The sequence below is a fragment of the Strix aluco genome, chromosome 5 (assembly GCF_031877795.1).
Source record: "Strix aluco isolate bStrAlu1 chromosome 5, bStrAlu1.hap1, whole genome shotgun sequence".
Taxonomy (NCBI): domain Eukaryota; kingdom Metazoa; phylum Chordata; class Aves; order Strigiformes; family Strigidae; genus Strix; species Strix aluco.
The window spans coordinates 39,657,090-39,729,178 of record NC_133935.1 but is presented as its reverse complement, the minus strand read 5'-3'; the positions used below and the strand labels follow the sequence as shown (position 1 = coordinate 39,729,178).

At 42.5% G+C, this 72,089-nt stretch overlaps 1 protein-coding gene across 1 annotated transcript; it reads right to left on the bottom strand.

Moving 5' to 3' along the window:
- Nucleotides 1–50,731: 50,731 nt before the first annotated feature.
- Nucleotides 50,732–55,725, bottom strand: DUSP6 (dual specificity phosphatase 6). The gene is made up of 3 exons (XM_074827096.1): nucleotides 54,688–55,725; nucleotides 53,649–54,086; nucleotides 50,732–52,255 (listed from the first exon to the last, which is right to left on the bottom strand). Exons 1-3 carry the CDS (start codon nucleotides 55,088–55,090, stop codon nucleotides 51,948–51,950), a joined length of 1,149 nt encoding a protein of 382 aa, XP_074683197.1. The 5' UTR covers nucleotides 55,091–55,725; the 3' UTR covers nucleotides 50,732–51,947.
- Between the last annotated feature and the right edge of the window lie 16,364 nt (nucleotides 55,726–72,089).

Below are 72,089 nucleotides of genomic sequence, written 5' to 3'. Positions count from 1 at the left end.
GTGCTACCCAAAGGAAAAAAATGACAGCATCTAGAGAGAATTTTCCACATTAATTTGTTTATTTTGTTGGCACATCTCCAGTGAACAAGTCAAAACCTTAGATTTGCCCTCCTTTCAGTAAAAGCAAGGTTGTATCCACTGCTAGGGTGGGGCAGGGAGACAAACACAGGGTCCCAGTTAAATCCCCAGCCAGTATGTAATGAATTTTGGATTTGATTGACATTGCTCACCAAGAAATGTATCACCACCAAAAAACGCAGCTATTAAAATATGAAGTGTTCCAGCTTCTTGTAAATTCCACAATTACTTAATAATCCCAAGAATTTAGGACATTTTTTCAGGTTATGTTAAGTCAACTAAAGTGTCACGTGCTGTTAGCTCACTTTAGATCTGGTCTTATATAATGCTACTGTAAATCATACCCTGGTAGGACACATCAGGAATAGGAACTAAAAGCACATGGGTCTGTGCCCATAACTCAAAGAAAATTCACCTATAGGCTGGTAACAATGGGCATTTTCAGTCATACCTACAGTGTCTGCCAAATCAAATTGCCTGGCAGCAGCTTAGCATTTCAGATTTTGTAGGGTTATACATGCACTGTTAAAAAGTATGAATGACTTCATAAAAGCAAGACTCAGTTTTCCTTATTCTTAATTTATTTTCATTACTGTCTGAAATGTGACTATTTTTTATAGCATAACTGGATATTCTGGTTGTAGGAAGGTACACCAGAGATATTCCTGAAGAGCATATTACTGCTGGCAATATGCATGCTTCTATGATTTCTCAGTAGTCAAAATTTTAAAGCACGAATCCTGTCACTGAATGGCCTGTGAAAGCATCCAACACTGACTCTAAGCCTTCTTAACTTTCACCATAATTTCAACTTCGTTTGCCCTGTTATAGCTGGGAAGAGCATAGAGGCATCCTCAGCATACATGGACTGTGTACTTCGTGTCAAACACAGACCCCTGCGGTGGTTCTGGTGAGGCCAATGAGTGCACATAATACAGCATGGCACAGACTAGGCTGATGTAGCCACTTTCATATGGTGAGACAGCCTGTGTATCCAAGCTGCCTTGGGTGGACAGGCAAATGCTGTTGTCCTCCATGTTCTGCTTCTGCAGTTCAAAGTCAGTTCAGGTATCTGCTATTAGATACTATCACAGGGATATTTACATTTCTCTACATGTAATGTAACAGTGGCAGTAACAATTCTACAGTGATTTAAAAAAAAACATCAAATCAGTTCAAAAACAAAAACCAAAACCTTTGGCCCCGCTTGCTACTTGGACGTGCAAATGTAGATGATAAAACAGTAAGAGAAGCAGTAAGATCAACAGTAAGATCAACCAGCAGTATCTATTGAGCAATATGACAAAAACTTTCACATTTTCCAATCAAATTTCCCAAGAAGGCCCAGATGAAATTGTTTCATATACCCCTATTTCACTAGTCATTAACACACTGGCCAGAATAGATGTGATGAAGCACAGATTTCAGTGTCTTCTGCAATGACTAATGTCTTCCTTATCCTGTCCTCCTCTGCCACACCTTATATTCAAGGTGAAAATATTATCCTTGTGAAAATCAGCATGAGAATGGATGCCCTCCATGTGGCAAGCCATGTGGTGTTACTTTTTTGAGTATTAAAGTGACTGGAAGTGAATCGTTCACCTGCATGTGTGTCTGTTCCAAGGCGAACGCTTCTCCATGCCTTCTCCAAAGAACATTGTCATCCAGTCCGTTATGTCATATGGCCTGATAGCTGTTTGGGAGAAGATAGAGTTACAACTCTGAGATAGCCTGGGTATGGCTGGAGATGGACCACTGCTGATCTGAAGTAACATTGCTCAGAAGGGGGTTAGGGAAAAAAATAGACTGTAATGTTCTGGAATTAAATAAAGGTTCTTAACACTAATTGGACTGTGATGTATTTCAGTTTAATTGACAGCTATCTCTCCTTAAGAATATCATTAGTGGTCTCAGTGTTGTGTCCATAGTCACTGGCTAATACTGAAAGGCAGGGAGTTCATTTTTCATATGAGTGATTCAGACTTACCCCCATGCTTACAGAACAAGTGATTGTGCGGTTAGGTTAGGCTCTGTCCAGTTTGTCATCCTTTGTTTCTGTTTCTGTTGTTCCAGAGAAAGCATCACAGATGTGGGCGAGCTTTTCCATGCGGTGGGATGAGAACTCTCTTCAAAAAGAAGAACTTGGTTATGAGACAGATTTGAGGTGATGTGGGGAGATTAGTCACTCTGCTGTCTGGAACACTTCTGTTAACTGAGATTTTGCAAATCTTGCTGTATTGGAGTTGGAGATTTTCTTGGTGACATAGCAGGAGAATAATGATGTTTGAGATAGTCTTCATGCAAACACCAAGAAGAGGCCCTTTCCCCTTACTCACCTGCATATTGCCCAGCTTTTCCCCATTCTACTGATTCCTCTACAAGTCCACCCTTATCCCCTCTTCCAAACAGTCTTGCCTGCGGTGATCTATTCTTATCCCTGTGTCTCCAATTCTGCTTCTGTGTTTCTCTTTCTATCCCTCCAGATTTTTCCTTCCAGCATGGATGTTGCCCGGGTGGGCTGTCAGATTGCTCACAACCCACAGGGCTGGAGCATTGTGTAGGGCTAAGTACAAGGTGTACCAGGACCAAGCCTGAACAACAGAGGGAGAAGAAAGAGCTGCCCCCAAGCCACCAAAGCCACCCCCTCAAGGAAGGTCTGCAGTGACAGGCAGGGAGGGTTGCTAAAGGTGTTTCTTCAGTCAGTTCAGAAAAAGCTGGTTTTAATATCCAGTTCCACAGAGACAAATTGAAAAGCAGAGCCTTGGTTTCCATTTCTTCCATGTCAGAGTAGGTTCTCACCACTCCTCTGGCATCCAACTACCTCTTTTTCCTTGAACATGTAGTTGCATTATTCAAGTTAGTACAGTATTACATGGTTTAATGTGCTATGTGTGGTTGAGCTAGTTAATCAACTGGAAGCACCCAACTGTGTAATACAAGACTCTACCCAGGGAACATCATACAGCATCACATAGACACAGTGTTACTGCCAAACCCCTGAGTTTCCCTCACATGGGCCTGTTCTTGCCTACTGTTTGTCCCATCCTTCAGCAGACACTTATACTGCATATAGTACTATGACATCTGAGCACCATTTCTCTTCTGGAAAGAGGGGTGGTAACAGGAGGTTTCTTTTTTGAAGGCAGCCATTCTTGTCTCTTCTAATAATGTCCTTCAGATCATTTCTCTGGCCTATGGAAGCTCACAAATGCTGTAAGAAAATGTCACCTCTGTCTATTTTGCTTCAGGCACTTTCACCAGATGCTGCATCCTGATTTTATTGATTTCAGTAATTGCTCTCTCTCTCCCTTCCATCACTGTTCACACATGTAGTCCTTTTCTTGCTTTTACTGTTGATTGACAAGCTTACCAGAGAAGTTCATCACAAGAAGAGAAATGAATACCAGGTACTGGCATTCCAGTCCCCACATTTTCCTTTTTGGCCTTTTTCTTTTATTTTTTCCTTTTGTTTTTCTTTTTTTTTCTTTTGTTTTGCTTTGTTTCATGCAATGCTTAGGTTGCAAGTGTGAGGAATGAGTGGTTTAAAGAGCAGCAATAGATGGATGACACTGTGTTCCTATATGTTTTTATCCTCTTGCATTCCCTTTGGGGAATGCTTTTTTGCTTCTGTCAGTTTTGATTCCTAAGGCCTTAACATGACTTGGACAAAACCTGTTGGTTTAGGTATCATCCAATTACAGAAGGACTGGTAATAATACAGCAGAGTTTATGTTCAATTCCTGTAAGTTCCTCATAGATTTGTTTTTTCTAAATCACAACCCAGTGTACTACCCACATGGCGACTTGGCAATTTCTTGTGGTCACTTGTCTTTGGTTTTGGTTAAATCAAATCCATTTTTCATTCAGGACTTAATAGTTTCAGTTGCTCACCTTAAACAACATTTCTAGTTTACCAAGGTATTTGATTGCTGTACTTAGTTGTGATTTCAGTATAACTCAGCTGTTCATTACAGCCAAGTGAGATGATTCAATTTTCTTGCTGATATACTGAATTCTTGTTATAGCAGGAAACAAACATTTTCTTGGTAAGCTAAACTCATTTTTTACGGTGATGAATGACTCACTGAGAAATCATTCTTGACAGTGGCTGCAGCCATTTTTAAACACTATTTTTCTAAGGGAGGAAGACTGTGTTTAGTAGTTTTATTTTATGGTACAGGCTAGCACATCTATGAGTATTATTAACATTTTACATCCTTTACAGAACTGTGGCATCCATACTAATATCACAGGATCTCATTTTATTTCCCATGACAGCTAGCAGGACATTTTGATCTCTTACTGGGTAGAGAAAGCACATTTCTTTCAAGGTGAATTTACCAGTTCACAAAAGAAAGAGTAATACCCACACTTCATTAAGTCAGTCTTAATTACCTTGTACATACAACAGGCCTTTTCCCTCTAAAGGAATGTAGGTAAAACCTAACAATTGTGAGGTGGATAACAAGAGTTGTCTGAGACTGAAACTTATCTACAGTGTCTGCAATATCAATATTTCTCTCCACAGGCTAAAAATTTGGAGGAGTGTTTAGATTTGCATCTTCTATACAGCAGTAGTTTCCACTCTGACATTTTATTTGCCAAGTCTTGGCTCTCAGCTCAGTAGTCTATGCCCCTAAAATGTAAAGCTAATAGCAAAGATGATGATGGATCTTGATTTATCCTACTACTCTCCTTATACTCTTCCTTATGCATGTGCCAACATGTGCTAGACAGAGAGGAAAAAAAAAAAAGATTCTGCAGCCTTAAAAAGAATATGCTTTAGAGGTCCTTTTCATACAAACACATGCATCATTGTATAATCTACACCATGAGTATTTCCATACCTGTTTGTAGGATCAGGGCTGTAAAGTCTGGCTGTGATGTTTCAGGAGTACCTGTCAATTTGAAATTACTCAGTTTTTGATTGTGCCTGTCCAGGCCTCTTGAATAGAGCTGAGAGGAGCACAATCAGACATGAATTCAAGTGGCGGGGCTGAAATAGCTCAGAGGTGAAACTCCGAGACTCACCAGTTGCCACTGTGCATCTAACACAAGTGTGGCACAGGTGAAAGTTGCCATGCCTCCAAATTCAGAGTGCCAAACTCTATTTTAATAGTTTTCAAACACTTCACCAAATATAAGTCACTGGAGGAAGTGGCAAGAGGAGGGTGGCCATGAGATCAGGACAGAGAGAGAGAAAGAGAAATTTGGACTGTTTGAGCACAGGACAGGAGAGCAAGAGTGGAGTCAGAGACTGGATGAGAAGGAAGAGGTTAAAAAAAGGAGCTAGAACTAAGATGGAGTTATACATGTCATAGAGAGAGAAAGAGCAGAAAGGGGCAGTGGGACTAGAATTTAAAATGGAAGCCAGAGGACAGGAGGGGCTTTGCCAACAGGCTCATCCTCTTCTCCAAAGCTTAAAAGGGCTAAAGGGCTAAAAGGGTTGTCAACAGAAATACAGGTTTAAAGCACAAGTTTCAACCTTCCCAAAGCTAATTTGCAGAGAAAACTACCTATTTCATACCCCATCTGCCTGGTACCATTTATTCTATTAGCTCCAGAGGCTCCATAGACATCTGCCACTGGAACTAATTTGTCTACCTTCCTGTTGTAGAAGCCGATATAATACTAGATAATGGAATTTCACCTTGTCATTTTCTCAAAAACTATGAAATTAAAAAAAAAAACAAAAAACCAACAAAACAAACTATATTCCAAGAACATGAAGAAAGACGAAGAGCAAACTCAAAGTTGGTCCAGATGATTTTCTTGAGCAACCATACACATTATGATAGCCAGGAATTGGATAATTATACATTACCATTATTTGCATAAGATGCCTCCTCTATCCTTGCCTAAACTACCAATACCGTTTCAACAGCAGGTCTTCAATATTTTGGTTTTCCCATAGTTATTTCCCCAAGCCTTATTTAATGCTTACTACTCACCATCTCTGAAGGCAGAATAATTAATTACCTCACAGGTTTTTTATGGTTGTTATCACTGTAGAAAAAAAGGCGTTACCTTTCCCTACACTGATATGTGGGGGGACTGGGAAGAGAATTTATTTTCCCATATTTATTTCAGAATTCTGGCTCAAACTAAGGTTAAAAACTATCAACCAGTAAGGACCGTTCATCTGAGACACCTGCAGCCTGACGTTTTAGACTACTTAACAACCCAGATGTGAAGCCTAGCTTCCCTTGACTGTATCTGGAAGTGCTCAGCAGGCTCAGATAGGTGTACAGAACATGAGGAACATAAGTTTGGAGGCATATTGTCAAAGTTTGGCCTATCACCATGTGTAAAGTCTCTGATAGAGGCAGGAGTAGAGTTCCATTCTGCAAGAAAAAGTTCAAATATCTCAAACATAATGTCCTGGTTTGAGTGAGTGGCAGGGGTTTTTTGGTAGCAGGGGAGGGGGCTACAGTGGTGGCTCAAACGACGACACATGACCATGTTGTAGGTACCTCAACTATGTGCATACCCTTGCTGTTTCTGATGTTGTCAGCTTCATTCACTGCACACCTAAATTTCTCCACAACTGAGGCAGAGCAGATTGCTCACTTTACACTCTTGATCTGTTCCTAGAGAACATAGTAGTGTACACTATTTGGGGCAGGGCTCCTGAAAAAAAGAAAAGATTGTGTAATTAAATATCATATTGCTCCATCTTTTATTCTGTTGTGTCTGCTCTTACAAATACTCAGCTTTGCCATCCAACTGATCCTTTATTTTGTTTTCCATAGAACCAAATGCAGAAGAATGCAAAACTATTTCTGAGTGTTTATATAAATTATTCCCATCTCCTATTTCTTTTTTAATTAAGCATGATTTCAATGAGCCTTCAAGATTCTAAAATGTAATATTGGACTAATATATACCTTATCAGTGTCACTATACCATATGTACCTCCCAGTATGCCTGAAATCTGTGTTTTCTTTCTCTTGCCTTTATGCTTTGTATTTTTTTCTGTTCTCACTTAAAATGCCAAAACATCACAGCAGCTGTTCTTACTCCAGAGCATCCTAACTCTCAGATTGGATGGTCCAGCCCATTTTATCTGTCCCACTTAATTTACATGTTCAGGCACCTTTGGCAGCAAAGTTTTCTCTTGACCACATTCAGTGCATGGCAAAAGGCTGAGAATATATTTCTCAAGTTACATAAATAATCCACATTCATTTACATCAAGCATTACAGGATAATGGCATCTGAAGTGATGCTCAGCAGGTTTGCAATGGACATTACAGATGCTTGATCTCATCACGGCCCAATAAACCTCCACATAATTGACTCCTACCATAACCACTTCTGTGTAGATTTGACTCTAGTCTCTGCAACGGCAGTGCCTGTGGAGCTTAAGGGAGGTGTCTTCACCATTTTTCCAGTTTGCTCAAGCCTTCTTGTTCTGTATTCTTCTCAAGCCCGTCTCTGTCTCTGTCACAGTTTCCAAATCTCAGAACAGGCAAAGTTCTCATTGTCAAGCTAGAGGAAAGACACAGACAGGCTGCAGGAGAAAGCCAACATGCAACTACTGTAGCAATATCAGACTTCTTCAAAGTAGCCAACAAGTCCATTCTAACAACAGTATGTAAGTTTTTGCCTTATTCAGAGTTTTCTCCTGTGTGATTGTACATCAAAATTGGCAAGGGCAATCTTTGTGTGGGAGTATTGTGGGGGTTTTGAATTAAACCATTTGAATTCCTTTTTTTTTCGCATTATTTTTATTTTCCAGAAGAGTAGGTGGGGAGACAGTCAAGCTGGATGGAAAAGGTGTTACTGACTCATAAGGATGAGAAATAGCCAGCCTTAAGAAGGCATTCTGGATTTATGCTTGCTGATTCATAACTTCCTACATACATGTGGGGAAAAAAGTGTGGATTCTGCCCTGAGCTATAATCTGCAGGAAACCCGCCCTCCCTTCGCAAAGTGAGACAGTAGTTTCAAAACTGTAGGAGGACTCAACTTCAACTCCCAGAAGATGTTCCCATGAAAAACGTTTAGAATAATGGCCTGAAAACACTATCACCAACCACCAAGTCCTACTTTCTCTGCTTTCACGGAGAAGTCCAAAACGAGTTAAAACTCAAATTTCCAAGTTAAATCATCAGGTAAAACAAATGTACTGATCAAATAACAGAAAACAGTTGAACAGGAAAGGTAGTAAGGGTTTGGTAGAGAACTGTTTTTCCTTTTCCATGCAAGTGCTACTAGATCAGTTCTTTACCTTATGTCCCAAGTAATTAAATCAAACAACATAAGAGGAACATGAACAAAACCAAGAACAACGACAAGACAATTAAATAAGTGCAACAAGTGTTTCATTTCAAAGGAACTTAAACCTCTGTTTATATCCAAGTAGTTTATTGATTAATTACTTCTTCATATGGCTGCATGGAGCCTGAAGAGGGAGGATTCGGTAGGGAAAAAAAAAAGGATTTTGGAGAAAATTGAAAAGACTCCCATTCTCACTGCTCAAAGCTAAATATGTGTTGCAGATCATGTGAAACACAAGTAGCTGCAGATCTCATCTTCCCTTACTTCTTATTCCCTGAGTATGGCTTCGCAGTGGACATATCCAGCCTAAGGCACTGTCTCAGTAGTGTGCAAGATATCCCCGAGCTGGAAATAAAAACAAGATCTTCCCAATTTCTACCACCATGGACAAAAGGTCAGATACTGTGCCTAACATGTTACAGGCATGGTCACTCAAATTGAAGTCCTTTGTTAAAGTCGGCTTGTTTCTGAAAGTATGTGTTCAGGGAAAGATGACAGACAGTTTCGTGTTCTGAAATCTGTTTCAACCATATAATATATGCCCATGGGAGCAGGGAGAGTTAAATCTAGACAGGCTTAAGTACTATGAAATTATTATATCCTTTTCCAGGACTCTTACATTCACAGGTTTGAGCTCTCTTGTATTTCTGATTCAGGTCAGAATGAGGATCAGAAAAGGAAAATAATAATAGCAATGAGAGAGAGTTGTATTTAAGAAGTTGAGATGCTTAAGAGATTTTATGTAGCTTGTGCTGGCAAAGTCAAGGCAATTATTACATAATTTAACCAGAATCAACCAGAATCATCCTCAACTAGGGAAAACTCTATGAGGCAATAAAGTGAGCAACGGAAAACTTTTGACATTGGTGGAATTATAGGAATGAACAAAGCAGAATTTGGCTTAAATTTTAAACACGGCACTGCCATGGTAAATGATTACACAGGGCATAGTGGAGTCTACAGTCAAGTTCACAGTTTTTCTCTCATATCAGTTATTTTACTCAGAAAATACTTTTTTTCCAACTGTCCTTCCGGGCAAGCTTTGCTGGCACCTAGAGAGTAAACAGATTAATATCAGGGCAATAATGGCCTCCAGCCAGCGGAAGAGGCTGTAGTCAGTGGAGGTGCCCTCACCCCAGGAGCCTTCAGTGGACTGAGGCATGTCCTGATGCACCAGCTGGCTGTCACTGTTTCCTGGAAGAAAATACTACAGCTGGAATTGTTACCTACCCACTTCCTAACACCTGCCCCTCTCCTGGTGTGTTACTTGCCCTCACACCAGCCTTGGAGGTCCTAAGGCCTAAGGAACCCAGTGGGTCATGGGCAGGCACTAGTCACTACCACCTTACATGGACATGGGGTGCAACCACCACACACCTCACCGGGTGCATGCACCAGGCACTTCAACAGGACATGGGCACCCTGTTGGGATGTGGGCTGCTCCTCTTGGGACATAGGCACCCACAGTGCACCTCACGGTGACGACCCAGGGTGGCTGCGAAGGGCAGTGTCCGAAGCCTGGCACTCTGCGATGGTGGGCAATTGCATTAGGCCCTGTGAACTGTGCACCCTACTCCTAACTCTCAATGAGCCATAGTGGGGAGCGGGTGGCCATTAGATGTGGGCAAGCTTGTCATGTACCGACTTTTCCTTTAAAGGGGTCCTGGGTGCCTGGGAACTTAGATGGGACTTAGACCAGAGGCTGCTGTTGCTGGATGGCAGGCCCGTGGTCCCCCAGTGGTTGGTGTTGCCTCCACCATAGGCTGCTTCCTCTGAGGCTTGAGTGAGTTTTGTAATTGTACTTTGAGCTCAAGTTACGGCTGATTTGTTAAAATAACCCGACCTGCAGAGGATCTCTGATACTAGTTTTGTAAAAGGACCCCATCCACAGAGGGTCCAGGTTAAAATAAAGTTTTGATTTTAACAACTTTTTCTGTCATTGTTCTACCAAGGATCCCGAATAAATCTGCCTGTCCCGATAACTCTGGGTGATAGAATTAATTGGCGTAGTCAGCAGGATCCTTTGGTTAGAATGACGAATGATTCCCCTGATAAATCTATTGCAAAAGGATTTTATGGAAAATGGATGGCACGATCCTAAGTGGGATAAGGAGTGACTGAAGGCAATAAGCCATGATCTGAAAGCTGTATGGAATGAATTCAGTAATTGGAAGGATATGTGTAAAATAAAGAAAGACAGAGGCAAGGAAGGGATGTGCTGGCTGTTGGCTGCAGTATGGAAAATTGAGAACTAACAGGCTGAGAATTCAGAAGAAATTAGAAAGTGGAAGAGTGAATTTTCAACAAGGGATTGAGAATTAAAGCTAAATTAAAGGCTGGCAGCAAGTCTGGGAAAAGTGCACATATCAGAAAAACCAATTAGTGCCACAGGCTATAGGGAAAACAAGAAAACACTGTGCAATACTATTACAAGGTAGTGATCTAGACCCCATAAAAGTCTGATAGCAACTGGGATGGAGATATTTGGAATAGGCCAGATGGGTCTGATGAGGAAGTAAGTAAAGTAAGTGACTCTGTGTCAACACAGTCCCCCATTAAACAAGAAATCACTACTGATGACCCACTTGAAGACAAATCACTAAAGTTCATGACCTTAATACAGATGATCTGTGAAAAATTCAGATAATGTGTCAAGAACAACCTGGTGAATCAACAGTTGAAATGTTGTACCAACTTTGGTGTGATAGGGCAGAAAGAGCGTCTATTTGCAAGAGGCAAAAGATTTAGACTTAGGCCCTGAAACTTTCCTCACCTTCCAAGAAGATGCTGTTCAGACTTTATGGGCTCTATCTGTTCGATGGAGAAGAGGGGTCCATTATCAAGACGGGGGTGAGGAATCCATGTTCTCTTGACAGGGCCCAGATGAATTTCAGGGAGCGTTGTTACAAGCCGCTGTTGTAACATTGCATTGAACCAAAGCCCAAGGTGATGAACCTAGTCCTTGTGACATCTCTGCTACATCCCCCTGATTTGAGATGTCTTGGGAAGGGGGCTGTGGGGACAGAAAAATTAGTTTTTATGCAGATATGTCAGGAGCTATCTGCAAAATCCCCTTTCCACAACTGCTCCAACAGACCATTTTGCAAATGCAAGAACTAAGCCCCAACAACTAAGACCCTGAATGGCATCAGGTCTTAATCATCTTGGCCTGACCTAGAAGTTGAAAGAGTGCTCCATGAGACCAATGGACTAATCCAATCAAATAAAACAAGACTGTTAGTGGATTTACCAACCAAATTGTGAGCAAGCTAGACATGTGAAATGAGTGATGACGTGCCTGTCTAGACCAGGGGTACACTCACAACTTACTTCATTTTTAAATGACAGAACAAGAGGAAATGGCCTCAAGTTGCACACGGGGAGTTTTAGATTGGATATTAGGAAAAATCTCTTCATCAAAAGGGTTGTCAAACATTGGAACAGGCTGCCCAGGGAAGGGGTTGAGTGACCGTCCCTGGAGGTCTTTAAAAGATGTGTAGACATGGTGCTTAGAGACATGACTTAGTGATGGACTTGGTAGAGTTAGTTGGACTTGGTGATCTTGAGGGTCTTTTCCAACCTAAATGATTCTATGACTATGAATACAAGTACAGAAGAGTCTTTGGGTCAAATTGTGGTTTTAATTGCATCTGTGTAAAACTTACTCACAAGTCCTGCCTGCAATCTAACTGAATCAGAAGATTATATATGGCCTGTGGGAACAAGAATTTAGAGCCATTATCATCCCCCTGGAATTTTACTGTGAAGCCTGCCACAAGGTCTGCTGGTGTTTTTGCAGTCCCCAAGGGACTGCATTTTTTCTGGAGTCTGATAGAGACTTGGCTCCCATCACCATTTTAATGAGCAGTCCTTTCCCATATGTAGTGACTCTTGGAGCAGCTAGAATAGAAACTTTTTTTTGTTAACTGCACTGAATAACTTTATGAACAAACACAGCGAAAAGGATCTCTGGCACCACTTCTGTTCTGCAGTTTCTCAGACAATGTTATCCTCTACAAAGGAGGAAGGTTGGAGGCAAAATGCAAGGTACAGATCAGGTTTGCAAGTTTTCACAATATCTGGGATTGTTCAAATATGAGGTTTTCTTTCAGGTGCCTCTAGATAAGGAATTATCTTGTTTACTTTCATCACACCAGATGTCACCAAAGTAATTTTGATGTTCAGTGGCTAACAGGAAAGATTTACAGTGTAAAGCTGTGCCAAAAAAACATTTGAAGAGCACAAGGGCTGCTTCAAAAATAGACATGGATCAATAGCAGCAGAGTTCATTAAGACAGCAATTTCTTTATTATATTAGGAAAAGTCATGATAGTTTCATTAGTAATAAAAAGAAGAGTTTAAATCTTAGTGTATTAGTGTTTATATTACTCGTAAGAAATTGATATTTAGGCCTTTTTCTTGGCTTTATCCTAGTTGCTAGGTAACAGAGATGCCTGTGACATTCTAATCTTTAAGGATCGAGATGTAAGAAAATCATATCCAACAAAGCTATGTGTGAATAATTGCTCTTTTTTCAATCCCACTCTAGGAAAAAGAGGAGCTGGGAGAACATGCTTTTAACAGTTCTTGGAAGAACTCTGTCAGGGTTACGGAGACCTCCGCCTGCTCCCCTCCAATGAAGTTTTAACATCACATGACTGGAAGAATAAAGTTCTTTTCTCACATTCCCTGAAAATGACTGAAACCAGCACAAAGGCGAATGACCACCCTGTTTGCTCCTCTGAGGTGGGTGCTGGGCTCCTGGTGCCCTGCCATTCTCCCAGCTGCCTTTCCAACCCTGAGTGCCTTGTCCCGCCTGCCCACAGCGGTTCCTGCAGGCTCAGTTTCTCCACCCCCGTTACTGTAGAGTAGAAGGGAGCTTCAAGGTCAGGGGCATGACTGCAGTTTTGCTCCCTGGTAACTGGCTGCCAGAGTTCAGCTTTGAGATTTATGGGTGAGGCAGGCTGTAGTGGGTTTTTCTTTTTCCCCCATGCTCTGGTGGGCTGTCAGTCACCCGTCAAAGTAGACGAAACAGTGGCAGAAGCAGGTTTTAATGTCATCAAGCACAAGTCATTAGCTTTAACTAGACAAGAGGAACAGCCTTCAGGGATCCACTGTTATCTCTAAAGGAGATAGAGGAAATGAAAATGTGACATGTCTCTGTGGGGTCTGTAGAGCTCCAAGTTCATTTCTTTTAGTGCCTTAGGAAAGGAAAACAAAGATGGATTTCAGCTTTTAGAGCTTTGTTACTAAGATTAATGGTTTGTAGCACTCATAACAACTATATTATTCTTGTAACAATAAGAATTATTATCTAATAGTTTTCACATTGTGCTCCTCTTGTGCTTGCAGCTTTGGAGTATCTATCACACACCTGCTTGGTTGGAACAAGGATAAAGAATGGCTTACTTGACAAATTCCAACTTTCTGCTGGCAAAGAGCAATGCCTTTCTCAGGTAAAGGGATCAGCACAGTATTCTGAGGGCTAGCTCTTCTGTTGATTGCTGGGACCTGATTCTGCCCCTTGTTCACATTGTTTACAAAGGTTTCCACAAAGAAAAGCAAACTGATTTCAGCGGACATTTCACCACTTAACTTACAAAGAGACATCAGTGAAGGCACCAGACGAAGGCCACTTCTGAAGAGTTTCTTGAAAATACTGAAATGTGAACTCCGTTGTGTCCTTGTAATTGGTTACAGAAGTCACGTGTACCATTTTTGTTCCACAGATATAGCAGTGTAACTCTAAGAATTACACTACAGTCACAAAGATTTTTCTAATTCAGATAAAAAGAATTTGATCATTACTTTTTAGAACATCCTGTATGTGAGGATTCATGCCCATTTACAATTAAACAAAAGAAATGGGGCAGAGGGGACTGAAGCCAGATATTTTATGTTTGTATATATATAGTATTTGCAGAGAACCTTAGCTAAGTATCTAGAGGATGTAACTCATAAAGTGTGAAGGCACATTAAGTCGGGTATTGTAATTCCTGTGCTGTGTTTTACATGCCTGGTTCCCAGAGGAAAATCCCAAACCCAGAGTTAGGCATTTACCTGTCGTAAGAAGCTGACATTCATTCAGATGAATGCCAGCTCTGATTAGGCAGTGATATAAATACAACCAATTAGAAATTGCACAGAAAAGTGTCTCAGCTCACTCCCTTTTCAGAAGTTGAGTTCCCACTTCAGAGCTACCAGCAAGCACCTCTAGCCCCTTGGGATCTGGAGCCCACCTCTTTTCTCCTACAGCTCTCTTTTAAAGAGCTGGGGAAAAAAATGATTCTTTTTGTCTGTCTCCCTGCAAGAGCATGAGATGAAGATCCCTCATCCCACAGGCTGTTGCCTAGGAAGTGGAAAGCTGGGACACTGGTCTCTCCTACTCTGCCACAGCCAAAACCTCACCACTCTCCTCAGCTCCTTTTTCTCCTCTAGACCCCCAAAAGGTTTATTTAAAACATGGAAACAGCTGTGTCGCTTGTGCTCTCAGGGAGCTGCAGTCAGTGAGGGCATTTCTGGGGCTGTATCTCCAAGGCTGGATGGTCCAGGTGCCTGGAGGAGAAAGCGGGTGTAGGGCTGCTTCTGCTAAGCCTGTTGGAGACAGCCCTGTGGGGGACCAAAGGACCTTCAAAGTCACAAAATCCAAGGGCTTTTCCCTGTAACTTTGTGTTAACCCAGGTCACTTGACCTCCTGACAGCAGGATGGCAATCTGGGATTTTAATTAACATCCTCCTACATTCTAACCAGTCAGAGGCTAACCACTGAATTTGGCTCTTTGTTTTTCATCTAATAGGTACCACTGGCAGGTTTGGGAGGATTTATTTGTGTTGTCATAAAATCTAAGTACTGCAAGAAATTAGGAATACATCTTTATTGCTTCCAGATCAGGCTAAAAATACACAAAATCTTCCGAGTTTATAAAAAATCATTGCAGGTTTTTCATTTTTTCCTAGCTTAACATAAAAGGAAACTCAGTATAAAATCTCTTATGCGCATCGTTTTATACTGCATCATTAGAACAGACTGAGAAGATTCTGTTCTATTTGAATTATACTACATTTTTATGCACATATTGTCCAAGCAGACAGATGAATAAATATACACAGAGTGAATCACACATGCACAAGCCACTACTTTTTTCTAGTCATAAATATATCTTCCTTTTGGGACTATTATTTTCTTTTATATAAAGCTAGTCCCCAAAAATATACAAATTTTCTTTAGGTAATCAGAATGACATGGAGTGAAATCCTGAATGATTTAACAAACTGCATAGAGCCATTCAGTCTGATTCTCCATTGTACACTGCAAACGATGTAAAATGACGGTGAGTGAAATCGTAGCCTGGGTTCTTCATGCTTGGCTTGAGGAGAATGATTGTTCAAAGTGAAAAGTCAAAGACATTGGGCTTTTGGCAGAATGAGGAATGTGGAAAGGATTTTGCCCTTTATGCCCATTATGAAAAACATACAATATGTAAACTCATACAATCTCCATGACTGCAGCTGCTGATTGGACAAGAGTTGCAATGAACAATAAAGATGTCATTTTGCATTATCTGGATCTGCAAGAAATTGCCTTTTTAAGGGTCTGGGGTTTTTTAAGTATAGAGTAGGAGAAGGTATATTCCTGTAACATGTTTCAAGACATGACTTATGCACTACATTTCTCTTGTTTCAGTGACGATTTCTCATTTAGATCTGCAAAATATTTGAGTAATACCAGCCATTGTAATCCTTCAAATTTATAAATACGTACACTTACTTATGTATCTGCCCAGATATATAAATACGTCTGTCTATCTATCTCGAAGTATCTACCCATGCATAGATAGATAGCCACAGCATTTACAGGGTGGCATGTACACATTATCTATCACCAGTCAGGCATGAACCACACATATCTCAAACACTCAGAGTAAACATCAGAAACCTTGTAGCCTGGAATCTATGGGAACACTCATCATTTCAAACCTACCATGTCACCAAAACTTACTTTTCATTTGAAATTATATGTTTTTATCACAGAATATTTGCCACTCTTTAACAATAGATGTAACATGGTGGCTTTATTAATAATTATTCATGCTATCTGGTGCAAATACACACAGTGATACTAACCACAGACTGGCCTGTTTACATCTTACCTTCATCTTTCAGGAGACTGGGCACTTACCCTAATGAAGCTGTTACACAATTCTGTATTTTTCATAGATTTATAGGAGCCCAGTAGTACTAGCTGATGGCATCATTCTAAGGGCCTGCTGAACCAAGTTATTCAAACTTCCATTCACAGTAATTACTATCAAAAATGCAGTAATTCAGGTTTTTTTGGTAATAATTAGGAAACTACACTCTTTTTCCTTGTTTTCCAGTTTTGCACTTTGATGAGCATTCATTATTTGTCCTCATTTTACCTCGAGGCCAAAGAAAATAACAGTGATAAATTGGCTTTAAGGTTTGTTCTTGAAATCTTACACCTCCTTTTCCCGGGCCTAGGAGGGTCCCAGTGTAACTTAGGCTGTCATGGCAGAGTTACAACAGGGACCTGAGGGAAATAAAGCCATTTTACAGAAGGCAGTGTTTTCTGAAGCAGTGCAGGTGTCGGCTGGTAAGCATTATACTGACCAACATGCTGAGTGATATTCATCCTAGAGGACCTCCCTTAGGCACAGTTAGTTACTGCATTGTAGATTACTGGATCATAGCAGAAATGGTAGGTGATACACTCTAATTGGTGCAGATAATTTACCATGACTTGAAAGGACGAGATTCTTTCCTGAATGAATCAGGAAAGGCTTTTGTTATGACCTGAAATGCTTTTGTGCAACCATAAGCCACCTTCTTCATGACATGGAAACAGCTTCTATCATAGGGGTTTTTCAGAAGATGGGGTCATTCACGATACACTCTGTACTGTTAAAGGCACCAAACCAGCCCTGAGTGGCCAATTTCATGTCAAAACATGAAGCTGTACAGTGTCTTGTTTGAAACCTAGAAATTTATGTCAGTCATCATGGAATTTTTTGACGCTTACCACTGAAGAAACCTCAGTCATCTACTCCACCACTCAGTCAAGCCGCTCTGACAGCACTCAGGTTGTTAGTTCAAATAGGAAAGAAAGGAGGCCAAAAGCAGTTAAACTTTATTCATGTGGCTGCAGAAGGACTGAAAATATTTTTATTTTGCAGGCACCACTTGTAAGTGCATGTTTTGGTGGTCCTTTGGTCTCAGAAGACAGGGCTGTAGCAGAGAGACATCAGATGACTGTGTACTGTTACACCAGGGGCTCAGAGGAAACACATAACTGCTATGCACCCCCCAAAAAATTAAATCCTCCCCAAAAAGCCCTTTGCAAGCACAGAACTTAAGAGCTGCAATAGAGGCCATCACAAGGAAAATAACACCCACTTTTCAGTGCCACTAAAGCAAAGCCAGGTCTATGCCTGCTAGACATCATCACAGAATCACAGAATCATCTAGGTTGGAAAAGACCTTGAAGATCATCCAGTCCAACCATTAACCTAACATTGACAGTTCTCAACTACACCATATCCCTCAGCACTATGTCAACCTGACTCTTAAACACCTCCAGGGATGGGGACTCCACCACTTCCCTGGGCAGCCCATTCCAACACCTAACAACCTGTTCTGTAAAGAAATACTTCCTAATATCTAGTCTAAACCTTCCGTGGCACAACTTGAGGCCATTCCCTCTTGTTCTATTGCTTGTTACTTCATTAAAGAGACTCATCCCCAGCTCTCTGCAACCTCCTTTCAGGTAGTTGTAGAGGGTGATGAGGTCTCCCCCCAGCCTTCTCTTCTCCAGACTAAACAACCCCAGTTCCCTCAGACGCTCCTCGTACGACATGTGCTCCAGACCCTTCACCAGCTTCGTTGCCCTTCTCTGGACATGCTCGAGTAATTCAATGTCCTTTTTGTAGTGAGGGGCCCAAAACTGAACACAGTCATCGAGGTGCGGCCTCACCAGTGCCGAGTACAGGGGTAAGATCACTTCCCTGTCCCTGCTGGCCACACTATTTCTGATGCAAGCCAGGATACCATTGGCCTTCTTGGCCACCTGGGCACACTGCTGGCTCATGTTCAGCCGGCTGTCAATCAACACCCCCAGGTCCCTCTCTGACTGGCAGCTCTCCAGCCACTGCTCCCCAAGCCTGTAGCGCTGCTGGGGGTTGTTGTGGCCAAAGTGCAGCACCCGCCATTTGGCCTTATTGAAACTCCTACAGTTGGCCTGAGCCCATCGCTCCAGCCTGTCCAGATCTCTCTGCAGAGCCTCCCTACCCTCGAGCAGATCAACCCTCCCACCCAACTTGGTGTCATCTGCAAACTTACTGAGGGTGCACTCAATCCCCTCTTCTAGATCATCAATAAAGATGTTAAACAGGAGTGGCCCCAAAACCGAGCCCTGGGGGACACCACTCGTGACCGGCCACCAAACGGATTTAACTCCGTTCACCACAACTCTTTGGGCCCGGCCATCCAGCCAGTTTTTTACCCAGCAAATCGTGTGCCCATCCAAGCCGCGGGCAGCCAGTTTTGCCAGGAGAATGCTGTGGGAAACGGTGTCAAAGGCCTTACTGAAGTCAAGGTAAACAACATCCACAGCCTTGCCCTCATCCAATAAGCAGGTTGTCCTTTACAGATCTCCCTTCTCTTTGTACAACTTTCTATCCATCATGTCCTGTCTCTGTATCTCCCCACTGTCCTGTTTTCCCAGTCTGATTCTTGAGGGTTTTCCACCAATTTCTCTCCTCAATTTCAACTTCAATGCAATTTTCTGTAATACTTCAGGTCCTCTCTTGGGTCATCCGACAATAGCAAACACAGAAACACCAGACTTGTGAATCATTGTGGGGATGTGTGGAGTGCTATATACCTGCTCTGCTAATCTAATTCTTTCTAAAAGCATAGTGATACTAATAAGGATTTGAATATCTGAATCATTTGAAGATTAGAAGCTGTGCATAATTCAGTGTTCAGCTCTGAAGAAAGATGAAGGGAATTGCAGGGTTATGTCCTGACATGCACATTCACACCCACACATCACACATTTCATTGGTCTAATTTCAGATTTAAGAGATTAAAAGGGCAGTCTTTATCTTGAGAGATGTAAAATTGGCCTCTGTTTCTAATACTTGCATAAGGTATTGCAAAAATGAGTGAGTTTAATTGGGATGGAGGAGATTTTCCTCTAAGAGAATATGCTTGTGTTACTGCTTTTCAATGATTAATGACAAATCTGTCAACTTGACTTCTTAAGCACCTAGTAATAACAAGTCAGCATTCATATGTGATACTGGACAAAACAAAACTCAGCAAGGAACCAGAGGGTTTTTCATGTTCTTAAGGGGAAAATTATTTTAAACATTCTGCAAAGTACTTTTACCTTTTTCTTTTCATCTGCTTTAACTGATTTTGAGGCTTTCATTCTTCTAATGATGACCAGAGGCAAAAGCAGATGACAGAAGATTCTCATGTCAGGCAGAACAGGTTCTGCTGATCACAGAAGAGAGACTTAATTAAAGCCCTGTCACTAGAATGGTGCAGTTATTTGTCACACAGGAGAGATTATTCAACACAGAAATATTTGTACAGTCTGTTGGTGGAAATTCAGGGACAAACACCCAGCTCCGCACCTGCAGGTAGTTTTCACAACAAGTGTTAATGTCAGTTCACTGTGAAATTTGAATGCACCAATCAATGAAATAACAAATTTAAGGCAGTCTATTATCCCCAGTGGAGAGAAATTTCTGGCTTGAAGGAAGATAAATATTATAAAACCAAGATAATCAGATCCTGGAAATATTTTTGTAACATACCTGTGAGACTTTTAACTCAGGCTATTATTTTCTGATGAAGAATGAGATAGTTCCCACTCTCTGAAGTGTGATTTTTAAATTGATTCTTGAATTTAAGTAATCCTGCAACTAGTTTTATTCTTCTTCTTTGAATTTTAAAAGATTTTTCCCAGTAATGTATTTGACACCAATTTTGAATAGCCAGTTCAGAACCTGGAATAGTAAAAATTTCTGCCTTTGGAGCAGTGGAATACTACATTTATAAGAATTGCATATTAAGTCTGTGTAATACATTGTTCTAGTTACCATGACTACCTTGAATAAATGTTTGTATACCTCAGCAGTGTCTACATCCAGTTAAACACCCTTTATTGACATTCACTTCCTGCTGCATTTGGCACAATAAACTGAAGCCAGGAACAATTATGATTTTAAAGGAAATAGATATCGCATGTTCACACTTTCAAACCTGTTTTTTCAAAATCCCAGGTGGTTAGAGTAGCACATACACAATTAGAGCATGCACAATGATTTCAGTCATTTATGGAGCAGCCAGTAGGAGGGCTGATGCCTGATTTGTGTATACAAAGACATGCTCAGGCGAGTCTTAGTACCCGTCTCAGTATGTTAGCTGTGATAAAGCACAGTTTTCTATGCAACCTGGAGCACAAAAGGTTTTCTAAGTCCTACTTCATGTGTAATTACTTTTTCTGAAAATATCACAGGCAATGGGTACAACTGGAACTGGACTTTAGGAAATGAAACCGGACTTTAGGAAAAACTTCACAAGAAGAGCAGTGCAGTACCAGAACAAGGCTGTCCAGAGGAATGCAGGATCTTCATCCCTGAAGGTTTTCAGGACTTGGCTAGACAAAGTCATGGCTGACCTGATCTGTTGGTGGCAACACACAACCATTTTGTGTTGGAGACAGTACACATTGACCACTGAAGTCTCTTCTAAGCAACATTTTAATGACTTCTGTCTCTTTTTTAAACTTAAGACACCCTATAATATGAACTGGATGCTGTGCGTTTAATATTCCTGCATATTCACATAGCTGTATACATGCACACATATGCTTGCACATACAGAAATTGCAAGTAGATATACAACCTGTACTTTTAAGAATGTTAAATATGCATGCGTTTTCATTCATACCTCTGCAAACAGGTTCCAAAAGACGACTTCTAAATATCCGCTTGACATATGTGTGTGCATTATTTTTGCTCAAGTTGTGGTTGTGGCCTCCGTTGGGGTTTGCAAGATGATTCAGGGAAGGGAGGGTTGCAAAACATAGAGTGCAGCTGTCAGCAGCAGTTCAGGTCCTCCAGGGTGGAGGCATGAGCATAACCAGCTGCTGCAGACATTTTAGCTGGTTCTTACTCTCCTGCCCAGGAGGAACTGAATGTCTGCTGGCTCAGGAGATCACACAAAGATAAGATAAAAGTGTGTCACATTTTCTAGGTGTTTGAGAGGTACTGATGTTATCTGCCTCTTGCAGTGCAAAACTTCTGAGTTTTAAGGTTCAATGCATTGGATAGGTTTATGAGGATTGGACTCCAAGCTTCCATAAGGGTAAGCTGGTTTTGACAACTAGACCGGCTGTATGTAAGGCATGTTCAAAGAGAAGCAGCTCTTCTGTGCAACTTCAATAAATCTTTGGGTATCTGGAATGCAATGAGAAGGGGAGTACACCTCTGTGGAACAAGGCCAATCTTCCATTAAGTGAATTTTGCTGTGCTGGACTGATGCTAATTTGCAGTGCATCTTTTGATGGGAAGAAACCATCATTTTAATTGTAGAGTTGATTTCACTCTAAATCTCTCAGGCACTGCAATGCCACTTGCAGAAAAAATAACCTTTGGGCCACATTGTCTTGTTCTTTAGTCAAAATAAATACTTCTAGAAGTTTGATAAAGTCTACTTTTAAGAAGCACATAGAACAGGCCTTTTATCTGCTTTCAGAAATATTTACTAGCCTCAAAGGACACTTAAGCTGTAGATTTAATCACCTGTGTATAAAGTTTACAGAAAAAGAAACAAATCCTGTGGATCTGATATGTTTAACACACTCACTACCCACAAGAGTGGTAGCCAATGTGTCTCTTTAAGGATCTGTTTTAGGGTTTCCTTATGCAGAAATTTTCCAGCAGCCAAGGTAAGCAGCAGTGGCAATGCAGCATAAAATTTGTTCAAACACTGTCTAGCATTTACTCTTCTGACTGAACTGCAGCACTGGATAAAGATATATTGTTAACATATTTATAAAATTCAAAATTTCCTTAATATTGGTTTCATAATTCTAAATAGTATTTGCTCCTGTCTCTAAACCCTTCCTCACAAATCTTTCTGTTTCCTGTTCTCTATTCTCAGCCAAGACACCCCTTGCAAAAATGAGCTTGGACTCCCTGGTGCATACCAAATCACACACCTTTCCATTCACCTCTCCCTGATCCCTGATATTTCTGGCTCGGTGCAGTTCTTCCTCTTTCCCAGACCTCAGTTTTCTAATACACTGCACCTACCTCAGCTAGTTTTAGGCAGAAGGCGGACAGTGGGAACCAGCAACTGGCAAGCAGCAGCTTCCAACAGATGCACAGTGCAGGGAAGGAAGGAAATTCTGCAGCAAATGGTGCAGATGGAGCCTGACCCTATCGTGTTTACTTGGCCCTGTCATTCAGTGAACAAATCCTTTCCTTAGCTCTGAGCAGCATTTTCTGTGGCTGCTGCAAACCCAAGGCTAATCAACAACTCATTACACAACTGGACACTAAGAGTTTGCTTTCTTAAATGTCAGACTTGCCACAGGTTTAGTCTGTTACAACGAACAATAGCTTCTGCACCTATGAAGAAATAACCTTTAGAAACAGTAAAACAATGGCAAATTGCTAAGAGTTACTTTAACAGGGTGTTAGGTAGGAGAGGCATTCCAGATGAAAATGCCTGAACATTTTTTTTTTTTTTTTATACATACAGCTATCTTATTGCCATAGACTCCTGGCAAGCAAGGCACGCAAGCCTGTGTTACACATAATATGCAACAAGCTATTCTAGCAAGCAAAAAACAAACCAAAAAGTCTAAAATCTATCTTCAAAAAATATCACAAGAGAACTTTTTATTAAATCATAGAGTTATATCCTCATAAAATTCCCCCTAAGACAATCTATTAAATGATGTTTTCTATTCAGCCTTAACATACAACTTCCTGTTTACCTGGAATTGTAGTATGTGATTTATTTTGTCTTTTTCTTTTCTTTTTCTTTTCTTTTCTTTTCTTTTCTTTTCTTTTCTTTTCTTTTCTTTTCTTTTCTTTTCTTTTCTTTTCTTTTCTCTTTTCTTTTCTTTTCTTTTCTTTTCTTTTCTTTTCTTTTCTTTTCTTTTCTTTTCTTTTCTTTTCTTTTCTTTTCTTTTCTTTTCTTTTCTTTTCTTTTCTTTTCTTTTCTTTTCTTTTCTTTTCCTCTTCTCTTCTCTTCTCTTCTCTTCTCTTCTCTTCTCTTCTCTTCTCTTCTCTTCTCTTCTCTTCTCTTCTCTTCTCTTCTCTTCTCTTCTCTTCTCTTCTCTTCTCTTCTCTTCTCTTCTCTTCTCTTTTTCTCTTCTTTTCTCTTTTCTTTTTTCTTTTCTCTTCTTTTCTTTTCTTTCAAAATTATTTCAATGACATGTCAAAGCTGATAGGGAAGTTCATTCCAAGAAAGAAGTTAATGAAGGCAACAGATCTTGATTCCTTACAGAATTAGAAAACTGTGTCCATGGAAACAAAGGGAGAAGTAAAACTTGAGATTCCCCTTCTCTTCTGTATGATGTGACAAGAAATAATCAGTGTAGTGATATCTGAGAACAAATATTTTGTTGTAGCAACTCCAAGATATGAGGTTCCAGGAAACTAGCATGAGACAAGCTCCAAATGATGACATATACTAAAAGGTAACACCTGCCATTTCCCCAACTACTGTGTCTTGGCACGCAGCTTTGCAATGAGTATCCCTAAACTATTTGTCTGTAGGTTTGTATTGGTTTTGTAGCTATTGGTTCTGTATAAAAACAGAAATTGGTTTTGGTACCAGCTTGTGGAAGTATGTCATGATATCTCTTTAAACCATGAGTTAATGTGTTACCATAACTTTAATGTCACTAATGTACCAGACACGGTTTGAGAGATTATCTCCCTCACACAACTACTTACATTTTATTTGTTATTGTAATCTAGAAGGTGACAGCATATTTTGTGAGGTTATGTCAGTAAGCATGATCTGGGATGGCTTTTTTCTCCAACTGTGTTTTTTATCTTCCCAGATTTTTTCATTTTCATTTGAGAACTCTGTGCACATACTAGTTCTCTCTCTCCAGAGAATGCTATATTTATGGTACATATTTTTAAAATCTTTGTTTAAAGAAACACTATCTTAACAGGATAACTCCTCTCTTATTTCCCTCTGACATGACTCCCAACAGCCTTGTATCATCTTCCTTACTCTTCATTTAGTAGTATTGGCCTCCCATTCTTTTACTTTTCCAAGGGAATACAGACCTGCTTTCCCTAATCTTTTTTAAAAGGTTGTTTTTTCTGTATCGCTCTTGGAGCAGTCTACTGAATCTTCTTTGTTGACACAGATATAAGTTAACCACCTCTACTTTAATAACTTGTGGCAGCCTTTTCATTTTAAACCTATGAAGGTTTATATCCATTTGGGAAATTTGATTTAACTAACATAGTCACAGCTATGAAATATGAGTGACACTAAGGTAAAATACGCACACACACCCCACACACACATACACATGCTTACTGGTGATGAACAGAGAAATTTGATTTAATTTTAGTGACCAAAATCTAAGCCTCATCACCTACTCCAGGTAGGGTTTTGCTCTCAAAAATTTCAGTTCTTCCAGACTGGGAATTTCGGTTCTTCCAAACTGCAAGGACAAAAGGCCCAAACTTTATTTTGACCAGTAGCAACAAACTAAATGCTCAGACTCCACAAGACTACTACACAGCTACTGTTTTTCTCTTTATTTTCCCAGATAGTTAACCCAATTCAGCCATTCTTTCCTTCCTTCAACTGTCTTGGTACCTCCTATAACAGCAACCCTGCTCATTTAAAATGCAGAGCCCCTTTATCCAGCTGTACTCCCCAACAGCCACACTGGTGGTGATCTAAGTCTGACTCTATCTCAGTATAATCTGAATAACTAGATGAAGTACAAGTCCAACAAAAGGTCAGCACAGGAACATCAGTAAGGTCTTCTCTGATTTAAAAATCAGTCTTTTCTTATCCATCTGTCCAGTCGACTAGAACTGACCAGGAAATACTGAACTATAGCAAAAGTGATGGCAAGTTTCCATTAAATTATGCTGGGTAGCTTGAGGTAACTTAGAAAAATGCCATATTACTTCATCCTAGTATGAAAAAATCCCTAAAGCTGAGTCTAGAATTGACAGGTCTTCAGAAGTAGCTTCTAAGTGCACCAAAAAGCCCTGTCTACCCCATGGCAGTGATTGATTTCCTTTGCACAGACTAACACACACCTTCTCCTGAAAGAAACAAATGAGACAGATACTTATGCTGTAGCAAGAGCATATCTGGCTAAAAATGTTCCATAATCATACCTTTTTCAACTCTGAGCAACTTAATCTTTTAGATATCTTTGAGATATCTTCTACAGGAAGGCTAATAGTTGTTCTTTAATGCAGATTATCTAAACATTTCTTCACACTATTTGAACATATTTAATTTCTAACCTCAGAAGGTCATTGACTTCATTGCAGTGTCATAGGTGTCCAGAGTGGGTGCTAAGCAACATACCTCCCAAACTGGAAGCGGCATTATGCTGTTATGCTGCTGCAATGCTCCCTTTGGGCTAATTAGCCCTGATTCAGGGGCATAACACTGTGCTAAAAGCTGTGCTGCTGCCAGGGTCCCCAGATAACTCACATGCAGAGCTAGCTCATGTACCTGTGCTGTCTAGGCAAATCTGTACTGTAATTTTTTCACTCACACTCCATAGATAACTTTTTAGAAGTCCAGGATTATGAAGTCCTTAGCTTCCCTTTAAATTTTTTGTTGGCCACTCCTCCAATTAGTCATGCATGACTTCATATTTAATAGCTATAATTAAATTATCATTTATCCTATGCATTAAATGTGATCTACGTGAACAGTTTTGCTTTCCCTAGGTAGAAGAGTTAACTCAAGTCAATAGTTACCTGGCTGTTCCATAGAGGCAACTCACATGGTAAAAGCAAGATTAACTTCTGGAAAGTGCTGAAATATCTCTCTTTCCAAAAGATGGTTAAAGTATTTGATCTCTTTTCTTTGCGTGGGGACACAAAAAGAAGCTTTCCTGGCACAAGAGCTTCATTATTTGTCCTAGTTTTTGCTTTTTTCAGTTTTCTTCTTGTAACATCTCAATTTCTTTGAGTAATTCTTCTTCCTATGGAGGAAAAAAAAAATCTTTCCTATATCTACTCCTTTTCTTTACCTTATATGGTGAAAATTACCGTAATGTTTTAGCAATATCTTTACAAACAATTTGCCACCTTTTGGAAGTCTGGTAGCCTCTTTCAGATGTTTCCTGTTTTTCCTATAATAAAAATGACTGATGTGTTATTGATTTCTGTGCAGCCTTGTTTTCTGTTAGTACCAGCTGGTTTACAGTTATGCCACTATGTCACTGCTAAAGTGACACTCTGCTTAGGCTGACTGCTGGAAGGAGAGACTGGTCCTGCCTCAAGAAGTGCAAACAGACCACACACATCGGGTACCAAAGGCCAAACACACTACAAAACTTGACTGTGACTACTCAGGAAAGTCCACTTAAAGCATACCCAATACCTTAACCCATAGATCATGCTTTCATTGTTCTATCGGGTTTTTTTTTTCCATTTTTCTATCTTTAAGGTCATTCCAGACAAGTTCCAATGTTTTCCTTTATTCTTTGACATTTGGGTCCTGAACCATGTTTACAGCAATCTGAAAACAACTTTCAAATCTAACATTATTAATACTTTTCAGCAAAGGTACCAAGCACATAGAACACAGAGTAAGAACAAAAAAAAGATGAGTATTCTTAGGCTTTATTCTTGCCTTTTTTTCTTTTAAACCTTGCTAGCTTTTTAAAATTCATCTCAAATTACTCATCCTTCTCTCCCCCAGCTGCTGGAAATGGGTCCTATCCTAATTTTCTTCCTTCCCTGGCCAGTTCTGTTGCTTTTAGAATTCTCTTTCATCTTTATTTCCCCATCCTTGAACAAAATAGTTCATACTAATAAGTTAGAGATTTGCTTAGGTATGATTATCCACTGTAATCTCAGTTTACTGGGATACTCTTGGTCAAGGTCCATATTTTAACTTTCCTGCTGACTACCCTAATATCCCTTTATCTAACTGTTTAGCAACAATTCATCATACCAGTTGAAATGACACTTATTTCCCAGTTTGTCATAAGTTACTTCTTTATTTTGAGACTGTGTATCTTTCACTTTTCAGTCTGCCATTTTTCTACATTTTCTTTGCTATTTATATAAACATTATCTGGTTGAAATTGTTCATTTGGCAGACAAAGAGCAGAACATTAAAGTATAAGAACTGATGTACTTTGGTCGATCAAAAGTCTATCTAGCCCAGTCTACCAATCTTGATAATGGCTAGCAAAAGTTGTTTAAGGAATAGCAGAAGTATATGCAATTAATTCAGTGATCTTTCCCTGAGATATCCAACCTGCTTCTGACAGTCAGCTTGCAGACTTCCTGAGCCAGATGTTCCATCCAAAATTGTTGGCCAGGGCTGTTCTTGCAAGAATTTGTCTGATCCCTTTTTGAACATATGTAAGCTTTTGGCTTTCAGAATATCCTGTGGCAATGAGTTCCCCTATGTATGTATGTGTTGAGTGAAAACAATTCTTTTTGTGTGTGTGTTTTAAATCCAGTCACTTAATTGGGTATGTCCTAGTTTCCAAAATGCTACAGATAGTGAATCATAGTTCCAAATTTTTCTTCCCTTCACATATATGATATTTGAACTTCCACCACAGGCCCCATCTCCTTTTTAAACTCAAATCCTCATCTATTTAATCTTCTTTAATCTTTATCAAGAAGGAGGTGAATAATCATTTCCAAAAGGCATCCAGGAACACTTCAAGCAGACCCACAGAGTATTTGATTTGGGCACGAATGCTCAGGTTCCAAACACAGCCTCTCAGTTGTAAGACAGGCAGCGGTGCCCTGCATCACTCTTCAGTCATCTGTGTGGCTCACTTTTGGACTTATTACAATGTCTTTAAAGCCTCAAAAGTGTGGGGTCACTTAGCAGCTTAACCTGTCAGAGGAGACTTACAGCTGTAAGCTGTGCATCAGAATCATTTAGCAAAAATTTGTAAAGCAAGAGTACAGCACAGCATGGCAAGATCCTTCAGATCCAGCACATCTGGAGCTGAACTGAACCTTTGGGACATGCAGGTAAGCCACCAGGCAAGAACCTACTTAGTACTCAGCCATCTCTCTGTTACCACGTTGCTTAAGAAAAATGTGTAATTACTCCAGCAAGCAGTTTTACATGATATGTAGGCAGACTGTCTGTGCTACACTTTAACAGCCTCTAGCTATAAATAACATTATTAGGAAAGCACATTGCCTTAGATGGAAAGAACAGAGATAATCACCTTTCTGACTGTCTAGAAACATATTTAGATTTCATGTTTAAAGATTAAAAATAGACTCAACAAATGCATTCAGTTTTAGACATTGGGTTAAGCTTCTTACCCAAATGATACAATTGACAAAATAATGCCAACAGTTTATTAAAAGTTTTAAAACTCATTAAAATACTGGTCAAAAATATGGAACCTTAAAAGTCTCTAACTAAAAGGTGAAATTAGATTTGTTCCAGGAGGTAAAACACAGGAGGCTGACACAGCTACTCCCCAGCTGTGTACGTGTACCACCCTAATGGACGATTTCAACCTGGATTTCCATCCAGTGTTGGGATTGGTTTATGTAAAATGTCAGCCTGCAAATTCTGTCTGATTTTGAGATGGACATTCTGCATGAGTCCCTGCCATGTCAGGGGATGTTATGGGCTAAAGCCATGTCCCTGCTCTCTCTGTCCCAGGGTCCAATGGTGGGGCTACTTGGCATGTCCTGCGCTGTCCTCTTCCTCAAGCTAAATAGAAAAGCAGTGGTTGCAGCCTATTGCTCACATCTTTCTTGCTCTCATACCTTCAATTCTTCCTTCTTTACATGGTGGGAAGAAAGACCCTGAGCCCCATGCCTGTGCTTCTGCTTTTGTGCCACTGTGTCCATTCCCCCCCTTTCAAGCACCATTGGCCCATGGACATACTGGCCTGCTGAAAAGGCTGAGTGTCCCACCTGGCAGGGCCTAACCTGTAAAGCCTGAGAGCCATTTGCCCAGCAAGCATCTCCCCAGGAAGCTGTGTAACCACACAGCATGCAGCTCCCTATGGGAAGCCACTTCAGCATACCTTCTGACCCAAGAAATTGGATATAGCTTTGTGGTCAGCTAAATGAGTAGGTTTTCACTGAAGCCGAATTAAGCCAACCACCTTCTTGCAGTGTGTGAATGTTGATGCCACAGCTTTCACAAGCGTTGTTAGGATGCCCAGAAGGGTCTGCACTGGGTGTCTCTGGCGTACACCACTGGGACCATTACAGACCTTTATGTTGTTTCTTTCAGTTTGGTCCATTGAAGGTCCAAGCAGCTTCAGAAAGAGCAGCATTGCTTCAAAGCCTGACAGCCTGACCTGTGACCAGCTGTAACCAGCAGTGGGTGGTCAGGTAGAATTTTGCCAAGTGGATATGTATATCTCTGTGGAAAAAATTAATTGGCCAGTCTTATTGAACTAGTGAACTACCTATCAAACTAGGCCAACTAGGTTGGACTTCCACTTTCTGTTTGTAGAGATGCAAAATAAATACATGCATACACTGAAACACAGCGCCTAGGGCAAAGAACAAGCAGAGGACGTAACTGGTCTGCAGCCCATACAAGATATTCATTCATACAGATTACCTGATCTGAACACTCCTTGCTATAAATTTTGTTTTGGTTGTTTTCCTGACAGAAGGACAATCCCACACCCAGGCACTCCCCATATGTTCTCAGCAAAGTTGTAAAACGAGCTCTCTGAGTCAGGAGTTACACATTGTGAATAAATATACCTGATAACAAACCACAGCCTCCCTAAAGGCTTAATGTTCTACAAGGATATCTGGTGTGGGACTTCATTGGCATGAATGGTCTTGTGTGAGTGCCAAATCCAGATGAGATCTCCCATGTAGGATAAATTATTTTTGTAGTTTATGAAGAGTATAAATAAGGTAAAAAAAAATCTGTATTTTTGTCTTCATTGTTTGGTCCATCTGAAATCACATATTTGCACTTTCTGGTGATTATCACAGACTTGCCTCTGCTCATCATCTCTTCACCTAGCCAGAACAACTGGTCCTTGATCTTCATGCTTTTCCAAACTTCATAGTAGCTGGCTTATTATAGTTGTTCATCTCAATTATTTCTCGAGAAGGAGAGAATGACCACAAATAGAGATGTGTCTAAACATAAAAACACTGAAGACATAAAAACCACCTTTATGTTAACGGTTATATCACATGTATACAATATTAACTGAGTGGCTGAGAATACAAGTGACATCCAAATGAAAAACAAACAGCTTCATTATAATCCAGGCAGTAAACAGACTGCTGGCTTCTAAAGGATAGTCTACTTCCTGCTACTTTCCACATACGTAATGTTTATTTTAAATTTCAGTGGGTTTATGCAAACTGGACAGCTCTACAAACTTCTAGTTAGATTGTTTAACTTTCTGGTGAATGAGTGGTACAAATCCCTCTTTGTGACAAAACCCAGAAGTTAAACGTATTGCAGACTTTTGCCATAGAGATTTAGCTCCTTAACTCGACCTGTAGCAGCTCAAGGTCCTGGTGTGATGGTAAGAAAGAATCATCGTCCTTGCTTACACACAACATTCAGTCAGTGGGTAATATTTGATATGTGCAATATTTGCTTGTTGGATTCTCAAAACATCCACTTCGCAATTGCTAAACAGGGAAATTAGAAGCTTCATAATAAGATCTTTCTTTAGTTAAACAATTTCTCCCCAGATGATGAGGCTGTTACCACACTCTTTGATCACAGTGCCTCTAAAGCAAGGTGAGTTACCCAGTCTTTTTGCATGAGCATTTCTTACAGAATTTTTTAGATTAGCTTTAATTGCTATTAATTCTTATGAATATTCCTGATCTAATCTTTCTCCCTAGAGGCATGACCCAGCTCTCAGCAAAATAGATGGGAACCTTTCCATCAATTTCAGTGGGAACTAAAGTGATCGCTAAAGATCAATTAACAGATCACTATTCAGTAATGTGCAAAGCTCTGCTAGGGATGGATTTTACAACTATTTTGTAAAGGAGCTTTCCAGAAACTGCAAGTTTGTTTCCTGTAATTCATGGCCCCATCGGGTAATGCAGTAGAATGCATTATGAGTGCTAATGTGAGCACCAATATCTAGAAAAATATCTCATTTATTCACTGCCATCAGGGCTCTTGAAAAGAGCACCCCATAAATTCTTAATGATAAGTACCTAAAATAAGTGTCACTGGATCAGAGCAGAAAACAAACAACGTATCATATTCTAAGATCTTTTTAGTAGTGTTTAATTATTAGATATGAAGAGAGTACTGTCCTTTTTGAAGGTGACATTTTACAAGGGAGAGGGACATTTTACAAGGGAGAAGTCCCTGGAGAGGGACTATTTTACAAGGGCATGTAGTGATAGGACAAGGGGTAATGGTTTTAAACTGAAAGAGGGTAGATTTAGATTAGATGTAGGAAAGAAATTCTTTACTGTCAGGATGGTGAGACGCTGAAACAGGTTGCCCAGAGAGGCTGTGGATGCCCCTTCCTTGGCAGTGTTCAAGGCCAGGTTGGACGGGGCTTTGAGTAACCTGGTCTAGTGGAAGGTGTCCCTGCCCATGGCAGAGTGGTTGGAACTAGATGATCTTTAAGGTCCCTTCCAACCCAAACCATTCTATGATTCTGTGACATTTACACAGATCATAAAATAAAGTCTCCCAATTAGAGTAGATGGGGAAGTCAGTGCAGGAGGAAGGTTGCCTCACTGTTTTGTACTGCCTCCCAGCCTAGAGAGTTAAAACCAGGTTTCAATTATCAGATAATCTACCTTTGTCCAGAATCAAATATCAACACTTTCCGTGTTTTTTGTTAAATCAGTAATAGTATATCTAAATAGCATTTTGAAGAAATATTGGTTAGAGATGTGGGAAAAAAAAACGAAGAAATCAAATAAAGTGCAACATGTGCTTACCATGCCAAGCTATCCAGATATCTTTCCATGATAACTGTCTTTCAAGATGAGTGAAAGGTGGGTAAATCATTTGAGGAGTGTCACTGGGAAATTATTAATTCAGCAAAGAGACAATGGGTAGTGTTGAAAGGGGAACTTCTGGCTAGAGGAAGGCGAGCAAAGGAGTTTCTAAAAGATCAGTCAGGGCCCATCTTGTTCAATACTGTCATCAGAGAATTTGGCACAGAAATGGAAATGAGCTAATGAAAGCTGGTGACAATTCTTACTTGAAAGTATTTGTCATCGCAGTGAGAGAGTAGGCTATTTTAAAGGAAGAATGGGACAGCTTTGAGGTCTAGAGTAATAGAAATGGCATATAATGCAACATTATGATTGCAAAGTCTTTAAATTACCAATACAATTTTTTTCTACAACACACTACTTGAAAATAAATGAGGGAGAAATAACTGACAGCATCAGTTGCTCACAAGATGATTATGATCCGTCAATGTGATCTGACTGTGAAGAAGCAAGTGCAATCCCTATAAATCCTTTTTCCAGAAGAGATAAGAAACTATTAATGTCATTGTACTTGTGAAACCTCCTCTATATGTTCTGATTGCTTGTGTTCAAGAAAGATGAATGCAAGCTGAAAGAAATATAGTGAACAAAGTAATGACAAGCAACTGAAAGAACTTAACTTGTCTAGCAAAACAAGAACTGTGAGGTGATACGTTTGCTTCACCTCAGGGGTAAAACAGGAGAGAAAAAACCAGTAGAGCTAGAGGACAATGTCAGGGTGATTAAGGCCAAGTATAAACTGGCCATGAATGAACATAGCCTAAAAATTAGGAAAAAAATTGTAACCATCAGAATGTTGTGACCTGGAACAACTTTTCTCTTACAAGTCTGGGGGCATACTTTTGCAGTGAAGCTTCATGAGTTTATAAAGAAGAGAATATAATGTGATCACCTGAGATAGCAAAGATTTGCACTTCCAAGTTAAAGTTTTATATACATTGATTTCAGTCTTCACTTCACTTAAAATCTCCTGGGATGTTTTTGATGAGTAGATAGGTGTATCTGGGTCATTCAGGGCCTCAGCTGTTAGTTTTGCCACCAGCCCTTGAGGCTAATGACTGGTTGCAGCAAGTTCAAGAGCAGATTAGCAATCAGTCTGTAAACCAGAGATAGGATGGATGTAATCTTTGCCAGACTATTTTCCCTTGATGTCACACCACACAATATGAAGTGCATTGAAGAGATGGAGCAAACTCTTTCTTCATTTCCTTCCCCTTTGCCCCATATTTACCTTCATAAATACAGCCCATTATATTGACTGATGCATAAATATTCCCAAAGGAGAGAAGCAGGGCAATTCATATTCTTGACTTATTCCTGTTAACAGTTGAACCTAGGATTATTCTCTGTGAATGTTAAAAAAGCTTTCCACAGGTAGAAACTATAGAGATAACAGTGTTTCTTCAATAATCACTTCTTGGTATTGCCAAGATTTCTGTTGAGATCTATAGTTCTGCGAGGCATTTGTGGCTTAATTGTAAAAGGAAGAACTGGCACAGGTTGTTGGAAGGATTCAGATACCAACAGTAATTTTTGCACGGTTTACTTTCATTAGCAGTCTTCCCTTTTGCTGAAGGAATGTCATGTGCTAACAACCTTCATGGTGTTGTGTGATATGCTGTTACCTTCGTTTTACTCATGGGGACCTGAGAGACTATAGGATTTACTGAAAAAAAAAAGTATAGAAATACTGTGAAGAGATCACAAGCAAGATGTCCCAAGGCCTGGAGTAGTGTTCCAGCCATTGAATAACCCTTCTCTTTCACCCTAGAAAACTTCAGCTGAGGTTACCACGGGTTCCTGCATGTGAAAGGCCGATGGGATTCATGCCTGGAATAGAAAGTACACAGTGAAGCCATATATATTTCTAGTCTGTGCAGCTGAAATGACAAACAAAAAGCCATCAATACTTCCTACGACATAGAAGAGATGTGGCTACAGAAGGACTCTTGGCACTCAAGCCCGTTAATTTTGGCTCTCTGAATAAAGGGTTGTGTTGTCCTGCAAAAAAAGGCATTCTGTTTCTGTTGTAAAAGGGGCCGTGTAAGAATGGAGACAGGCAAATACACAAGAGAACTTAAAGAAGGAAACCTCTGATGCACTATGTGTTTCAGATCTTTATCATTGATTTAACTTGTCCGTGACAAGGAACTGTTGTTTATAGACCTCATGTTCCTCTCTGATGAGTGATTTGGGCTGCGTTGATTTATAGAGTGAATGGTCTGACTATGTTTTTGAGTTATCTGCTTTGCCTACTTGCCCTGTATAAGTCACCAAGAAGTTTTTCCAGTGAGATACTCTCTGTGGCTTCTCAAACTTTGGTCTATGTCATCTGTTCAGGCTTAAGCACCTATTAGAAACACAGGATAAAGTTATATTCACACTGCGTTACTTTTAGGGACATAAGTCTGTCAGACACCTGAACATCCAGTACCAGCTGCTAGAGTTAACACACCTCAGACAGGTAATCTAAACTGCCCACTTACTGAGGCAGTCATTTAGAGTTAGTCAATAAGAAACACCAAGACTAGAGTTGTGTTTGAAATCACTTTTTCTTTGAGAGCTAAGGTCTCTGAAAGACACCTGCAAGAAAAGATCTTGTAAAATCCTTGAGGTCCAAACTCCCAGACTCTCACCTCTGGACAGGGTGAATCTGCACTTTTTTCTTACATGGTATCCCTAGAGAAGGAACCAACCTTTTCTATTATGGCTTAGCGGTTGTAGTGTTTCTTTTGCCTGCAGAGGATTAGAGCAGTATCTCCCCTGTAAAGTGAGATTACATGGATAGGCAGGATATTGATTAGCATGGAACTGAGCAGACTCTTCTCTCCTTCTGCTAAAGTATGAAGCAAAGAGGTAAAGACTGGTGAGAAATAGAAGGAATGACTCCATTGTCCTAGCAGTCAGCCTGTCCCTTACAGGAGAGCTCTGCAAAACAACTGCTGCTAAAGCACTGCAGTCCTGGCCCCTTGCTGAACAGTGCCATCAATGACAAAATAGATGGGTCTTCCTGCAAGCTCGGTTTGAGATCTCATGCTGAGGAGGGCTGCAGGTCTTCTAGAGAAGAAATATAAGCCATTACAGAAAAGCTGGGCTCCTAAATCTCTAGCTTTTCAGAAGTGGCCAGCACTGCTTTTCTGAGTGGCTTTATGCTACCAGCATATATTAAGGATACTCTGAGCCTGTCTCCCAAGGAACTTAGATGATGGAACAGCTACTGCTGGTCTCAGATGAGACCTGCATGTCCATTTGCTCAAAAGAGATCTCTGTGACAAAGCACAGACTATAACTCTAGGCACCAGGAAAATTTCAGATTAAAGAGGTAAGCACATACTGAGATTAGCAGCTTTCTCTACCAACAGGGTCTTCTATCATGATTTTAGGTTTAGGCTCCTCAGAAACATTTTATTCCTGCTTTAGGATTAAAATCCTCTGTGGTATATAGCCCTTGGTCCAGTCACATGCATTAGCTGTAAAGTCCAAAATCAAAAACAAGAATGAATTTTCAGCTTTGTCCACACAAAATTACTCATCAAAAGTCCAAATGCAAAAGGTCTCTGCAGGCTGTTACTCTGGATATGCACTGTGTCAAATTTTGGACCCTGATGACTTCAGAAGCATGTAACTGAGAACAAATCTTCACCATGTATATCTAAAGGGCTTTGCTTTATATGCATTATCATCAGTTAACTCACCTTGGGTGACTTAAGTATTGAAGGTATAAGTGAAGCTAAAGTAGTAAATAATGTGTAACACTGCATTATTACATATCCAAAAAGCCTCTTTGCTTAATTGTTTGAACTCTGCCTGTTGGTACTGGTGATATCGTGGTATCACTATCTCCCAGACACTGCAGTGACATTCCTTGTAAATGCACCAACCTGTCAAGAAGGCATAAAGAAATCACATTTAGAGGAACTTCCTTTTCACCCTGGTCACGCTATGTTTTGAGAAAAACTGGCAGAAACCAGCTTTGAGAAACAGCTTTGCCCTGCTTGGCAGCTGCGTTCTCTGTGCTGGCTGCCAGCGGAGCTCCAAGGTGATCTCACCATCACCTTCTCTTTAGCCTCATTTCCTGAGGAACTTGAGCTTCTCTATTCGTGCTGTCTTTCCATTTCTTTGTTTGTCATACTCCTCCTACCCTGGTAACTTTTAAATCTGACAGCTGCTGGCAATCACGTCAGACAAAAAGGGAGAATTTCTGATGGGAGATGGGTTCCTACAAGCATTGTATAGATCAACAGGTGGGTAGACGAAAGTAACTAATGCAAATTAGAGAAAAGAGAAACAGAGAAAAGTTTCAATATAAGCTGCACAAGAACTTCTAGCTGGACAATCACCATGCATGTGTCTGCTTTCTGATCAACATGCACATGGGCTACAGCATCTGCAGCACTGTGATACCTCAGCCCATAGTTAAGGTACATGGGGGTGAAATGAGGTGAAGAAAAAATAGGGAAATAGAGGAAATAAGAATAAGTTAGGATTAATGTGAGGATGTGTAGCAGACATGAGGGGTCTGGGGAAGTCTTACGGACTTTTTAGAGAAACTGTGATTATCATGGGAAGGTCAGATGAAAATCCATAGGAAGTTGGGCTTCCTTGTTCTCCTTCTCATGAAACAGGATATGTGACATATTTAGAACCGAACCAGCTCAAAGTATAGTGGCAAATATGCAGACCATCAGAGTACAGCCAAGCTACAAATTCATTAGCTACTGTCTTCATTCCAGATTAGGCCAAATTTGCCAACAGATGTAGCTGCGCCTGTGCAGTAACCGCATTCAGAGTGAAAAAGTACTTGCAGCTAAGCTTTCAATAAAGGCTCTTGCTGAGTAGCTCCACTGCTGAAAACTGAGTATCTGAGTTCAAACTAAGGAAACATTGGCTGCATCAAGTACTGAATGTGGGTTATTTTCAAGCATAAAAGATACCCTTGCCATGAACGAAACAGGCCCCTGTCAAAGATCAACAGACGTCTCCACTGTCACCTACTTCAGCTCCCTGTTTGTTGCCAGCATCTGATCCTCTCATCATTCATGCTGCATATATGCTCACTCACTCCCAGGCTCCCTTCTGAAGTGAAATGACTAGTTTCCTTGGAGAGGAAGCCTGGATGCAGTTGACAGAATAGTTTGCTCCAGGCTCCACTCCAGACACAAAATGGACTTGGACTGCAGCAAGTTTAACTCCCTCAGCCCATGACAGTTGTCTGATGTTATTCCAATAGGCCTTGTGTCCTCAAATCCCCTACATGCTGTCATGGCACACCACAAGAAGGCAATACATATTTTGAATTAGTAAATCACAAATGCTTAATAATAATCTCTCAGGGTTACATGGGGTCAGAGGAGACCTGGGCCAAGGACTATCCCAAATCTGGCCACGCTGCCCTGAAGAGAGTAGCTACTCCTGAGCAACATGGTCAGGAGTCATCTTGCACCACTTGGCCTGGGCTCAGAGACTACCCTTGCAGCAGCTGCCCTGGTAGCACAGACGCAGACCCAGAGAAGCCAGGGCAGACACCAGAGTTCCAACAGAAGGACTTTGCTTCCAGGCTTATGGCTGGAATTTGAACTATTCACACCAATAGGTGCCACCCCTCGCCATAAGCTTTCACTCAGGAGACTCGGGTGGCCCCTCCAGCCCTTCTTCTCAGAGGCCAGTTAAAGTATTCTCTCAAAATAGATAATGAGGTAATAATTTTATTTTCCTAGTTGCTTAAGGAGAGTGTTAGAAGAGTTAATCCAGGGATCAGAGGTCTTTGTTAGCAGAGAGTCTTTTGAATCCCATGTGTGCTGGTCACAAAAATAACACAGAAAGTGTACAGATCTGAAAATGACAGCCAGGATGGAAACCAAACCAGCCACTACCTTCTAATGGCATTTAGTGTCTTTTAAACGGTTTAGTCAACTTTGATTTTGCTGGTTTATGTAATTTGTTGTGGGATTTAGCCAGCTGCTGAATCTTTTCATGCAAGTAAAACTTTTCAAAAGAGTCTTAAACTCCAGTGGAGAGTACAGTTACTTGTATGTCAACTACAGCTTCTATTTATAGGATGATGAAAATATCCCCCAATCAGTAACTCTCTAAGAGACAGGCATTTCATAAAAATAGATTACAAAAAACAAACAAAGAAGCAGGCATGTTTCAGATTAACAAAAGTACTGATATTGTGAACTCTCCTCCTAACCCTTATATTTAAGACATTGTTAAATTCAGATAGTAAAACCATTCAGAGACAAACACACCAGCTTTACGCAGGATCAGGAATTCGAGTATTCAGGGAAAAGGAGTATTAATATATGGGCATTTTTAATGACTCACATAAAATTAACTGCTTTCTGTGATATCCAGTAGAGCTTGCATGAATGCACTTACCAGAGGTGTATGTGCTTTTAAAGGGTGTTGATTTAAGACCTGATTTGTTTGAAGACTGACTTGAAAGAATTTCAAAGGATGTAGCTTAATTAAAAATATTCCAAACTTGGCATTCCTTGCAAAACCTTTTGACCTCCCATGACATTTAATGCTTGAAGGTGAGGAGTTGACTGGTTGCTTCTCACTTCACTAAAGGCACTCCTTATCCTTCTCCCCATGCAACAACCGTCATTAATTGTTGATAGGTGCTCATTACACCAACCTAAAATGAACGTCTAGAGAAATGGCAGGTTAGCATGTTGCAGGCACCTACTGCACTGGGGGTACTTTTTCCAGTTGTGCCTCAACCATGTCTCATCCCTTCAAAGATCCCTTTCAAAGATCTCAGAAACAGAGCATGCATGTGAAGGTCTGTGTGTTTCAGCCAATGTGAAATCTGGCATGCCCGCTGACAGAGGAATCAAATGGAACTATCCACTAACAGGCCAGGAAGAAGTCATTAGAGGGACTCCTCCGACCCCTGTTGCCTCCTGTGACGGATGGCCTGCTGTCACCCCCTCCAAGGGGGCCTCTCACCATGCAGGCTGTTTGCATTCAGTCAACACTTTGCTTTTATAGGCCTGTGGAGCCAAAGATTGCTAGACTTTTGAACCCCAGGCTAACTTCTGTCTGGCTACAGCCTCATTTTCTGGAGCCAAAATCTTTTTTAACAACTACACAATAACAAGTAATTAGGGTAAAGTCTGCTAATCTTCTCCTTTGGGCCTGGAGGTTGTGTATTCAGAATCGGTTGGGGTGAAGGTAGAATTACTGCCATCAAAGCCTGAGGTTACTTTGTAAAAGGGGTTGAACTCTAGGTCAAGGAAATGTTAACTGGACAAAGAGAGATCAGAGCAGATAGTGTTAAAATTAAAACTGTCCTACTGAGATAATGCAGAATTGACTGCTTTTGCTCTGGAAACTAGCTGAATGCAAGACGTGAAGGGAAAGCTAGAGCATTTCTTTCCAAAGGTGAAAATATAGTTATCAATAAAGGATCTATTGACTTATTTTCATTCGGGAATTTATTTTTAGTCTCTTTATTCAGTAAGACAAAGTAAAAGATCTTATTTTTTATGTCACCTTGTGTTTGAGCCATCCTGTTTCCTAAAGCTGTTTGATTTACTAAATTAAATAAGCTATTTCTTAAATATTGTCTCTCTCTCTCTCTCTCCCAAAAGCCCCAGCACAAAATTCATTAGAAATGGAGAGGTTTCTGCTCTTGGGAGTCCTGAGGACAAATTGGATTTGCTGGGTGGCCGGAAGGATGAACAAACCCAAACTCAACACGTACATGGAGGAAACATGCTCCAGAAGAGAGTGGTGTCTGTGCAGTGTCCTGGGTATAGCACGAGGCCAGTTTTTGTGCCTCCACTGCTTGTACCTTGCATAGGTTGAGGAGAGATTCCAGTTTTTCAAGGGATTAGAGCCCAACCACTGAAAATCTTTAAACATTCAAAATAAGATCACAGATTTTGCCTGGAAATCCATCACAGAGCAAGGCAGCCCTCATTCCACAGTGTGGAGTCACTCCAAAATTAATTCCGCTCGCTGCCATCAAGGATAACAAATAAGCCGCTACCTCCTTGCCGGTATCAAAGCTGACAGCTCCGACAGGATCTGCGGCACTTTGTTCTCCCCCACTGCTGCAAGGAAGCCTTTGCCTGCTGCTGCCAGTGGATTTTGAGTCCCTATATGGGAGCAGAAGAGCGGAAATGTTGAGGCCAGCTATTTCCCATGCCAGGTCCTGCTGGGTTCTGCCACGGCACGCTGGCCGCCTCCCTCACTTTCGGGAAATGGACGGAAATGTTTCGGCTGACACAGGCAAGGGGTATCTCTGGAAATCCACAGTATGTGATGGCAATTAGCACAGCAGCGGAATTACCTCGCAGTTCAATTCTCAGGGCAAAGATGTGTTTAATGGTGCTGCAATTGCCAGCTGGATTAAACTAAGCACAGTAAAGCAGATATGTCTTTCTGCTTCCAAACTGAGCTATCAGAAGGATCCTCTTGTGGATACTCTGCAAAGTTGAGGGCTCCCAGAGTAGCTGGTACAGGTAGCATCATGGCAGAAAAAGTGTTTTGTGCAAGACCAATGGTAGCAAAACCAAATCTCAGCTCTGTGGTGGGACACTTGAGTGCACAGGGAAAGATGTCTCCAGCCCCATATCTTCCTCCCAAGGAGGTGGCATCCTAGAGCTCTCCCCTGGGCTGTGGACAGAAGGAGACTTTCCAGACTCTCCAGAAAAAAAAAGTCAATAGCCAGTCTTCTTTAGTTCCCTGTCATTTTATTGTCATTCCCCAGGGGTTTTAGGAACCAAGGTTGGCACTACCTTCATGAAGATATAAGCTTTCCCCATACATGGTTTAAATGAAACAGGTTTCATCAGTAATAGCTTTCTTTTGTGATGGGTAGGTTTTGCATATATTTTCTTCTAATTATATCAGAGTAAAATAAATTAGTGGTGATGACTAATCATGGACACAAAGCAATTTTTTTTCTTTTGAAGCATTCTTCTGACATGGAGATAGAAAATGACAAGTGCATTTTTATGTTAATTATGGCCACGTGAATTACCCCAGATAGATGGCACAAAAATGGTAAAATTCACCAAAGTGAAGGGTGCATTTTTTTCTGAAACCTAACACAGGAGCAGTGTCCATGGTGCAACATACATTGGAAAGTGTTTCTTCAAGGTTCAGATCAGAAGTAACTGCTCTCTGAGACACAGTAGAAGCAACATCAAAATGAGTTAACTTCTGCCTGGTTTAAATGCCTCACAGATTAAACTAACCAGTGTAACTGTACCATGAACAAACTCTGTATTTGTGTGAATATAACAAATTGGTCTTCAGTCAGATACTCTCAGACTGAAATGCAAAACTGTCTCCTAATTCAAATGCCTCCATCCATACTCTTTTCTGGTTTAACTCTGTCTGCTAAATGGCGTTTTGTGGCTACCAGTGAAAACAGCATCAAAACACCACATGATACTTCTTCAATTAAGACAGCTTTTGGTTTTAGAATATGATTTATAAGCGCATTGTGGCTGTTACACAAACAAAATGGGAAGAAAAAGTAGACAGAAAATGATGCTGCTGCTGGCAGCCTTCTGTGAGGAACTTGTAGTTTCACACATGGGTATTACCCCATTGGGCAGCTAGCAAGCCGGTTTGAGGGTCTTGAAGGCTTGTTTCCTTTAGGAAAGAAATCAAGTATGTGAGTCTGGCGTGCCCCCTGATACCATCCCATTTTAATTCTTCAAGACTTTTTCTATGAACCCAACAGAAGCAGGTATCAAGAAGCAGTTTCCCTGCCCAGAAACCCCCCCAGCCTGTCTTTCCAGTTAATTCTATGTCCAGACACTAGAGCCATAGTTGGATTTTATAGCTAAGCCAATCTCAGCTCAAGCTAATGCCAAAAGATTCAGTTCTGTCCATCCCTCTATTGCCACTAATTGCATCCTCCTATTCCTGGCACTGCACTGTGTCTGATGCTTTTCTGATCTCATGGTGTGCTACATCAGGGCTAGATCACCAGAAAAAAATATTGATAAGTTTTGTAGAGCTTTTCAGACAGACAAGTGCTTATGACAGCAAAGGAAGAAACAAGAGGACACAACTGAAAACTGAGAAGAAAGAGAAAGGGAATAGACTGCCTTTTCAGAGGCATCTGATCATCTGATTGCCTGGCCTAACATCAGACTGTACCCTGCACCCTGACTGTCTGCTCTATCTCAATGTGATGACCATGACTGTTTCCCTTATATAGTGACTTTTTTCTTTTCTGTACAAACAACAGCTTGTCCATCGTATTCCTGTTCTTGCACGCACAAAGTATTTTAGTATTGCTCAAGCTTTGTCACACACTCCTTGCCTTGGGCCATAACCCATGTCTGCTTCCTACCATCTTTGTATAAAAGAGCATTTATTAATAGTCTCCAGTACGAGTCTGAAAGAAGCAAACCCACTGTCTATAGCCAGATCTGTGATTACCAACAGATCAAAGACCTGCCTGAAAAAAATTGTGACTTCTAGGCAGACACCCAAGATACGAAAACAGGTAGAAACTTCTACAGGGAATGAATCAATCCTCATCATCACTGTAGGTAGAAGGCACAAGGAACAGAATCATCTGACATTCACTTTGGAATAATACAGGTTCCTTTCTACATTTCTTGATAACAGTAACTCACATTTACAAGAATACATTAGAAAGCCTATTTTTCCTTTTTTCCTCCAAGTAATGGGACTCACACACACAGTTCCTGGGCCTGATTCATCACTGTATTACTTCAGCTTTATTTTAGGGACTCCATTTATAGTGCTGCAACAACATAAACTATGAGTCCTGCCTGTGATGCTCTCAAAAGCAAAAGGGTAGGATGGACTTTTAAGTGGCTCATGACTTAGGACTGAGTTGCCTAAGTTCCCTGTTTGATGCTCATCTGTGGGACTACCTTCCCAGGGTGTGAGGGCTCTGCACTTCCCAAGCAAACTACTTCTTCCTCCTTTATGCTGAGCAGCCAAAACACAAGGGCATTTAGCTCATTAGTTAATTCAGAAAATTCTAGTAATGTGAGAAATTGCCCTGCTCAAGAATTCCTAGCTTCTTCAATCATTAGTCAATATTATCAATTATTATGCAGCCTGCAGCATGTGTTTTCACAGCCAAAAGAATGCCCCAGTGTCTGATTTTGCCAATAGTTAAGCATGTGAATAACATTACTGACAGGAATAAGCTCACTGAACATTGTAATAAGGCTCAGCAATTCAAGGATGTAGATAAGAACTGTCATTCTGGAACATAGCAACATGCACATTATTTAAGTCAAGCTACATGCCGCACCTAGCTGTGCAGGACTCAGGAAAAAGGGAAATTTTCTTTTGACCTCAGATAATTGTCGTATTTATTATTAACATCACAATAATGTCCCATAGCTCTAACCAGCTCTCATTAGCCAAGGTACTGTATAAACATACCAGATGATTAAATCCCTGCCAGAGGAAGCTTACATACACTTTGAAGCATAAAAAATGAGAATCCTGTTAGTTTTATTCCACTGTAATCGACAGAGTCTTTTAAAACCTTAATACTGTAATAACAAACTGAGGGCTTGAGTGTGATCTCTGCTACTCTTGTGTAAATCCATAAGAATGCCATTCATTTAGACCTCAACAGAGAGGCTGAAATATGTATTGCTGGCATGAAGTAAAAACACTGTTAGAAGAATATTATTAAGGTTGCAATGTCAAGCACTTTGAAGCTTACAGAAGAACTTGTGCACCTAGCTGCCACCTGAGACTCCTCAAAGTGTACAAAGTTTAACTGCTGATGAACCCCAGAAATAGCCACATTTTCTCATCTCTTGCCTTTCCAGCAATATCACCAAGGTACTCTGCCTTCTGTCAGATGACATGCATTTTGCTCCTCTGCCTAACACCAAAACTGTTCTTAGATGACTGATGTCATCCATATTTTGCCTGGAGAAAACAGGGATGTAAAAAGTATTTATACTGCACAGTGCAGAGACACTCAAGACAGCTGTGATCGGTACTGCTCAGGTACAAAACCAGTACAGCTGTGCAGTCAAACTTACCAATTTTGGGTCAGACTTACTGCACAATCCTCTACCTCACTGACACATCATCACACATCCCCTGCCTCCTCCCAGGGTGCTGTGCCATTGCTGCTCCATGGGGCTGGCAGCTCAACACTAGGAGCTGGCTCAGCTAAATTTCATCGCTGCTAACTTATAAAGTTCAAGATGCAGTTGCCTGGCATATGCAAATCACCATCTTCCAACTGCTCAAATCTTGGGCAAAAGGAACTTTTTGGGGAAGCAGTGCCAGGCACATTCCTGACACACCCTGCCAGATTTTGTGTCCCTTCCTCCAGGCATAGAGTGCCGAAGATGTTCAAGGAAACAGTAACAGATTTTGTTACACAGACAAAAAACAAGGCATTTTCTTCAGAAAAAAGGGCCAAGTCTTTTAGGATGACATTTTCAGAGGGATATTCATTTCTTTTCATCTTTATAGATCAGCCTGAGGCATTTATATTTGAGTCCAAACAAAGTCTAGCAAAGCTATAAACATCTGAAAAGTCCCCTTTTAAGAGGAAGCATTGGTCCACCTGAATAACAGATATTGTCTACTGCCTGCTCCCATGGTAATTTGCAAATATACAAAAGCTTTTCTTCACATACAGTAGCCTGCAAAATTTCACGTAAAACAAAAAACCTGGGTGAGGGATTGCAAAAGTGTGTGTGAAAGACACACGTATTCCCAGAAATCAGACACATTTTGTCTTTATTTATAACAAAAACATCCTGTACACAGAATCCGAGTGTTACTCAATTCCTAATGCTTTAATTGAATATGAGCTCAGTGCTGGACTTCAGCATGGGATGAATTTCAGCCCAGATGAGAGGTGCTGTGCTACATTTCTTCACAGAGAGCTGGGTTGGCCTAGAAACCCCTCAAACAAATGAATGTCACAAAAATACTGACACAGAAAATGCAATTTAGATCACTGATAGCACAGGAAATCCTAATCAATCAAGCAATAGCTGAAGCCTCACTGGTCCTGAATTATTTTTTTTTTAATGTGTTAGTAGATCCCCAGGACACTAAAATTATCATTTTTTAAAATAAGGAGAAATGTTCTCTCTCACCGCATTGAGAAATTTTGACTTTCTAGCTCTATGTCTAGTTCAGAATCCTATAATATTACTGTATGCAGGGAAAAAGGATCTACAAAAATCACTAATGTCCCTAATGGTCTCCATATAGAGGCAGATAATGTCTTCAAAGGGTTCAAGAGTGTTACGGCCACCAGTCTGTGTCAGTCTCCACTGGTAGTCTCTGCTGCTGTGCTGATTTACATCATTTGAGTGTCCAGCCTACCAACTGAACAGCTAATGTGTTTTCACAAATGCTAAATACTAGTGCTTCTAGTCTGTTTTTGTAAGGACATCATTTCCAGCAAAGGGAAAAAAACCGCCACCTTTAAACTATAAAGAACTTTTGCCCTGAGTAAACCAAGTGTCAGCCATCAAAATGTTTTTCAGATGGCTTCACTTGCAGATGGGGATTTATTTCCTACAGAGTTGAGGTCAGCAGGAAAAAAAGATGAAAAAAGAAACTTCCGTAATGCCCCAAAACATGGCTTTAACAGAAAAACAGAGAAGTTCATTAAAATAAAAGTCTTGGAGTTAAGCAAGGACATTGCCCATTTGGGAAGGTGGAAGATCTCAGTTAGCAGGACTTTCCAAAACACTTGTGCCTCTGGCAAAATGAGCAAAGTGCTTCACCATGGTCTCCACATTATGGTAAACAGACCTCCCACATAGTATCATTTTATGTCGCTGGTATCTGCAGTGCTGGAACAGCCTAGGGATGGGAGAGCGCCAGCATTTCTGCGTGCTTCCTGCGTCCTGGGGATCGCAGCTGTGAAGTAGAACAGGGCACACTTTCTGTTGCATCTCTCAAATATAGTCCTGAATGCAACTTCTGTCATTTAAAAATATTTCCTAAACAGACTCCATACCCTCACTTTCCATCTGATAATCATCTCCTTGTGTTTGTGGTAAGTCAACATCCTTCATCTTTGCCTTATGAGGAAAAGCTATGGCTGTGAGCACTCCAAAATTCCCTCAGTGCTTGCAGATCCCTATGATAACAAACAACAGAAAACATCTAATGCGCTTTTTTCCTTTCCTTACAGAGACAAGCACTTTACTCAAAAGAGAGCAGCTCCCATACCAGCTTTCTGCCTGTGCTATCTACTAAGTTACAGCACATGCTTCTCTCTCAAATTTGGCAATGAAGAAAGGAGACACATGATACAGCACCATCCATTTCTGGCTGTTGGGGGTGGGAGGAAAGGGCAGAGTTCATATACCCCAATGTCACCATATGCCATGAGAAAACACCATTGGGTAGCCTTTATTTTGTTTCAGCTATGAGGTGTTTGGAGCAAACTCAGCCACCTTCCTTGAATGAAGCATCTCTCTGGAGTCCCAGGAGTGACCCATATGTGCTGCTGTGTGATGGAGGGCGTTGGCCCCATACTTGTGTTCCTGGGGTAACTGAGCAATGCTGAACATGCACACTGCAGGTCTAGGGGGGCACTGAACTGAGCTCAGCAATTTGTTCCACCATCTTCACTCAGGCAAAGCTTTTGGTGATTTATAGAGGCGTGGAGAGAAGGCCTAAGCTGTAGCCTCGTTTAAATGTTCACATGGAATTGTTTTTCCTGGAGCTCTGAATAGTGTGTCATCACCCTTCTCAACAGGGAAGAAATTTTGGATAAGCTTTTCAGAGAAACTGAAGAAATGCTCTCCAGACACATGGTTGTTAAGCCTGGCTTCAGTTTTGCTAGCAGAGATGCCTTTGGCAGCCACATTTTTGGTCTCTCCCAGCTTTCCTCACCACTCCCCACTCCTCAGAGGCGGTCAGTGTGCTGTGATGCTGGATGGGCCCTGAGGAAAGGCTGCTTCTTCGCACCCACCTTCCCTGTTAGCAGTAGCAGAGTGCTGAGTGCTATACAGAGAGGACCCAGGGAAGCCATGTGGATCCAAATCTATGCAGCAACCAGGAATGGAGATGGAGAATAAGATCATCTGCTAGGAAGTTGCAAGAGGATGGCAGTGATATTTTCTTACTTCTTCCTCTCATATACACCTTTCCTATAGCTTACTATAACTGACTGAGTCCATGAAACTCATCTTGGTTTTCGCTGTGAAAATGAAGAGGAGCAGGGAGGCTTAAGGCTGAGAGAAAGTGGAGTTGATTTAGGAAACGTAACACAAACAGCCAGAGAGTAACAGGGAAAAAAGAGGGTAAGAAAATGAAAGGACCATGGAGCTTAGGAAAGGGTCTGTGAAAAAACAGAAGGCATAGGGGGAAGAGCAGCATTTTAAAAAGGACAAGAAAAAGAATGGGGAAAGAGAAAATTATAGCTACAACAACAAAAAACAGAAAGAGTTGGAAGACCTTTTGAAGGTGGCCATAGAGTGGTTTGAAAGGGTGTGAGTGGGGAAGAGGAAATGCAAGAAGTGGAACCAGCACAATGAGCTACACGATGTTACTGCACAGAAAATGGAAAGCAAAGTGCTAATGTGCATCCAGACAATGAGGGGAACCTTGGCCTTACCAGAACAAAGGGGACATGGATGCCACAGGACTTTCACCCTTTGCGTTAAAGGCACAGATGGGTCATGTGAGAAAGGTCTGATTACTCCTGAGGGTACAGTTTTCCTTTCTAATATCTCTGTAACTTCCGGAGGAATTCAGTACCTCACACTCCTGTAAACGAAGCAGGCTCCAATTTTTTTAGCTGCAAAGTGGGGATATTCCCCCCTTTCTCCTACACACATCAGGCCTGTCCCTCCAGGCGCAAAGGATTTATTCTTCACTGTACAAATTACTATACCAGCTGAGGAACTACAATAGCTGCCAAAGCCCCCAGAAGCCCAAGACCTCTGCCCCATCCCAGCAAGGACTGAAACGAGGGAGGGGAAAAAAGGAAGAAAGTTATTTTGAAACAAGTGGCTGGGGGGGGGGGGGGCGGGGAAGAGACACTGCAGGAGTAAGCAGAGCCCAGTTTCTGAAAAACTGATGTAAGCGTGAGCCATTCCCCTCACCATACTGGGGCAGAGGTACCCTAGAGCCTGTGTGGGGAGGGTGAACATTGCTGGTGAGAACCCTCACTGCTTTTCCCTCCAAACTATTTGTAATTAAGAGCCAGCACATAAGTGAGCATGAACATCCCCAGCAAAATCAGAGGTTGAAGCAGGTTTTGGTTTGGCTCCACTTTTGGTTTGGGTTTTTCTGTGACCAAAGCTGTTCTTGCCCAGTCCTGGTTCAAGTTCAGCCAAGGTTTCTGACTAACAGTCCTGGTTCAGGCCTCGCTCGAGGAAAAATCTGTAGCAAGTTTTCTGCCCGACTCTGCTGCGTGTGTCTGTGTGTGAGCAAAGATCTTTGCTTGCTTGTCCCAAAAAATGATGAATTGCAGAAGTACCCATTTGGTGTTAGTCATTCGGCAAAGCAGGAAGGAAGCAGGAAGCCCTTGTGAGCACTAACTTTTTAAAGCAGCTTGCAAAGAAAGCCAAGGCCCTCCTCCCCTAGGCTACATCGCTGCACACTGCTCTTTACCGCTGCTTTTTACCTCCTCACCTTAACGGGCACCTAGTCACAATTAACATTTGCAACTCATTCAGCCGGAAATATTTGCCTGGTGCAAACAGCTGAGGCATTCACCTCGGCCCTCTCTCTGTGCAAGGCGTGTTAAGAAGGGGGAGGAAAGAGGAGCCCTACACTTGCTAAACGGGAGAGGCCCCATCGCACTCAACAGGTTCAGTTCATGCTGTGACCCTGCCTGGCTTCCTGCTATTCAGATGTGTTACTTCCCCTTTGTGGTAATGGCCTGTGGCAGCCGGCCAGAAAACACTATTAATTTCAGAAGTGGCCTGACAACAAACCCACAGCAAAACGAGAGGAAGTGGCGGGGAGGCCATCTGTTGACTTCAGCAGAACAGTAGGGACACACTATGTAGGTTCTACAAGGAAAGCAGATTAATAATCCACAAAGAGGAAACTGGCTAAAATTATCCACAGACCATATTAAAAAAAAAAAAAAAAAAGAAAGAAAAAAAAAAAAAGGGAGTCACTTGAGCTGCAGCTGGACAGGAAATTGCTAGAGCTGCTTGCAAATCTCCACTTTGAACAGAGCAGCATAGGGAATGCCAAGAGCGGAAACCGTTCAAAACTGGATTAGCACAAGCCAAGTTTAACTGCAACCCACTTCTACTTTCACAGTTTATGCACTCAATCTAGGCCACTACTGCATGAGACACTGACTCACTTTTTTCCCATGTTTTGTTTGCTTTTCATTTCACACACTTGCAGTTTCTAAAATTACTTGAAATGTGCTCCGGCTGCCAGGAGTTCTGCAGAACCCCAGCCGACAGCCCCAGCTGCAGCATCAGCCCATCACCGTGGTACTGTACACAGACTTTGGCACCACCTTACCTTGGGCTACTTCTCATCAGGAAGGATGTTAATGAAAATAAGTTGCAGCAGGAAGTTTTGCAATTGCTGTAATGTCCCTTTTTCCTTCTGCAGAGGCAGGACTCCTTGAAGGGTCCAAAGAGGAAATGAGGTGACTAAGGGTATTATAAAGACTTTTGCTCCTTGCGTTCACCTGCTAAGTTGCAATGTGGCTGAACAGCAACAGAAAAATCATCTACAGGCTGCAGACTGTTGATAGATCTCTGTGAAATGAGTTCCTGCGAGACAGATAAGGAGAGCATGAACCCATCTCCTGGCATTTGTAATAGAGTGCCAAAACTTGTAAATAAACCCAGAAAACAGCAGCGCCTTACTTTAAAAAAAAAAAAAAAATCCTTACGGCCCAGGGTCAGGTGCATCCCTGGGGTAGCAAAGGGATGCTGGAATAATTTGCAACTAACCTAAAGGCCTTCAAAAGCATTCCCTTCACCAAAGCAAGACAAGAATCCAGCACATGCACTGTTTATTCATTTAGGCACCAGGGGACCAAAGGGGAAATCAAGGCTTTATTGTTTTATGGGCTGTACGAAAGCTATTGCAAGCAATCATTACCCTTAAACATAACCATATGTGTATGTGCAATTAACCACACCCACACAGAAGGGAAAGGGGGAATAAAGCAGCCAGATTCTCAATAGCCAAAAATAGTTATTTATTTATTAATAATTTAAGGTTTTACATTCTTATAATAAATTCCATCTTAAAACTTTTACACTGTGAATTAGACTCTCCCTTATTGGCAACCATGTGCATGTTCACTGTGTGTACACACAGGTATAAATGTTCGCACATACTTCCAGTTTTATACAAAAAAAAGAGACGCAAAATATTGCATTTGAGGTGAAGCTCCCTGAAGAATTTGTACAGAGGTAATGCACTGTTCAGCACATCTGAAAGTTTTAAAAAGTGATCAAAAAATCTTTCGCATTCAAAGACGAACTTCCTCCCAGGTGATCTATTTACAAAAGGTAAGGCAAAAAATTAATTTAATTTAAAAATATATATATATATATCATGTGGAAACTACATCAAAAGCATGAGAAAAAAGAAAATCACCACAAGGAAAAGAAAGATATATGAAAGAAGAGACTGTACTTGCTCACAAAACATGATTTGAAAACTTCTCACCATTGCCATTTCTCCCTCATGGAAAGCTTGCTTCAGCTGAACAGTAAAATTAAGCATGCTGCAAATATATTCTTTGTAATTAAAAAAAAAAAAAAACCACAAACAAATAAAAGCAGAATTTATGAAGAGAACAAAAACACAGATGTCCCTTGGATTGATTTCTTGAATACATGTGAATTCAAAAAAATTGCAAATCGATTTAAGATTAAATATTTACATTGATCAAGTAGGATACTACCGAGCTCCCGGCAAACAAGTACTCCAAATACACTAAGCTGAAATCTCTTTCTTTGGCTCCTCTAAATTAAAACAGACAAACAAACAAAAATAACCCGTCTTCACTGAAGACAAAGATGTGTGTCACAGATCCGAAAGCAGAGAGGCAAGCGGGACAGTTCCAGTCTCTAGAGATCACGTGCCCAGCCTGTCCCGCCTTACCCTACCCCCCGGGAAGTCCTCGGACCCAAGCCACTGCGCAAGCAGGGATGAGCATGCTGCCCACCTGCCACCTGGTCACCACGGTCCTTCCCAGAGAGCTCACCACGTTCCCTCCCTTCGCAATAGCCGATTCCATACTGTGTAAACCTTTCCTAGCCTGCACTGGCAGCTGCTTTTTGATAGCAGAGGCCAGAAAAAGAGAAAGCTTCGTTTTCTTTATCACTGCCAAAGAGAAACCATTGAGGAGTGATCCCATGAAACAGACAGAAGGGAGGCAGTGGGAGCTCACGTGGACTGCAGGGAATCCACCTGAAAGACGTTCTGGTTGGAAGGGGTGGTGAAGTACAGCTGCTGGTTCGGCACTCGGTTGTCACAGGGGCTGCTCAGCCCCAGAGTCCGCTCAAAGTCCAGCAGCTGACCCATGAAGTTGAAGTTGGGCGAAATGTTAGACTTCTTCATCTTGACAATATCGTAGGCATCGTTCATGGACAGGTTGAGCTTCTGCATGAGGTAGGCCACCGTCACTGTGACCGAGCGGCTGATCCCTGCTAAGCAATGCACCAGGACGCCGCAGTTCTTCCCCCGCGCTTCATCTGTACAGAGACAAAGAGGCAGAGGAGGACACATAAGACAGGGGGTTGGTAACTGATCTCTCCACACAAGTGAGATTATTATCAAGTAGGAAGAAAGGACGATTCTGATCCCAGTGGCCAGCAGCGCAATGCAAGAGTTAACTTCACCGGCTTAAAACCAGGACAAGAGGAGAATCCACCCCCCTACGTATATGTACCCGAGTCCAAGAGCTGAGAAAACTAAGAACGAGACAAAGGGAACAGGATACGCTGCACGACACCGTTTTAAGTCAGTTTTAAAAGACACGCTTTTGCCTGGGGATTTGCCTTAAATTCTTACAGTCCCCTTGCCCCAGCATGGAAATCCTGCAATATGTCACTGAATGCCTTTTATACAGACCAGCAGACTGCAAAGGTCTATTAAATTATTCTCCAACTGTTGTGCAGCTAACAATGGAGGTATTCAGGCATTTTAAAAGAATGAGGGAAGTCACAGGGGACAGCCCATTAAGAGGAACAGGATGTCAACATTGGTTGAAAATGGGTTCCTTTGTAATAGGAAATGCATTACAATGCCTGGAGATTAGTTTCTTTGTGGCTTCCAGCCCACATTTCTTCCTGCTGGGCTCAGATTACCTACATTCTCCACTATTACCGGTATCATTCAACCGGATTACAGCACAGCTTCCCAACAGATAACGCGATGCCCACCCCACCGCACCCCGATGGGATGATTTGCAGTCCTCCCCGAAACGAAGGAGAGTGCAAATTTTAACCAGAACTCCTTGAGCCTAAGGGGACGTGTTTCCAAAGCTGACGGATAATGTCTAAGGGCTGGCTAACCGAGGCACCGAGCCCGAGAGGTATATCATTATTACCACGAGATTTAATTAAAGCTCATACATTTGCCAGGGATACCGTTTATGAATAACTTGTATTTCAAAGCTAAACTTAGCTTCCCAGATAGTTTCTTTTTATTACACCGCTCTTCAGTAACCTCAAGAAGGGGAAAAAAAAAATAACCAAACAAAAAAAGGACGAATAAACCATCAACCCCGGGCTCATTTACCTCCCCCCAGGAAGAGATTTAAAAAGATCTCCCATCCTGCGCATTGCTCAGTCCCCAGCTCCGACAGAAGCAGCTCAGGGAGGAATCCCACAGCCAGTCGATCCAGGTATGCGTTTGCAACGTGCAAACGTCGCTTACAATTCACCGGGGCTCCTCAATAACCCCACAAACAGTCCCCACCCGCCCCTTAATTTAAACCGCCTTTAAAACCATAAAGCGAGGCATCCCCCAGAGACTGCCAAAAACGCTGCTACCGCTTCTCAACAGAGATCTCCTGAATTCTGCAAAAACAGCTGAAATCTGACGCTAGACATATATAGCTGTTAGCAAATAACCGGGTCTCACCTATAAAGGAGATGGCCTCAGGGAAGAACTGAGACAGATTTTGGCTCCAGTGGTCTGAGATAGGGATCTGTTTGTACTTGAATTCGCCGGCGTTTTCAAAGAGATTAGGCAGGTTGGGGGTAACATTCAATATGTATTTAATGCCAAACTCTTCTAAAACGTCCAGATTAGTGGAGTCCTTGGCACAGCCTAAGTAGAGGTAGGGTAAAATCTCCACCGGGAAGGAAGGCTGGTTGTTGGAGAGAGGGCTGCCATCGGAGTCAGTGGCACTGTTGGGGTCTCTGTCAATGTCAGATTCAATGTCTGATGAGGAATCGGAGCTGATTCGGAGGCCTCCCAAGCCCAGGACTGGCAAAGGAGGAGAACTGCTGCTACACGAACTGTCTAGGTTAGTTTCGCAGTGCAGGGCGAACTCGGCCTGGAACTTGCTAAAACCACCTGGGGAGAAAAGCAAAGGAGGGGGGGAAATGCAACCTGATATAAGACGGCAAGCCGACTTACTTCTCCGGTACAGCCCTGTCTGCAAAGGGGCATCTGCTTCCCACCCTCTCGAGCCCCGGGAAAAAGAAAAAATCCGTCACACACTCACGCAGAAGGACTAACCTAAAAGAAGGTTTAAAAAAATCACCCGCTGCAGCGGAGCACTCGGCACGTTCAAGATTAAAACCCTGTGCCGCTTCGCCCTGCGGGGACCTCTGGAGAGGTGTCTCGGCGGCAATTCCTTGTGCCCTCCCCGGCTCGTGCCGGGATCCCCGTTAGCCCTGTCCTCCCCACGCTGCTACAGAGATTCCAGTCCTCGAGGTCTCTTTAAACAAAGCGAGGACAGGGATGCTGGGGCGGGGGGGGAAGAGCCCCCTGCCCAGGTTGGTATCCTCCCGGAGCGCCAGTGTGCAATGCCCTGAGGACGCTGCGGACGCCCCCCCCCCCCCCCCCTTCTTTCCCCGGGCAGCGAGCCGCGGGGCTCGCCTCCCCGTCGCCCTCAGCCCCGGCCCCCAGGCAGGCTGCGGTCTCTTCCCCAAGCCCGGGCAGCCCTTCTCACCTTCCAGATAGAACGCCTTGCAGCCTTCGTCTTTGAGGCGCTTGAGGAGCAGCCCCAGCACGGACTCTCCGCCCGTGTTCTCGTTCCAGTCGCGGCTGTGCTCGTCGTAGAGCACCACCGTGTCGGTGCCGCACCGGCGGGCGAAGCGCTCCCGGTCCTCCTCGCTGCTGGCGACGAGGGACCGCAGGGGCAGGTTGCCCTTCTGCAGCCGCCGCAGCATGATGCCGGGGATGGCCACGTTGATGGCCGACTCGATGTGGGACGACTCGTACAACTCCTGCGGCCGACAGTCCATCAGCAACAGCCGGTCGTTGCCCATCTCCAGCTGCTCGTTCAGCCACGCCACGGATTTACTAATCGCCATTTCCGACGCGAAAGGGACGGGTCTGAACGTATCTAGCATGAGGAAGGACGGGGGAAGCGGAGTGTGCTCTGGAAGCGCCCCTCTCTCTCACAGAGGCATGCGGCTGGCTCGGCGGGCGGGCTGCACCCCTCCAACTCCGCACAACTTATCTCCCTCCGCCCCAGGAAAATGAATCACGCAGCCCCCCCGCGCCGCCTCCCCCGCGCCGGGCGGCGGTGGAGTCACGGGGAGGGAGCAGCAGCCCCGGCCCCGGCGTGTGTGTAAGTGGGAGCGTGTGTAAGTGTGTGTGTGTAAATGTGAACGTGCATGTGTGTATGTGCCTGCGTGCGCGCATCCAGCCTGCCCGGTCTCCTTTTTTTTTTTTTCCTTTTTTTTTTTTTTTTTTTTTGTCAATGAATCCCTCAATGAACCTGCCTAATCGCCGCTGCAAGCTTGAGCCCTTGGGCTTTTCCTCCGCCCGGAGTGAATGAAATCCAATTAACGTGCCGCCGAGCGGGGCTGCCCCACTCGGCGCGGACCCGGCGCGGACACACCGCGGCGGTGCCGGTGGCGGTGCCGCTGCCCCGTCGCCGCCCGCAGCGCCCCTCGGCCGCGGCCCCGCGCCGCCCGGCGGCTCCTCAATGGGTACAACCGCGGGACGTCTCAATGGAGACATTCTCCGGCGCAGCCAATGGGGGCGCGCGGAAGGGGCTGTTGCCGCGGCGACGGGCCGGCTGGAACAGGTTGTGTTGATGAATCGTTAATGAGTTTGTCATTCACAAAAACGGAAAGGAATTTCCGCTCCGGATAAGCCGAGTGCAAACAAGCGGCAGCCGCGGCGCGGCGGGCGGGGGCGGTGGGGGCAGGTGAGGGGGCGCGGCCCCGCCCTCCCCTCCTCCCTCCCCCCCCCTCCCCCCTCCTCCCCCTTCCCCCCCCTTCCCTCCTCCTCTCTTTCCCTCCCCCCCTTCCCCGCAGCGGGCACCGGTCGCGGCCGGCGGAACAAAAGGCACCTTTACTCTCCCTTCATATTTTTTTTCCCCAGATCTGGCCCCCCGCGGAGGGGGGGGGGCTAATTCCCCAGCGCTGATTGCGGCCCGGCTTTGCGTTAGGGCGCTCCGGGAATCCCGTTTTTTAGGGAGGCGGGTGGCCTCTGTCCTCAGCTGATCTCTACACGGGTGAAGGGTAAACCCCGAGTTAATCTCTTCCTACGCTGCCCGGCTTTACTCGCTGCGCGAGGCGCAGCCGGGGAGCTGGCGCCGCTTCAGGAACAGCCTACGGGCACCGCTAAAGCCCGGGCGGGCCACCCCAAAACCGTGACCGGGGAAGGCGGCCCGCCTCAGCGCGGCCGGCCGCTCCAGGTAGCCGGTCACCGAACCGCGCTCCCCCGGCCGCGGCGTGAGGCCGCTGCCAGCGCAGAGCCCGGTCCGGCGGCGCGGGGTGCCCCTGCCCGCCGCCAGCACGGCGGGACGCGGCCCGGCCCGGCGGGGACCCCGCAGCTTGGCGGCTGGCACCCCGCCGCCGCCGTCCAGCGCTCCCCCGCCGGGCCCGGCAGGACGCTGCGGTCTCCGCCGTACTGGGAGGCGGGGGGTGGCGGGGTGGAGGCTGCAGGGCCCGGCGGAGCGGGGCCGGGTAGCTGGGGCCGGGGGACACCGGGTGGAGCGGGGCCGGAGGCTGAGCCGGGCAGGGTTGTGCTAAGGTGCGGGTTAGTAAACGGGTAAGTGAAAAGCGAGGAGCGAAAATAAACCGGGAGAAGCCTGGCCTAAATGCTAATCCCGTCGCCAACATGTTCGGGAGTAAAATTGTTCTGAAGCGACTAATCTCGTTTACGCTGCTGCTCTGCTTCAGGGCTCATTATTTTTAACCCCAGCTGAAGGAGGTTCCTTGGGTCGCGAGTAGCCGGAGAGCGTTGACCCTGGGAGCAGATGGTGGCACGGACAGTCCTGTGTGTTCAGCGCAGAAAACATCCGTGATCTTAATTAAAGTTGGCACGTCAGTCGCTGCAGTTTCAAGAAAGGCTGACACCCAGATGGCATTAACGACATCCTCCCCAGCAAGGATTTTGAGAGGATCCCTGCTTTGCTACCTCTTGCAAAGACTTGAAAGTGTTACACAAACCTCCCCCAGCTGCTAAGCAGGGGGTTTGGCCAGGCTGATGTGCAACTCGCTGGACACAAGACCACACGTCCCTTGTCCCATACCTTGTCCCACTGCTCAGCGGGGCAAATTGTCCAGTCCACCTTGCCCACCGTGGTCCTGCGTTCTCTCATGAAAGAGATTCCAGGCTGTTCTTACCAGGTGCTTCACTTGCTGTTTGGCTCTGTGTGTTCAGGATATGGTGTTTAAATGTTCAGAGCAGTGACAGATCAAAGCAGCAGCCTTTGATTTTTATTTATTTATTTGTTGATACTTTCTCCACCCTCTCTGATGTATTTAAGTCCTTTGTTTTCACCAATGTCGGCTCAGGCAGGACAGCAGATTCTTTGAGGCAGGCACTGTTGGTTGCTCTGCATTAGTATGACAAATAGCACAGTCCGGGTAAAATGAATAATCAGGTCATTATTTAAGTACTACTTTCCCCCCCCCCCCCGCCCCCCCCCCCCCCCCCCCGGTAAATTGGCACCATGTTTATTCTTTATCCTTCTCAAGTGTATCAGATCAACTTTTCTTCAAATTTTATAAAATAATGTAACACAAACCTCAACCTTACTAACCATGGATTTCAGGCTTAAGAAATGAAAGTTCTAGAAAGAAATGAAAGTACTATGAAGCACGACCAACTGAAACAAATTCTCAAACCATCTCAGCTGTAGTTATCTCCTAAGGTGCAGTATGATGCAATGCTTGTCTTACAACCATCTCAAACATTTCGTAATACTCATTTATTCTAACAATAAGCTGTATTTTCTCTGTTAACCTTCATCCCAACAGGAGCCACAGCCAGAAGAATTCTCAAATGATCAATTGTCACAAAAGGGGTCAATTTAGAAAACAAGCAGAAGGAGTCATATTAAACTATAGTGAATGTGACCTGAAAGACAGGGACAATTTCAGTATAATATTGTGACAATTCTCAGAAAGCTTGATACAGTGATAAATACAATTTGTTCCTCGTAATCCATGTTATTGTTAATTGACATGGTTCTTTGGGGTTACATTGTACTTTGATTACATTTTCTTAAATGAAGATGCACAGAAAAACATCACATTGCAGAGTTAGGATTCAAACAAAACAGAACAAGCCCCAAATTACTTCCATCAAACGCTTCCATATTCATATAAGGTAAACTTGCCTCTCTGATGACTAAAATATTTGAGGATGAAAATATGTTCTGATTATCATCTTCAGGGCTTTTTCAGTGACGTTTTATGGCAGTGGTTTAAAATAAAAATCTTAGTCATTCAACATTTTAACTGAAAGCTACATATTATGCAAGCAGTTTATTAAACCCATTGAGGTACCTGCCTAGTGGTAATGCAACAATAAATAATAATAGCATTTAAAGAGATTTTTATCATTAGTACTGTCAGATCTGATTGAAATGTTATGAGCATTAAGGTTAAGTATATGAAGGCAATAAAATGTTAGATGAAGCACGCTCAAGAGAGTTGTATTTCCCAAGTGGAGCTGGGGGCAGAGACTTGTAATGTTGACAGCTGTAGCCAGTTCATTGCATGGCAGCAGTCTGAGGGTGGCGTTTGGCGACTTGGGAGCCAGGCAGGAGATTTTGCAGTGCAGCAGTTAAAGAAACAAGTAAAACACAAATGACACCCTATGAATTTGTAGTAGTACCTCTCTCAGCACACACCAGCTGAAGAACTCTAAAAGAGAATGAAAACTACGTGGTACATGGTTATTTTTGTGTTTTCATGCATGTATGCGCTCACTTTTCCTCTCTCTGTCTGAACCACATTGTCTGTTAGTTGCTGAGGGATGCAGGAGTGGACTCAGTTAACCACACTACCATTTGATGCTTTGTCAGAGACCAGATATACAACCAAGCCTCACCAGGAGGTCACTTATCCTTCAACTTCCAGAAGTTTTTATAGTATCTAGGCAGTAAGAAGAGCCTGTTCCTGTTAATCATGATCCCCTCATTCATCTAGTCACTGGCAGAGTTAACTTTTGAACCTTGAAATGTTTATTTCTGGCTGGGGTTTGTTTTATTTTGTTCTAGTTTAAGACCTCCCTGGCTGTGAATGAAACCTCTTCAGCCCAGCTCAAATCTTATTCATCACAAAAAGCCTATTTTGCTCGTTTTAGGACCATAAACCTTTTGCTCATTCTTAGCATGTGTAGAGGCCTGCATAGATCTCCTGAAGTGTTTATAACCTGAGCTTGTCTTGGCCAGAGATGCAGACACGGAGGACAAGAGTCTTGCATGGACGGTGGAGATTAGAGTTCAGTGTTGCTTTGCCCAATTCCTTATGTCTCTCCCTGTAATAGGAGCCCTGGCCCTGAATTAGGCAGACAGGCTATCTACATAGTGTAATGGGAGAGAGAAGTACCAAAAAGGCAGGTATCTATGACATTTTGAAACCAGGCCAAGTGGGCCACTGTGAGACACTTCACAGCCTGGGATACTGAGGCAGCGATGCAGACGCATCCTCAGGAGGCTAAGTACTGAAGAAATTTATTCTTGCATTAGACATCAAGGATGGGAAAGTTTTTTCCTTATGTAAGTGCTTTCTTCCCCTAAAGATGCAGGTTCACGCCTCTTTTCTTGATTTGGAGCAAAATTCAACAGGAGCCTGTCATGGACCCTAAAATAGGAAAGGTTTTTCTGCTTCTTTGGTCAGACCTTTCCCACATTCCATCAATCAATATTTATGAAGGCAGGGACTCCAGCCTTGGTTTTCCACATCACGCTGATGACCTGAATCAAAGTGGCAGAGACACACTCTGTCTCTGCACCGTTTAACATCAGGTGAGTGAAGTGCACTCTGGGATTGCCTGCTGGACAAGACCAGGGAGCAGCAAACATGCTGGCATCAGGATTTTGGTTGAGAGGCCAACTCAACTCAACTCGAAATGCAAGAGCTTGGAAAATGTAGTGGAGACAGGTTTCTCCACTGACAGGTCACACTTAGGCATGAATTTTGATGTTCTTGACTGTCACCTTTGACTGAACCAGCAGATGCCTGTGATTCGGCTAGGTAGTTATGCAGCTTTCATGTCAGAAGTTAGATGTTCACATTTTAGCTAGTTATTTCTCTTAATAATCACTTTCAGGGGGTCTTCAGAGAGGACAAACTGCACTTTGGAACTGCTCAGTTCCCTTCACTGTCTCTAAATGGTGCCTAGTGTAACCAGTCCTTACTTTTGGTCCTTACTTTTACCTTACAGTCTGTGATTCCCACCTCTAGGTTTTTCTGTAAATCCCTCTCACATTTCCTTTTAGTTTCAGTAAAAGTGAGAATTAACAGTCTGTCTGTGTTGGTTTGTGTGAATGATCTATTTGAAAATAGAAATACACAAATCATCCTAGACCAAACTGGCCATAAAGTACAGTGCCTTTGGTGCAAAACTGGTTAGTGCAAGGGGCCTCAAAGAGAGAACAAAAGTGCCCTATAAAGCATTTTATTTGTTTTATGTAAAGCACAAACAATTTATGGAAATGGCATTTAACTGATTATTCAATGTTCAATTATTCACATCTAAAATAATTCCTGAAGTTGGAGAAATAAAACACTGAATGACTCCATTTAGGAAATCCTTTTGACTCAAGTGCTTTCCTTGTAACAGCAAATAACTGGATGACCTCAAGCACATATTTAATTGTGCCTTGTAATGAAGTAATGTAATTAGCAATTACTTAGGAATGACGCTTTAAAATACTTAAGAGCTACTACAGGCATGCATTTATTCAAGAGGTTTTGTTTTCTTTTGATTTCTTGTGGTATAAACTAAGTTCCCTTCTGAATCTAACTCATATGTGAGTTCTCCAAGTAGTTCCTCAGGGTGTGCAAAAGTGAACAGTTTTGTTTGACAGCAGATCGCTAATGGCTGAAGCGTTCTTCTTTCTTAGAGCATAAAACTAAGCTTGCAGGAGGGCACTGCAAGGCACACATTTAGCCAGGCTCACAGTGTATTCGCCAAGCACATAGGCCAGAGCTCTAATCTTTTCTTTTTTTTTTTTTTTTTTTTCCTTTTTTTAAAATTTTTCCACCAGGTACTGCCTTTGGTAGTGGCAGTTTTAGTGGCACTAACCTGTGTATCACATCACAGTGGTTTACATTCTGCTGGCAACAGAAGTATAGCATAGGTGGACAACTCTGTCTTAAAAATAATAAACATGCAGAGAACAGAAGGCTATGTGTGTACATACTTTTCTTATGTGTTAATTTGAAAGTGTTCAAATAAAAAATGGACTGTATAATAGAGGCAAAAAAGAGAAGCAGACTAAATTTTAAAAGTGGTACTGAGACTGTGATTGCATAACAATACTGATATGCCCTTAAATTTGGTGGCAGTGATTAGATTAATAACTTAGTTTACTAGTTGGAATCTAGATTCATACGGTTCTGTTACCTTACCTGAGGAAAATAGCAAACTCCTATTCAAAAGCCTTGATCCGTTGTGCAGGAATATCACGCTATTTGCATAGGGATGACAATGTACTTATATTATTTCTTTGCCAATACCAAGGAGTTCAGTAGAGCCCAAAGCGTGTTCTCGTGTTTTGCAGGCTGGTGTGTTTCTCTCTGCTGTTGCCTGCTGTTTGGGGACAGCCTGTATCATGCTATACTGGGCACATACATCACACCAGATGAGGCTGCTGAGAAAATGCTATAATCTCTTTAGTGCTGCCCATTTTGATGTGCTTGGAAGGGCTTACTAGGCACTAACTGTGGGCTTACCTGGGGAGGCATTAGTGCTACTGCTGAAGTATGTTCCTTCAAGAGCACTGTCCCATTTTCACCCCATTCACTCATCCTACAAGGAAGCAAACCTGACAGCATCAAGCAAGTGTAGAAAGCAGCTCTCTCTGCCCAATGCTAAAGATTTATTTGCCTCTGCATTTATGAGGTCCCCTGCTCCCAATCTCTCTCGTCCTGACCATAGGAATAAAGCCTGTCCCTGGGATGACTGAAGGCTTGTTCAAGACCGTGAAAAGAGTAAACAAGAACTGTGTTTGCACAGTGCAGGGTAAATCAGCTGTGCAGAGAGCAGAGCAAGGACAGCAAATTATGTAAGAAAAAGATCTTCATCCTGGGACAGGCATATCCAGGAAAAGAAATGCTACGCAGTTATCTTATATTCTGGTTCCAAAGAGAAGCAATTAGGAGTCCAACCCAAGCATGAACAATTCAATTTCCGCTGTCTGTTTTTCATATGGCCACTGGAATGTATCTTGGGGACCCCATGGATCCGAGCATACAGTTAGTCTCCAGGATGTCACAGGGGGAGAGATGCAGACAGATATATGTCCTGGCACCTGCAACTCCCATTTAGCACATCTGCTTTGCTTTTCACAGATGAAAAGTCACTCATGGAGACCTCTCCTGGGCCAGGCAGGACCTGCATCAAATGGAGTAAATGCAGTGACAGAGTTTCCGTATTACTGAGTCTGGGGGTTTCCCTGGTGACCTGCTGCTGTCAAACAAAATTTTGTAAAAGCTTATTGAAGGGGAAGCACCAAACTGATGGCCTGACCTAGGTGCTAAAATGTCCTACTCTGTTCAAAAAAAGGGCTCAAATCATATGTTGGATTTGAAGCACCAGCTGTGTTGCTGGCTTCTAGGGGACAGCATGTGATGTAAGTCTTCATGTCGTGTGGTGCAAGGGCCTACTGTTCTGGTTTAGTTTGCTACATTTTACACTCACCCTCCCCCCCCCCCCCCCCCAAACAAAAACCCCAAACCAAACAGGACATAAAAAGAAAACTTCCAAACTACAGTGGTCTCAGGGGGTTGTCACCACAACTCCTAAATCTCACAGATCAACCTAGTAATTTCTTTTCATCTGAAAGCTCGAGAGACTTTGGTTGGTGGGAGAGGGAAGCCAGTAGAAAGAATTTGGTGTAAATAGAACAAATGGGGAAAGGATAATGCCCTAAACATAGAGCAGTATTAAAAATGTCTGGGGCATTATTGGATTATGCACATTACTAGGAAAGCATATATTTAAGGTGTAGAGACCATTTGAAAGGCATACATCTGAAGGTATAGCCATAAATGGGTATGGTAGTTAGTTCTTCATCTTTGATTCAGTATTGAAGAGCTTTGCAGTATACAACATACCTTGAAGACTGGGTGTGTACAAGTGTAATCTCTGTAAATGTTGACAAGAGAATTACTGCTGTTAAGTTTATCCTGGCTTTAGTATGCTTAGATATTTATGAGGACTTAATGGTAGAACTGTCCTATCCAAATACCAGGTCATCACTTGGTATGGCAGAGCACAACGGCATGGTGATTACAGTACTGTTCATGGTCGCAGTTTATGTTACTCATTTGGTACACTGGTGCCACCAGCATACTGCAAAGGTAAATTATATTAAGTTATTACTTTCTCTGAGCAGTTTTGTAGTATAGCTGTAACGTATACATAATTTTCACAAAGTTTCCTATTCTGGCTAAACTATGTGCACAAATCTCTGTTCAAGTGTTCACAAGAGATGTTGCAGAGATGCCTCCCTATGCTTTCCAGTGTTACACTGGAGCCTTCCTGCTCTTTCTTAGAGGTTTTCTCTGATAATTGTTATAAATGTTGGTTTGTTGTTTTGTTTTTGCTTCTAGTCCCATTTTGCACCAATCTGCTTCATTTCATGTAGCAGTCCCATCAGATCAGAGAAGTTAAGCATTTCTGGATCACAGCGGAATTTGAATGGGAATAAGACAGAAGTATGAAGGAAGCAAGGCTCAGGATTCAGCAATGCCCTGCTCCCTTTCCAGTCTGCACCTCAGCACAGGGGAGCACTGTCCTGCAAATAAGAAGGTTTGTGGCCAGCTGCAATAACAACATTCAGAAAGGTGAACGTTACCCAGCATGGAGGTCAAAACTGAGTAGGTTGTAGGTACAGTTGCCTCTGTATCTTGTTTCAGCAAGGAGAATCCAGAAGACGGTGGCCAGCCACACCTAATCCCAGCCCTGCCCTTGTATGGGGCTCAGCCAGATTTCCAGAGAGCAGATATCCCTGCAGCACTGCCATTTTTGGCAACTTCCGCCGTGATGGGTGGGCAGGATCCCAAAGATATAGATTATCCTTTTTTTTTTTTTTTTCCCTGAGTGAAGTGTAACTTTATTGAATCAGGGAAATCACATTAGAATTACGCTATGGATGATGTATCCTAGATGGTTAGGTCTTCAGATACGTAGAGGAACACTCAGTGAGTCAGCCCTGCAATTTTTGGTGGAGTAGGTCTATTCCGGCATGTGGGTGTTTGCAGAACAATTACGTAAGTGTCAGGGTAGCGAGGAACTTTTGACATTTCTGGCAGCTAAACTGAGTTCTTTTCAGTCAAAAATACACTAATTGTTGTTCGCTTGCATTAAACACACATCATTGCCTTAACTGGATTTGGGGGGCATTTTTTTAAGCGTCAGTTGTCAGGGCAAGATATTGGAGCAGTTTTATTCTTGAGAAAACAGGAGATTTTTCACAGTTACAGTGAGGCGAACATTTGTGAGAACCGTTTTAAATCATATAAGAGGGTGCGAAAGTTGCTGTGCCATATGCCTGGAATTTACTATGGTAAAGCTAATTACTGCCACTGAATGCAAGGGCCCGTCAGCATTTTCATCATCACACCCACCCTCAACACCTTTTCTCTCTTTTTTTTTTTTTTGAGTTTTAGTTTGCCTGACTTTTTTGCCTGGGTTTTGGGCTGCAGAATGTTAATGCAACCTCCAAACTAACACTTGAAATACCTTATGGCCTATATTCAAGGTGAACAGGTTCAGCACCCCACTGAAGTATGGTGGATTAAATTACGAGGCAACTGCTTTACTGTGTGTATTACAGAGGGAAAGAAGGAGAACTGGTTTGTCTCCCAAGAGTAAAATACCAAAATTAGTCAGACTAGGTCAGTGTCCAAATGGCATTTTCAGAGAAGATTTCTCTCTAAAGATTAAATATGAAAGACACAAAAGCTGATAACTGTTTTCTTTCTTACTTGATCCAAGTTGTGCCTTTGGTACCAAAACCCTCCAGTCAAAGTGGTCAATGGATTTTCTTTTTGATTTGGATAAATATGAAATATTTCAAATGATCATGACCTTGGTATACTGTCTCTTCTCTACATGGTACAATCAATGAGCCAGGTCACAACTCTGAATGGTGCTGGATATCCAGCTGACATGCCTGAATGATCATCTAGCAAACCAGCATTTGTCCATGGCTCTTGGAGAGGCAACAAATGGCTGTAGGATATTTTTCACCTAAAAAAATATATTTTCTGAAGTCAGACAGACAGACAGAGAGAAGGGCTCTGTTACATGCTCTGTGGGTTCAGAGGAAGAACCAAACCTACCAGCTGTGTGGGTGCTTGTCCACACACAGCACATTGACTGTGTTAGCAAGTCCTTATCAAGACTGGAAGTATGTAAGATGAGGACTCTACCAGTGACAGTATGTGGTAGGGAATCACTGGGATAGGGTATCACTGGGATAACCTGTGTTCTTTGGGCTCCAACCAATATATTTTTGGCCAGGAATTTTCCTAATTAGTGAGGACAACTTCAGCCTGGATGTTCTGGCTTAATGATGTGTACATTATGCCAGCTCAGACTCTTAGCACAAGTGAGTACGTTTTATTACTTCTCTCTGAAAATAGCAGACTCAACGTTTGAATCTGAAGTCGCTGCAATCATCCAATTGCTTCTCCAAAACTTAGAAAATTCTGGAGATCTGCAGTGTGAATTCATGGCCTTATATCACTCACAGCCTGGTGGACTGAAGGGATTCATTGTTCCGGTGTGTGCAGGAGGAATTGCTTAAATCCAATGAACAAAAACAAAGGGACTCTCAGTGCCTCATATTTCCTCCCTAGGATTTATGCAAAGTAAATAAAGGAACTAAGTCTTCTGCATTGAGTGCTCGGGATGAGAGGACTCTTCACTCTAGCCCAGTGCTTTCAACTGCCACCCGTGTTGATTCATGTAGTTACTCAAAGAAAACTGGAGGCAAATAAGCATGAGTTCTTGCATACCAAGAGCTCTCTATGCTCACTCATAAAATTAATCTCTCTTAGATTCAGACACAGACTAATTATTTAAAAACAATTACTCCCGCTCCTTTGAGACTCATTAACACCACACATGGTGCCTCTGCTATGTCAGGTGGACAAGAACTGTTACATACAGGTAGGGAGAAGTCAACTACCCACATTATTCAGCTTCAGGGCAACTCAGAAATGTGTAACACGATATTTCCTTTGAAGGGTTTTGTTAGATGGACTTTTTTTTTCCCCTGAAAACCTACAAAAGTAAATGTATGCATACTGCATTATTGGTTGGTAAAGCTAAGAGATATATTGCTATAGGAAAATATTGATTACAGTCTGCTAATTGTCTCTCTCTGTTGAGGAGGTATGACTTGATTCAATCACTTTGATGCTATTTATCTCATCTGGGTAAGATGATCAGTATTCTCAAGCTAGAGACTGGACTGGAAACAAATAGAGCAGTAAGTATTCTGGTTTTAGTGGCAAGGCATCTGTAGGTAAATTGACCCAATTCTCTTCATTGATATATTCCACAACAAATAGCAACTGTAACATTAAAATAGTAGCAAGAAACAATAGGAAAATTCATAGCCATTAGAGTAACAGCAGTCTGTGCTGTGAAAACCATTTTAGGTGTAGTGCCTCACCTCCCTGTGAGTAGTGTTACAGCAGTTTTTCAAGCTAGGTTAACTGACACAGTAAGGCAAAAGCAGTGCCTGAAATAGGAGCCATGATGTTGTCTTTTTATTCTTATAAGCATAGCCCATATTGATTTTGCAACTGACTCCCTGCAAAAATATATTGCATATTACTTAGAAGGCAAATGAGGCCAGAAGTGCAGAGAAATTAACCAAGGGTTTTTTATTCTCAGGGCTTGGAATTGATCAGTCATTCTGATCATCCATTAAGATGGATTCAGTACGTTGCCTTTAGAAAGAACGGGAAAATGAACTTCTGACCACAGAGACGGTAGAGATGAGATGGGAAAAACATGCCAGAGGGATCAGGTCCAGCTGTGCAAGGCTAGCTCCAACCAGGGATTACAAGTAAAGTGAAGGTAATCCCAAAACCTCCCCTATGCCAACAGCTGCCCTGTGGATCTGTGCCTCTCATCTTTCCTCCTAAATTCCCACTCGACCTTTATACTCAGGCCTCCAGAAACACGTGAGCTGCCTCCATTCACTATGGGTTGAAGAGTTTGCCAGTGAGCAATTCCTGTGCATCTGATGTCTATCATACACACACGTTGTGAGGCACACTGATGAAAGGGTTATGTGGGCCATCAAGGAGGGAGCTAAGCATTTGCTGAGGTTGGTTTTGCCTCAGGCCACCCCTCAGAGCAAGAGCTTGTTTGGGAGCAGCCAGGAGACTTTTTTCTTGCTCGAGGTACGGTTATGAACTGTGCCTGAGGTCAGGGAGGAAGGAGCAAGGTCTAGACAAAGTGGGGCTGCTGAATCTGAGATAACAGCTCCCATGAAACTTGGTCTCTCTAAGAACATGCTGCCCACCTAGTCTGGTCTCTGTCTTGAGCTCTTCTTACTGGCATGAGGAAAAAATGTCTTAGCCAACATATTCTTAGCTAGAGACTCTTTAGCTTGTCATTATCTGCCCAGCAAGGGCATTTGTTGAAACTCAAGGTGTCTGTTTTCATTTCTGCTGCTGAGTGAGAAGGCACCTCACACTTCTTCATGGGCTTGTTTTAGTTCACTTTTGGAGGACGTACAAAATGCTTCTTGAGAAGTGGCAGGGAGGACTCCGTTCTCTGACTCCTTTTCTTCCCTCAAGTCCAAAGAAGGGTTTCTAGGAAGCAATTTGTTGGGTTTTTTTAGAAGACATAGCACTTCTAGGAACCTACAGTCACTGTATACTTGGAAAAGAGAAGATGGGTGTATCATTTCAGAGGAACCAAAATGAATTCCTACGATCTGTATGTCAAAGATTTCCTCCAAGAGTTTTCTTAGCACAAGGTCCATGTTTTTCTGAAATTTCCCATATGTTTTCAGGGCTTTCATGTGGGTTATACTTGCTGTGGGCCCTTGGACCAGGGTGAATTTTACCTTCCAAGAATCAACTTCAGCTGAAGCAACCCAAAGATCACATAATTTTTTTTTTTTTTGTCCTGCTGTCAGTGACATTTGTGAATGATGGAAAACCATCCATATGGCTAAACAGACTATCTCCACTCCCCCACAAGTAGGGACTTAGAGGATGAAAGTAATATTCATCCTGATCATCTGTTTTGTAACAGGATATTTATCTCAAGCTTTCAAGAATGTCATTATTATTGGGGGAGGAGGGGAATGGGTAGTAAGACAGGATCTGTAATAGATTATTGATGCTGGGAAGCAGGTAAGCTGGAGGGAAGGAAATCTGCCTGAACCCCTCCAGCCCTGCTATTTCCCAGAAAGAAGGGCTACAGGTCCATGATAACACAAGGAAGAGAAGGAGGAAGCATTCTCACCATGGTCAGTTAGGAGTCCAAGGAGATAAAGTGGAGTTTGAAAAATGGTAGGACCCTGAAAGGGAGAGGGACAACATCACATCTAATGCATGTGAAGAGAGGACTCCCCTAACAGGGACTAGGGACCAGGCTGTAAAACTGTTTCTGTAAGCAGCTGATCCTGTTGGCTGCAGGGAGGCTGGCAGTGCAGGAGGCTGAATCTCAGCTCTGGGACTCTGGTCCAATTAAGCAAATGGCACAGTTCTGATTGATACTGGCCCAGAGCATGGCTCAGTGGTTGTGGTAGCCTAAAACCGACAAGTTAAACTCTGTTTCTGAACTAAGGAGCATGAAAATTTCAAAGCTTTTTGCTTCCAGTCAGCACTTCTAGGGTGGTATTAATAGCTTTGGTGAACTGTACTCCATTGATTTAAAGCACCTGTGCTTCTGAAAGTCAGGATTTTATCAATTTTTTATCACTTACACAGGAAGCAGTGCTGGACTTAATGCTATTTATCCAGCTGGACGTATTGACTTTGACTTAGGAGATCAAAGCATTTGGGTTAGGGATTGTGTAACATCTTCCTATAAGAACTGTCAGGGGTAAATTTACCAAAGCCTGAAACTTTGATTGATGATCATTTTGCATGAGTGTTTAGCATCAGGAAGCACACAATAGACCCTTTCTCTTAATGGAGCTGCAGGCTGTGGCACCTTTAAACATACATATTTTGAAACACATTTCATCACCTCCTGGAACATAACAGTGCACAAAACCCTGGAGGTACACTTGTAAGTGAGCTTTCCTTCAGCTCCAAGGAGGTGACCCAAGATCTTTTAAGATGCAGCTTACTGTAGTGCAAATTGGGACCCAGTAAGGAGAATAAGCTATTTGTCCTTTTTGTCCTTTTTTTTTTTTTTTAACCTTTTGCCATTGTAATAACAGCATTTCCAAATAGGTAAGAGACTGGAAAGTGCTAGCTCAGGAGCTCAGAGATTCAGTCTTGTGCTCCCATGAGTCCTCCTTGCAGCACCGCAGGCAACAGCACAGCCTGGAAGATCCAGCCCTTCCTCTGAGGCTAGGTAAGAGACTTGACTTCTTGTCCCAGCTTAAGGTGAGGCATATCACCTTCTGTGGATCGACTTTCCCAATCTATTTATATGTGAAAGGTACTAAATATGCTTGTTAAACACTGGCATTCACCAGTTATTGAGGGTTTATTCACATCCTCTAAGTTTTAAAAGGCAGGACACTGGCCCCCTTCCCTGGGGTAATGAGGAGAGACAGCACAGAGCAGAGCTCAGCAGGGGATCCTAATTTAGGGGTGCTAGCTGCCCCCTAACAACAGATACCTTCTACTGTTGGCTATAAAGGGAACCATGGAGTGTAATCTCCTGCCTCTGTCTGAAATGAAGTTGTGCAAAATATCTGTCCCAGCCTCAGTGGAATTAAAATGATAGTGGTCCACTCATCACAGGAGGTGTCAGCATGGATGTACTCTTTGGATAGTTCCCCTTGCTGCAGTAGTAGGGGGCATGTACAGAATGAAAATAGATGAAATATGAGAGGCAGTTGTCTGAGTTTTTCTCTCAATGTAAAATTAAAACCCAATAAGTTATATAGCATTATATTGGCCCTATTACTGTCCATCCATGGGTTTGAAAGTCATGCAGAACTTTGATCTGCTCTGAAAATTATTGCCCTTGTACAAGACAGCATTACTCCTTTTTTTTTTTTTTGGCGAGGTGCTCAGAGTGTAGACAATGCCCAAAAGATGGGCCAGCCCTACTTTGGTACATCCCATCCCCTGGCTGTGCCCTGCAGGTCGGGGCTGAGTGTGGCAGCCGGGAGCTGTGCTGGCTGGCACTTACCCAGGACTGGGGCATCTGCAGCCAACCTGCTTCTACCCAGAGCAGCGAGGGCATTTCGAGTGGTGGTAAAGGGGCTTGTCATTGCTGCCTCCGTTTTGTCTGGTGGTCGTAGGCTTTGTCCTGAGTTTGCCACAGCCTGTGCACAGCTGGCCTGTGTTACTGCAGTGCACAGAGGTCTCCTGTCCCGCAGAAGGGCAGCAGTTTGACAATGTTCTGTGGGTTTTTCCTTTCTTTTCCTTTTTTTTTCTTCTTTTAGCTACAAACAAACAAACAAAACCTAAATACTTGGAGTGCAGATTGCATGGCTCGAGGACTCAGGATGATTAAAAGCAGGAGCCAGAGACATCCAGAAATGATTGTTTTTAACAGGACAGGAACTTTGTCTGAAAACAGGATGACCTGCTGCAAAAGACGCCAACAAATCCCTGTAGAGCTTTAGAAAAAACAAGCAGGCGCCTGAGTGTGCTTTAAAAAAAAAATCCTGCCTAGTAATAAAAAGGGATGTGAGGGTAAACAGGAAAAGAGCACTCCACACTGCGAGCAGCGCAGAGGAGGAGAGGCTGGGAAGAGCGCTGATCTGAAAACCTGATATGGAAACCGAAGGGAAAGATTTCTTAATATTCCCCAGGACAAACTCCCTGTGAAAACACAGCCTCAATGCAGCTTTGAGTGGCAGTTGCTAACTAGTTCCTGTGTGCCTTTGTACCGGTAGTATGGAGGGTTTGGGAGGGTAGCATGGGCTCTGCAGATTTTGTTGGCTGGCTTCTGTGGCTGTAAAGAAGTGTCGTTTCTGACTTGCATGAAGTAAAGGCTTAAGAGACATTTCTACAGCATAACTTTATTTCCTGATGATGAAGCTACTGCAGTTCTGCACACCTGTGCTACAGTTATACTGCAGTACAGCTCACTCTCCCAGTTTTAGTGTGAATCTCATGACATATGTTGTTTTCCGCTAAGCCCTAGCTCCTCAAGTCTTGCAATTCCGTGACAGTCTCGATTTTCATGTATCTGAAACAAGTCTTTCTAGCCTTCATGCCTAAGAAAGAAAATCTTGAAATCATAAAGGCAGCTTACCATAATTCATAGACTGAAACCCCTATTATTGCTGGGTTTTGGATGGTAAATTTTAAAATCAAATACTATGCTGAGGAATTAGGATATTGCTATTTGGGCTTGATCATGTTGACAACTTCTGCTTGTTGGCAGAATTTGCAGACTCAAATCCTAAGCAGGTTTCCCACTGCAACCCGCGTACTGTCCCTGAGACACCCATAGCGATAAACCTGATGGGATATGTATGCAGCATCAGACCCAGGGACAGCAAAATCCTTTGCAGCAGGTTTCTCCTCAGTGCTGCTTCAAAGTCAAACACTTCCTCAGAACTGAAATAACAATTTACCACAGCTTGTGTTCACATGTGGCCAGAAACGGATTCAGCAGGCCATAAAATCCACTGACAGTAAAAGATTCATCCTCTCAAACGTAGGGCCTGGCCTGTATCAAAAGGCAGGTGAGTGGTTTGGATTGGTGTCCATGGTTTGACTTTGTGCTGGGGCTTTTGGCATGGAGTTGCTCCCCCCT

Bases quoted from the DNA above. Each gene is read 5' to 3' on its own strand.
- DUSP6 (XM_074827096.1), bottom strand. From the start codon at position 55,090: ATGCTAGATACGTTCAGACCCGTCCCTTTCGCGTCGGAAATGGCGATT. The intron at 54,087-54,687 runs GTGAGAAGGGCT...TTTTCTCCCCAG, and splicing joins CAAGGCGTTCTATCTGGAAG to GTGGTTTTAGCAAGTTCCAG. The intron at 52,256-53,648 runs GTGAGACCCGGT...GTCTCTGTACAG, and splicing joins TGAGGCCATCTCCTTTATAG to ATGAAGCGCGGGGGAAGAAC.